This window comes from Phoenix dactylifera, chromosome 11 (assembly GCF_051530095.1).
Source record: "Phoenix dactylifera cultivar Ajwa chromosome 11, Ajwa_hap1_PhDact_Kaust_v1.1, whole genome shotgun sequence".
NCBI classification, from domain to species: Eukaryota; Viridiplantae; Streptophyta; class Magnoliopsida; order Arecales; family Arecaceae; genus Phoenix; species Phoenix dactylifera.
Window position 1 is genome coordinate 12,671,395 of NC_143200.1, and position 52,984 is coordinate 12,724,378.

At 40.5% G+C, this 52,984-nt stretch overlaps 1 non-coding gene and 1 pseudogene across 1 annotated transcript; one reads left to right on the forward strand and one right to left on the reverse strand.

Annotated features, from left to right (window-relative positions):
* The first annotated feature begins 13,412 nt into the window (after positions 1-13,412).
* Positions 13,413-13,519, forward strand: LOC120105151 (small nucleolar RNA R71). Its single transcript, XR_016397929.1, has one exon. It is a non-coding gene; the product is annotated as a small nucleolar RNA R71 (small nucleolar RNA).
* A 12,070-nt stretch (positions 13,520-25,589) lies between these two features.
* Positions 25,590-40,839, reverse strand: LOC149751629 (uncharacterized; annotated as a pseudogene).
* Positions 40,840-52,984: the final 12,145 nt, after the last annotated feature.

Below are 52,984 nucleotides of genomic sequence, written 5' to 3' on the forward strand. Positions count from 1 at the left end.
AATGGATTCTTCAACAACAAGAGTTCTCTTGTTGAAGACCCTGTATGCTCTACTAGATGAGGAATAACCTAAGAAGATCCCCTCATCTGATTTAGCACTAAATTTGCTTAGATTGTCCTTTCCATTATTTAAAACAAAGCATCGACAACCGAAAACATGAAAATAGCTTATATTTGGTTTCTTACCTTTTATTAACTCATAAGGTGTTTTCTTCAAGATGGATCTAACTAATGCACGGTTCAAAATGTGACATGCAGTATTTATTGCTTCAGCCCAGAAATATTTTGGTAGATCCGATTCGCACAACATGGTACGAGCCATATCTGCTAGTGTGCGATTCTTCCTCTCTACCACCCCATTTTGTTGGGGTGTTCTAGGTGCCGAGAAATTGTGATTGATACCATTTTCGTCACAAAACTTTTCAAAGTGCTGATTTTCAAACTCGGTACCATGATCACTCCTAATTGCTTTTAATTTAAGATTGAGTTCATTCGAAACTCTATTATGAAACTTGATAAAAGCGGGAAAGGACTCATCTTTATGTGCAAGAAATGAAACCCATGTAAAACGTGAAAAATCATCAATAATTACAAGACCAAATTTCTTACCCCCTAGACTAGCAGTTCTAGTGGGTCCAAACAAGTCCATGTGAATTAGTTCCAAGGGTTTTGTTGTTGAGACTATGTTCTTAGACTTGAAAGAATTTCTTGTTTGTTTCCCTAATTGACATGCAGCACAAATTTTATTCTTTTCAAAGTCTATTTTTGGTAGTCCTTTAACTAGATCCTTTGTAATTAATTTAGAGATTAAATCCATGCTAGCATGCCCTAACCTACGAGGCCATAACCAACTAGTCTCATTGACTTTGGGATTCATGGCTACAAGACATTGGCCATCCTTCATGGTGAGATCATCAAGATCTACCATGTAAACATTTCCATGCCTATGTCCTGTGAGTATGATCTCATTATCAATTGGACTACTAATTATGCATAGTGATGATTCAAATGATACTTTAAATCCCTTGTCACAAAATTGACTTATACTTAATAAATTATGTTTTAGTCCATTAACTAACAATACATTATCAATGAATGAGGAGGGTGATATGGAGATTTTACCAACACCAATGATTCGGCCTTTAGTATTGTCTCCAAATGTGACTACTCCTCCTTCTTTTGATTCTAAGGTGACGAAGAGACTCTTGTCACCGGTCATATGCCTTGAGCAGCCACTATCAAGATACCACATTCTCTTTTTATTTCCGGCTGCAAGGCATACCTGCAAAATGATCACGTGAAGCTCTTAGGTACCCAAGTTTTCTTGGGTCCTTCGTGGTTAGTGTAGTTGGTTCCCTTAGGCACCCATACTTTAGTTATGTTTTTAGCTTTCACAAATGTACTCTTGTTAGTTTGGATCTTTCTTTGAATACAAGAGTAGGCTTTATGTCCATTCTTTCCACAATGAAAGCATGTAGGTTTTTCAGTTTTTACATCTTTTGCTTTTACAAAGAAATTCTTTAGATACTTTTGTTGCTTGTTAGTTTTATATCCTAATCCGGCTTTATTAAAAACAGCTCTTTGATTTGAAAGAATAAGATTTAATTTTTCAGAGCTTTGTGTAAATTTTTCAACAATTGGTTTGTACTTATGTACCTCATTCTTAAGATTCAAATTTTCTTTGACTAGTTCTTCCTTATCCTTTTTAAGAGATTCAACATTTTGTGCAAGTGAGGTATTATTATCGAGTAGGGATTTTACTTTTAGATTTAATTCCTTAATTACTGTTTTTGCCTTTTCATTTTCAATGGTAAGTTTTGAATTTTTGATTTCTAGGTTAGTAGTGTTAATATTTTTAACGTTCTCCTTTTCAATTAATAGGTTTTCAATATCTTCCTTCAGTTTTTGATTGGAGGCTTTTAATTCTTTATTTTTTGCTCCTAACATACTACAATCACCCATAAGTTCTTGAAAAGCTTCATACAATTCTTCTAAAGTAAAATTTATGGTTGGGTTTTGACATACCTCGTCGTCTTCGAACGCCATGAAGCACAAATTGGCGGTCTCTTCCTTCTCTTCCTCGGAGGATGATGTGTCACTATCATCCCATGTTGCCTTCAATGCCTTCTTCTTCTTCTTTCCAAAATACTTCTTTTGTTGAGGACATTCGGAACGAATGTGTCCCGGTCTCTTGCAATCATAGCATATGATTGGGTCTCTTTCTTTTTCCTTTTCTTTTTCCCAATCATTTCTCCCTCCAAATTTCTTTCTTGGGAAGGGTTTCTTTCTTCTCATGAATTTCTTAAACTTCCTTACTATCAAACCCAAGTCCTCATCTTGGCTTTCTTCTTCACTCTCACTACTCTCTTCTTCACACACACTTGAGGTAGCCTTGAGTGCGATTGTCTTTTTCTTCGGCAACTCTTCTTCATGTTGCTTCATCGTGAGCTCATGCGTCATCAATGATCCCAAAAGTTGTTCTAGCCCCAAGGTGTTGAGGTCTTTGGCTTCTACGATCGCCGTGACCTTTGCTTCCCATGCTTTTGGCAAAGACCTGAGAATTTTACTCACAAGTTCCGAGTTAGTGTAAGATTTACCCAAGCTCTTTAGGCCATTAATAATATCGGTAAAGCGTGTAAACATGCATGTAATAGTTTCATTAGGTTCCATCTTAAACAATTCATATTTGTGAACTAGAATGTTCACTTTGGACTCTTTGACTTGATTTGTACCCTCGTGGGTAACTTCAAGCCTATCCCATATTTCCTTAGCGGAACTACATGTGGAGACTCTATTAAACTCATTTACATCTAAAGAACAAAATAATGAGTTCATGGCTCTCGAATTGAGTTGAGCCATCCTATCATCATTCTCATCCCAATCCTTCTCAGGTTTGGGAACTCGAATGCCATTAACCACGTGTGATGGTTCTTGTGGTCCCTTGACTATAACCCTCCACAAGGCATAGTCTTGTGCTTGAATGAAAATTCTCATTCTAGTCTTCCAATAGGTATAATTTGTCCCATTGAAGAGTGGAGGTCTATTGGTTGCTTGCCCCTCGGCAGGAACATTGTTAAAGGGTGTTGCCATCTAGATCTTTGGCTAAGACGGTTAGGTCTTTCAAGAAATACACAGAGCACCTGCTCTGATACCACTTGTTGCCCAGAGATGGTCACCCAAGAGGGGGGTGAATTGGGTGTTTTAAAACTTTTCGCCTAATTAAAAATAAAACACACAAATATATGCACTAAAGTAAAGAAGGAGGAATGAGAAAGGTCAATCGCAAACACAAGGTTTTATAGTGGTTCGGAGCTTCCACTGCTCCTACATCCACTCCCCAAATCACCTTTGGGAATTTCCACTATAATCCAAGATTACAGTACGGTAGTTTTGCGAGTTCACTACCTAACTCGTTGTTTTACACCGGGCTCACAACAAACCCTAACACCCCTAATTTCACTTAGGCTTGGGACGCCTTTCCCTTGTTCCAAGTCCCTTGACTGGAACAAGCACCACAATGAAAGAGTTTACACAGAAAAGAAAAGCTCTAGAAAAGCAAATATGGCAATGATGAACAATAGAACCCGGAAGAATCCTTTTGCCGTTGGAAGCGTGGAAAATGCTGATTCTTCCGATGTGGATCGCGTAGATTTGAGTGTGAGCTTTGAATGCACGAGCGGAAGAGAGTGGTTGAGCTTGAAATCACTTGGAAAGCTTGAAAGCACTTGATTTCTTCACTTGAATGCACTCACTCCCTTGAACTTCTCTCTCTTGCTTCTCTCTTAAATGATCTAGCTTTTGGGTTGGTGAAAAGTTGTTTTGAAGCACTTAAGAGCTCCCTTTTATAGCCCAAAAAGCAAATATAGCCGTTAGAGATAAAGTAAAAGAGATTTGAAATTCAAACCAAACCTGTAAAAGTTGTCAGTCGCGTCCCAGGCGTTCCGGGGACGTCTCCGCTTCAACGAGAGACGTCTCGGCTACAAGATTTTACTTTTTACGTTGTCTGGGGTCGACTCGGCACTTTACGGGGACGACTCTGCTTGTTTGCACTTTTTGAATGGGGACGACTCCGCTGTCTCGGGGTCGACTCCGCTTCTTTATCTCCGAAAAACATGTCCTCTGGAATTCCCTGAGAGAGCCGACTCCGCTCTTTCAGGGGACGTCTCCGCTGCCTTATCACCGAAAAAATCATTCTCTGGAAAACCCTGAGAGAGCCGTCTCCGCTATCTTGGGGACGACTCGGGAAGTCTCCTTTTTACTTGTGGGGACGACTCTGCTTGCGGTGGGGACGTCTCGCGCATATCTCTTGAAAACTGCCTTTCTGCCGCCACTGAGAGAGTCGACTCCGCTACTGAGAGAGTCGACTCCGCTATCGTGGGGACGACTCGGCAGGTGCCGGGGACGTCTCCAAGTGTGCCAGTTCTTCCTGTTTGTGCCAGAGACGTCTCTGAGACTATCAGGAGACGTCTCGGCTGTCCCTGAACTTTTTCTTTCATCTCAAAAAATTCTTCAATAAATTCATAAAAATTATGGGAACTTGCCTAGACATTTCTTAACAATATTCTTAATAAAACACATGAATTTCTCAATTAAATTGTTAAGATAAATGGAATTATACTCTAGTGTTTTGTATTCTTCAAAATCCATTAGGGGGTCAACAAAAAGATTCCATGATCTTTTGGTCAAGTGCCCCCACTATGGGCTTGACAAGGCTGATCTAGTACATTTCTTTTACAAAGGACTACCTCTGGCACATAGAAACATGATCGAGTCCATGCACAAAGGTAGGTTCATGGACCAAACCCCGGATCAAGCCTATGAATTTCTTGTTGACTTAGCCGAGAACGCCCAAAATTGGAGTAGCTATGGTGAGGAAGTAAATAGAGATGAGTTTGGATCTAGAAAATCAGGTAATTATGAAATGAAAGCAGACCCAGCACTCAAAAATGTCATGTCCAATCTGGTGACTGGAATGAACAACTTAAGCAAAAAGTTTGATGCTTTCACTGTTTCCACTAGTCCGAGTTCATATAAAGAGTTAAATCCCATCATGAAAGTGGATCACGAGTCACATAGTTTATGTATCTTGTGTAATAGTTCTGAGCATCTAGTGGAGTGTTGTCCTAGTTTATCCAACATTAAGGCTAAGCAGGCAAATGCTCTTAACTCATATAGTGCCTTCAAGAAGCCCACTCCCAATTCATTCAGCCCAGTCTACCACCCTGATAATAGGTTCCATCCAAATTTCTCATACAAGCAAAATGAACCTATTCAACATCAAGGTGGTCCACCAGGTCTTCAGAAGAATTTTTCCAGGATAGGTCCATCACAAATAAACCAATCATTGGCTCCACCTATTCCTACTTATAGTGCCCCTATCCCTCAGCAAACTACATCATTAGAAGCCATGATGGCTAACATGATGAAGCAGCAACAAGACTTCATCCAACAGCAACAACAGACCAACATAGCTCAAACCCAGACTAATCAATTCCATGCGCAAGCGATTGCAAAACTTGAGGTTAGTCTGAGCCAAATAGCTAACTCTCTAGGGGATAGGAAGAGAGGTGAATTGCTAAGTCAGCCAATACCTAACCCTAGTAGGCAACAGAATCAAGGACCGAGAGGCCAGTTTCAGATTGATTCTAATGGAAACCCTAACCATGAAGTCCAGGCAATTACCACTTTACGGTCTGGCTAGCAAGTGGACAACAAAGTCCAACTTCCTGTGCAAGAAAAAGAAGAAAAGCATGAGCCAAACCCCACCCAGAAAAAGACACAAGAACAGGGAACACAAGGAATAAAGGAGAAACCAATAGAAACTTACACATGATAGTCCCTAGACTCTACCACAAGTGCATGGGTCATGACAAGTAGAATAGGGCAAAAAGAGTATCGTTTCCACAAGGAGGCGATTCAAGTACCAATTTATAAATTTCCTATATTATTTAGACAACCCCAAATTGATGTGACTGACTGCAATTTCTTGACCTGAAAAATCAAATGTGAAAGGTTCCTAGGGCTTGGATTTCATCAATTGAATTCCTTCAATGAATTTAAATCTGATTGTTAATATTCTGCTAATTACAATGACCGAATCCCTTTTTTTTATGTGATATCCTCTTTCAAGGTATAACACCTATACCTATATTAATCCTATGTCTACTTTCGTGATCATAGAAATTAATATAAATTCATTATGATCTGTGAAATTCTTGATTGTAGGTCACAAGGGTGTGCATTTATTTCTAAACTACACCACCAATGTTTGATAAATTCACCAACTAATATCGAACTTCAACTTTCGTTACTTCATTCAACATCTTAAGCATGCAATTCATGGCCAGTAAATTGCAAGAATGAAAACCGAAATCATCAAATTGCAATTAACAAAAGATATTCAATACAACCATACTCAATTCATATCAAAAATTCAATGACTACGTCCTAGCCCTAGGATAAGAAAACTAGCAAATCATAACTAATAAATCAATCCAATTATTTCTCAAACATAAATTCGCATTCAACATTCTTAAAAACAATTCAGCAAATAAAAAATAAAAAAATATATATATATGAGAAAGGAAAAGAACTCTGTATTTGCAAAAATCCTCCGTTCCGTTCTTTCTCCCAGAATTCCAGCTTTTTCTTCCTCTCGGAATTTCTAGCTTTTCCTCCTCTCGGAATTTCAGATTCTCTGCTTCTTCTTTTTTTTTTATCTGCTTCTCCTCCTCTTCGTATCTGCTAGCTCTCCTTCTCTTTTTCGGAATTTCCTTTTTTTGAATTTTAAAACAGATTTCCTCCCTATCTGCTAGCTGAAATCCCGAAATTCTAGGCTGATTTTTAGACTCGACTCCCAGCTGGATTTAGAGCACCAAAACGATATACTTTGGAGTTGGACCCTTCACGAAAGTTTTAGATATAGTTCTCAGCTTTCCAACGCATCTGGGTTTGCATTATTCTGACTTATATAACTCCAGATACAAGCTGAAAACCGAAACAGGGTCTGGGCCGCAGTAAAATTCTGGACAGATTCGGACTTCTCCGTTTCGGCTAAGTTTTGGACTTTAAAACGGCAGAACTTGGTTTTGTGATCTTCATAAAAGTTTTAGATCTCCATCTTATCTTTCCAGCAAGCTAAACAACATCTAAAACGGAGGTCTGTAGCTCTAGTTAGAACCCAAAAACCGAACAGTGTTCTGGGTTGACTAGACCAGCCCAATTTCAACCAATTCAATAATTAAACACCTGCAAAATACCAAGAATTTTCAAGAATTAAATAAATATAAAAGACACCTAAATTCTAGACAAATGAGCTAAGAACATACAAAACACTCTAAAACAAAATAATTAAGACTAAGAAAATGTGTGAAATAAATTCCCACGTCAAATACCCCCAAACTTGAATGTTTGCTTGTCCTCAAGCAAAAGAAAAACCATAAAAACAAAGGACAATAACCATAGTCAGGCTCAACTCATCACACCCAAAGGACCTATCATGTAAACATCAAATCTTCAACTTAGTACATAAACAATAGCAAATAAAGGAAAACTAAGCATACTCACATTCTCTAGATCAAATATCCATATATAATTCCAAACTCAATCATATTTATCATGCGACCAACACAATTGAATCATGTAACAACTCAACCTGCAATCACCCCTTTTCACTACTACAAACAAGGTAGCAAACTAGAGAGTTTTTTTTTTTTTTTTTTTTTTTTTTGAAATTTATTCTTTGTCTTTAAGTTGTCACTTGCCTTTTGACGCGAATACAAGCATTTGTGATGGATGCACCCGGTTACTCAACAAGTCACATACTTAAAGTGCTTTTGCATACTCATATTTCAAGTTGCCGTTTGACGTAAAAGTAAACATTGGTGATGAATACCCCTAGTTACTAAGCAACTCAAAACATTGGAGTAGAAAGAACTTTGTACACATTTATTTATTCGACTGTCTAATCATTATCACTCTATTTACTTAAACCCTGTTTAGGACTAGATCAAAGGGGATAATCACAAGAAAAGCATCACACTCATCTTTTATGCATAATCACACAACTCATACAACTTTGCAAGGAAAGATGTACTTCAATAATCCCAAAGGAAAACAAATATGCTTACTCTTGCTTTATAAGATATTGCCTATCCTAAATCAAAATTCAATGCTTAAACACAATAAAGAACCCAAAAGTGTAATGTTGATCCTAGATAAGTCTCACACAAGTGCAAATGCATGTTCATTTCTCCTAATCTTTCACATAAAAATTTGGTTTGGAAGACATGGATATGATCACCAATTAACTTGCATGAAAGTGAACAAACCAGAATTTCGAAAAAATTTTCTTTCTCAAACAAACATAACCTGTACCAACATTCAGCATAATCAAATATCCACTCCCCCAAATTTTCACATTGTCCTCAATGTGAAAGCAAAGAAAAATGGAAGACTAATACTCCCCTTTTAGCAAGGCTGAACACAATGAATGTCCGACTGAATTGAACACGAACTAGCTTTTTGCTTGATTTTTCTGCACCTACACAACACAACCAAAAAGAAAGGGGTAACAACAATAATTATTCAAAGACTTAAATAAAAACAACAATTAAAACATATAACAAAAGACAAAAGAAAGGATTTTTTTTTTTTTTTTTGTGGTTGGGTTGCCTCCCAAGAAGCGCTTGTTTACAGTCATTAGCTTGACTTCCACACCATCAACCATAGGTAGGATTCTTCAAAGAGTAAATCACTCCTTTAGGAACCACATTACTAGCAAGATAAGGCTTCAAACGCTGCCCATTAACCTTGAATGCACCAGTGACCTCACTACGCACCTCAACAGCACCATATGGATACACTTTCGTTACCGTGAATGGGCCAGACCACCTAGAACGAAGCTTGCCTGGAAATAACTTAAGTCTTGAGTTGAAGAGTAATACTTGCTGCCCAATTTCGAAGTTTCTAATCTGAAGATGTTTGTCATGCCAATGCTTTGTCTTTTCCTTGTAAATCCGAGTATTTTCATAAGCATCCAACCTAAACTCCTCCAACTCACTCAACTGTAACAATCTCTTTTCCCCCGCAGCTTTCAAATCCATGTTCAAATCCTTGATTGCCCAATAGGCCCTGTGTTCCAATTCCACTGGTAAGTGACAAGACTTTCCAAAGACAAGTCTGTAAGGAGACATACCCAAAGGTGTCTTGAAAGCTGTCCTATAGGCCCAAAGTGCATCATCTAACTTATTTGCCCAATCCTTTCTTGAACTGCTCACAGTTTTCTCCAAAATTTGCTTCAATTCCCTATTTGCAAGTTCCACTTGCCCATTTGTTTGGGGATGATAGGCAAGTGCCACCTTATGAGTAACCCCATATTTCTTCAACAAAGCCTCAAATGACCGATTACAAAAATGGGAGCCTTCATCACTAATAATAGCTCTCGGCACACCAAATCTTGAAAAAATATTTTTCTTCACAAATCTCATCACCACTCGAGAGTCATTAGTCTGAGTTGCAGTAGCTTCAACCCATTTAGACACATAATCCACTGCTACCAGAATGTACTGATTATTGAAGGAAGAAGGAAATGGGCCCATGAAATCAATTCCCCATAAATCAAACAGTTCAACCTCCAAGATATTGGTCAAGGGCATCTCATTCTTTTTCGAAATGTTGCCAACCCTCTGACATCTATCACACATGCTCACATATTGTCTAGTATCTTGATACATGGTCGGCCAATAAAAACCAGATTGCCATACCTTTGCAACTGTCTTAGAGGTACTGAAATGTCCACCACACTCCAAGGAATGGCAATGGTCAAGTATATCCTCCATCTCATCTTGGGGCACACATCTTCTAATCATCCCATCTGCACAGTGTTTATAGAGTAGCGGTTCTTCCCAAAAATAATGCTTCACATCCCACAAAAACTTTTTCTTCTGATGATAGCTCAAATCAGGGGGAACAATGCCACTCACCAAATAGTTCACCAAATCAGCATACCAGGGGATGACTGAAACTGCCAACAACTGCTCATCTGGAAAGCTTTCATTAATGGGCACCTCATCTGCTCTTGACTGCCCCTCTAATCTAGACAAGTGATCTGCCACCACATTCTCCATGCCTCTCTTGTCTCGAATCTCAAGATCAAATTCTTGAAGCAACAGCACCCACCGAATCAAGCGCGGTTTGGCATCTTTCTTTTTCAGCAAGTACTTGATTGCTGAATGGTCCGTATATATGATTACCTTGGAACCTACAAGATAAGATCGAAACTTGTCAAAAGCAAACACAACAGCAAGCAATTCTTTTTCAGTAGTTGCATAATTCAACTGTGCATTATTTAAAACTCTACTAGCATAATATATAACATGCAACTTCCTGTCTTTTCTCTGGCCGAGAACAGCACCCAGAGCGAAATCACTAGCATCACACATTAGCTCAAAAGGCAAACTCCAATCTGGGGCTGCCATAATTGGTGCTGACACCAACTCTTGCTTCAACCTGTTAAAAGCATTCAAGCAGTCCTTATCAAAATCAAACACAACATCCTTATTCAACAGATTACAAAGAGGTTTAGAAATTTTAGAGAAATCCTTAATAAAACGCCGGTAAAATCCTGTGTGACCAAGAAAACTTCTAACTCCCTTAACATTTGTAGGTGGTGGCAATTTTTCAATAATTTCTATTTTTGCTCGGTCCACTTCAAGGCCTCTTGCTGAAATTTTGTGGCCTAAAACAATACCTTCCTGCACCATAAAATGACATTTCTCCCAATTCAAGACCAAATTGGTCTCCTCACAGCGCTGCAAAACTCGAGATAAGTTATCTAAACAACTATCAAAAGAAGATCCAAAAACAGAAAAATCATCCATGAAAACCTCCATGATCTTTTCAACAAAATCAGAGAAAATAGCCATCATGCAACGTTGGAATGTAGCAGGTGCATTACACAAACCAAAAGGCATCCTACGGAATGCAAAAGTACCATAAGGACAAGTGAAGGTGGTCTTTTCTTGATCTTCGGGGGATATAGAAATCTGGTTATACCCTGAATAACCATCTAAAAAACAGTAATATGCATACCCAGCAAGTCTCTCAAGCACCTGATCAAGAAAAGGTAAAGGAAAATGATCCTTACGGGTAACACTATTAAGTTTCCTATAATCTATGCAGACTCTCCACCCAGTTACTGTCCTAGTGGGAATTAATTCATTATTTTCATTATGCACCACAGTCATCCCACCCTTTTTAGGTACTACCTGCACTGGACTAATCCATAAACTATCAGATATAGGATAAATAATCCCTGCATCTAACCATTTAAGAACTTCAGCCCTAACTACTTCTTTCATGTTCGGATTTAACCGTCTCTGATTTTCAACAATAGGTTTATGGTTATCCTCCATTAAAATTCTATGCATACACAATGAAGGGCTAATTCCTCTAAGGTCTGATATAGTCCATCCTATGGCTTTTTTTCTCAATCTCAAAATACGTATCAATTTGTCAAGTTGCTCATCAGACAAAGAAACACTCACAATCACAGGCAAAGTATTATTCTCACCTAAAAATGCATACATGAGATGTGAGGGTAATGGCTTCAACTCCAGAACTGGTGCTTGCACATTAGAAGGGGGAGGGGGTGGCTTACCTTTGCCGATATCCTCAAAATAAATACCTCTCTTCTTTGGCTTAGGACATGTAGCCTCTAATGCACACGCCACTTTAGCAATCTCTAGATTATCATCTTTACTTGTCCCTGCACTCACTAAACAAGTCTCAAGAGGTTCTTTAGTATTTTCAGCCTTAAAAAACTCTCTGGTCGACTCATCTACAACATCAACTCGAAAAACATGATCAGTAAAAGAAGGATATTTAGTAGCTTCAAATAAATTAAACTCTACCTCTTCTTCACCAACCTTCAAAGTCAACCTACCATTCTTAACATCTATGATAGCTCCAGCTGTGGCTAGAAAGGGCCGGCCTAAAATGATAGGGATCTCGGTGTCTTCTTCCATCTCCAAAACAATAAAATCAACTGGAATGATAAACTTCTTTACCTTGATCAGCACATTCTCAAGAATACCTAAAGGATATTTGACCGATCGATCAGCTAGCTGCAAAGAGATGGTAGTAGGCTTTAACTCCTTCAATCCAAGCTTCCTAGATACAGATAAAGGCATTAGTGAAACACTAGCACCTAAATCACACAAAGCTCTAGAAAAATCAACATCACCTATAGTACAAGGAATAGAAAAACTCCCTGGATCTCTTAGCTTTGGTGGAAGCTTATTCTGGATAATGGCACTGCATTCCTCCGTCAAGGCAATGGTCTCGAAATCTTCCAATTTCCTCTTCTTAGACATGATCTCCTTTAAAAATTTTGTATATGCAGGAATTTGTGCTAAGGCGTCTGCAAAAGGAATATTAATGTGAAGCTGCCTAAACACTTTCAAAAATTTCTCAAACTGTTGATCAATTTTATTCTGCTTAAGCCTTTGAGGAAAAGGAATGGGAGGAACATAAGGTTCGACTGGTGGTAGTGGGGATGGTGTCTTGGCTAGGTCCTCAACTTCTTCACTGACCTTCTTGTTCACCTCTTCATAGTCTACTTTATCACCAACTATAGTCTCACCACTTACCTGACCAAGTTGCTTACCACTTCTCAAGGTGACTGCCTTGCAATGCTCCTTCGGATTGACCTCTGTCTTACTAGGCAAATTACCCTGTCCACGAGAATTGATGGAATTGGCTAACTGCCCCAATTGAATCTCCACATTTCTATTGGAACTCGCCAACTGGTCAACCTTTGCTTCCAGTCTCTCAAATCTCTCTGAACTGGCATTGGCTAACTTCTCAATAGCTATCTCCCAAGACTGTTTACTTTCTGGTTGGGATGGTTTTGGTTGGAAACCAGGAGGATGGAGAGGTCTAGAACTGCTACCTTGGTTACCTTGATCTTTCCATGAAAAGTTAGGATGATTCCTCCATCCTGGGTTGTATGTGTTGGAATAAGGGTTGTTCTGCTGTTGCTGCCTGTTATAATTAGACACAAATTGAACCTGCATACAATCAGAACTCATGTGAGCTCCTCCACAGCAATCACAACTCAATACAGGACTAGAAACGGAATTCACATTACCCAGCTTACCGAACATTTTTACTAGAGAATCAACCTTGGCATTCAACATGTTTATGCCATCTACATCATACATACCTGGAACTTTCTTAGGCATACATCTTTCATTAGACCACTGATAATTGTTAGAGGCCATTTCTTCTAACAACTCATATGCCTCTTCTGTTGACTTACTCATTAAAGTACCTCCTGCAGCTGCATCTATAGTAATTCTGACTGAATGTGTTAATCCATTATAGAAAGTCTGTACAATCAGCCAATCAGGAAGACCATGATGTGGACACTTCCTCTGCAAATCCTTAAACCTCTCCCAGGCTTCATACAAAGATTCACCATCAAACTGAGCAAAACTGGTAATATCATTTCTAAGTTTGGCAGTCTTACCTGGGGGAAAATACTTACTCAGAAAAGCTTGTGACAAGGCATTCCAGGTGGTGAAAGAGTTAGGCGCTTTGGAATTCAACCAGGCCTTGGCTTTATCCTTTAGAGAAAATGGAAAAAGTCGGAGTCGAATAGCATCATCACTAACTCCATTCATCTTGATTGTATCACAAATCTCCAAGAAATTGGCAAGGTGTGCATGTGGATCCTCAGAAGGTCCTCCACCAAACTGCTCCTGCTGCACCATCTGGATGAGACCAGGCTTAATCTCAAAATTATTAGCATTGACTGTAGGTCTCACAATACTGGGTTGAGCACCATTGACATTCGGCACTGCATAGTCACTCAACAACCTTTTATTCTGGTTATCTTGATTATCTGCCATGGCTACTGCTTGTTTTTGCTTTAGCTCTAATCTTTGTTGTTTCCTTAATGCTCGTAGGGTTCTCTCAATTTCTGGATCAAAAGGCTCAATTAGCTCACAGTTTCGTGGCATACACTAAATATAGAAAACGTAAATTAACAAAAAGAACAAAACAGTCTAAATTAATGCAGAAAATTATTTGTATTGATATTAAAAACAATCCTCCCCGGCAACGGCGCCAAAAACTTGATAGTCCCTAGACTCTACCACAAGTGCATGGGTCATGACAAGTAGAATAGGGCAAAAAGAGTATCGTTTCCACAAGGAGGCGATTCAAGTACCAATTTATAAATTTCCTATATTATTTAGACAACCCCAAATTGATGTGACTGACTGCAATTTCTTGACCTGAAAAATCAAATGTGAAAGGTTCCTAGGGCTTGGATTTCATCAATTGAATTCCTTCAATGAATTTAAATCTGATTGTTAATATTCTGCTAATTACAATGACCGAATCCCTTTTTTTTATGTGATATCCTCTTTCAAGGTATAACACCTATACCTATATTAATCCTATGTCTACTTTCGTGATCATAGAAATTAATATAAATTCATTATGATCTGTGAAATTCTTGATTGTAGGTCACAAGGGTGTGCATTTATTTCTAAACTACACCACCAATGTTTGATAAATTCACCAACTAATATCGAACTTCAACTTTCGTTACTTCATTCAACATCTTAAGCATGCAATTCATGGCCAGTAAATTGCAAGAATGAAAACCGAAATCATCAAATTGCAATTAACAAAAGATATTCAATACAACCATACTCAATTCATATCAAAAATTCAATGACTACGTCCTAGCCCTAGGATAAGAAAACTAGCAAATCATAACTAATAAATCAATCCAATTATTTCTCAAACATAAATTCGCATTCAACATTCTTAAAAACAATTCAGCAAATAAAAAATAAAAAAATATATATATATGAGAAAGGAAAAGAACTCTGTATTTGCAAAAATCCTCCGTTCCGTTCTTTCTCCCAGAATTCCAGCTTTTTCTTCCTCTCGGAATTTCTAGCTTTTCCTCCTCTCGGAATTTCAGATTCTCTGCTTCTTCTTTTTTTTTTATCTGCTTCTCCTCCTCTTCGTATCTGCTAGCTCTCCTTCTCTTTTTCGGAATTTCCTTTTTTTGAATTTTAAAACAGATTTCCTCCCTATCTGCTAGCTGAAATCCCGAAATTCTAGGCTGATTTTTAGACTCGACTCCCAGCTGGATTTAGAGCACCAAAACGATATACTTTGGAGTTGGACCCTTCACGAAAGTTTTAGATATAGTTCTCAGCTTTCCAACGCATCTGGGTTTGCATTATTCTGACTTATATAACTCCAGATACAAGCTGAAAACCGAAACAGGGTCTGGGCCGCAGTAAAATTCTGGACAGATTCGGACTTCTCCGTTTCGGCTAAGTTTTGGACTTTAAAACGGCAGAACTTGGTTTTGTGATCTTCATAAAAGTTTTAGATCTCCATCTTATCTTTCCAGCAAGCTAAACAACATCTAAAACGGAGGTCTGTAGCTCTAGTTAGAACCCAAAAACCGAACAGTGTTCTGGGTTGACTAGACCAGCCCAATTTCAACCAATTCAATAATTAAACACCTGCAAAATACCAAGAATTTTCAAGAATTAAATAAATATAAAAGACACCTAAATTCTAGACAAATGAGCTAAGAACATACAAAACACTCTAAAACAAAATAATTAAGACTAAGAAAATGTGTGAAATAAATTCCCACGTCAACACACCTAAGGCTCCCTTTCCTAGTAGACTACAAGACTCAAAGAAAAAATCTCAGTACGATGAAATCATGGAAGTCTTTAAAAATGTCCAAATAAATTTACCCTTCCTAGATGCCATCAGACAGATCCCCTCCTATACAAAATTCTTAAAAGACTTAACCACGGTGAAAAGAAAAACCAGTATTCCTAGGCAAGCTGTGATGGCTGCACAAGCCTCATCTCTTATTCAACAGCAGATTGCCCCAAAATACAAGGACCCTGGTTGCCCCACTGTTGAAATTAAAATAGGAGAAACCATCATTCGGAGAGCCCTATTAGACTTAGGAGCAAGTGTAAACCTATTACCCTATTCTGTCTACACCGAACTAGGTTTGGGGGAATTAAAGCCCACAAATATTACTTTGTCATTAGCAGATAGGACTGTGAAGTATCCTAAGGGAATTGTAGAGGATGTAATTGTAAAGGTAAATGAGTTTTACTACCCTGTGGATTTTGTAGTCCTCGAAACTGAACCAGTAAAAAACTCAGGAAGTCACATCCCGGTAATCCTTGGTAGACCATTTTTGGCCACTTCAAATGCTGTGATCAGTTGCCGAAATGGGATAATGACCCTAGCATTTGGAAACTTGACCGTCCAACTCAATGTCTTTCACAGTAGTAATCAACCATCTGAGATGGACGATTTAGAAGATATTCACATGATTGAAGACATAATCAGCAAGTCCTTCGAGGAGTCAAGTTATTCTGATCTACTAGAAAGATGTTTGGCCCAATTCAGTCAAGATTGTGAGGAAGGAGAGTCGAATCAGGAGGTTAATGCATTACTAGATTCCATTCCTGTAATGGATACTAGCAGATGGGCTACTAAATTTGAATCATTACCTATACCTGAATCCCAGCTAGTACCTTCAAGTGTCAAACCTCCCCAGCTTGAACTTAAAGATCTGCCTGAAAACCTAAAATATGCATTTCTAGGGGACAACAACATCTTACCTGTTATTATTGCATCAAATTTAACTGAAGAACAGGAAGAGAAGTTGTTAAATATCCTTCAGAAAAATCAAGAAGCGATCGGCTGGTCTATAGCTGATATTAAGGGGATTAGCCCTTCTGTGGTCCAACATAAAATTTATCTAGAAGAGGATGCAAAAACCTCTAGAGAACCACAAAGGCGACAACCCAGTCATGAAAGATGTAGTTCTAGCCGAAATCATTAAACTCTTAGATGCAGGGATTATATACCCTATTTCTGATAGCCAGTGGGTGAGCCCAGTTCAAGTTGTACCCAAAAAATCTGGAATTACTGTGATCAAGAATGACCAAATGAGTTAGTCCCAACTCGAATCCAAACTGGATGGCGAGTGTGCATCGACTATAGAAAGCTGAACGCCATGACTAGGAAAGACCACTTTCCACTACCCTTCATTAACCAAATGTTAGAACGTCTAGCTGGCCACTCTCATTACTGTTTTCTTGATGGTTATTCTGGATATAACCAAGTTCCAATTGCACGTGAGGATCAAGAGAAAACCACATTCACCTATCCTTATGGCACTTTTGCCTATCGTCGCATGCCTTTTGGGTTATGCAATGCACCGGCTACATTCCAGCGGTGTATGATGAGTATTTTCTCCGACATGGTGGAGAAATTTTTAGAAATTTTCATGGATGATTTTTCTGTATTTGGATCCAATTTTGAGGAATGTCTACACCACTTGACACTTGTTGTAGAACGCTGTAAACAGAAAAACTTAGTTCTTAACTGGGAGAAGTGTCACTTCATGGTAGAATCAGGTATTGTTTTAGGACACATTGTGTCACAAAGGGAATTAAAGTGGATAAGGCCAAAGTAGAATTAATTGCCAAGTTACCACCTCCCAAAACTGTTAGGGAAGTCAGATCCTTTTTAGGGCATGCGGGTTTTTACCGCCGCTTTATCAAGGATTTCAGTAAATTGTCGAAACCCTTATGCGATTTGTTGGCGAAAGATGCTACTTTTAATTTTTCGCCAATTTGTATAACTGCTTTCGAAAGACTAAAGTCTGAACTAACCGCAGCACCCATCATAAGGTCCCCTGATTGGAATCTGCCATTTGAAATCATGTGTGATGCATCTGATTATGCAATAGGTGCCGTCCTAGGTCAGTGAGTGGGAAGCTTCCCCACGTGATTCATTATGCAAGCAAAACTCTAATGACGCCCAACTTAACTATTCTACAACTGAAAAAGAGTTGTTGGCTGTTGTCTTTGCTCTTGACAAATTTCATCCCTATCTGATAGGATCCAAGGTCCTTATTTATTCTGATCATGCCGCCCTTAAGTACCTTCTCACAAAAAAGAATGCCAAGGCAAGACTCATTCGTTGGATCCTATTACTTCAAGAATTTGATCTTGAAATACGAGATAAAAAGGGATCTGAAAATGTTGTAGCTGACCACTTGTCCAGTTTAATTGTCGAATCATCCGGAGAATCCATGCCTGTGTCCGAGACTTTCCCTGATGAACAATTAATGATGATTTCCCATACCAATGTTCCATGGTATGCTGATGTAGTCAACTATCTAGTTACTGAACGAATGCCCCGTTCATGGACCAAACAAGAGAAATTCCGCTTCCTAGCTCGTGTAAAATGGTATTTTTGGGATGAACCATACTTGTTCAAATACTGTCCTGATCAAATCATCAGACGATGCATCCCTGAACACGATCAAAGGAATGTCCTTTTCTTTTGTCATGACCATGCTTGTGGTGGTCATTTTAGTGGGAAGAAAACTGCTGCAAAAGTTTTGCAGTGCGGATTTTATTGGTCCGCATTTTTTCGAGATGCGCATGACTATTGTAAATCTTGCGATCGATGTTAACAATTAGAAAAACTATCGAGAAAGAATGAGATGCCCCTGAACCCTATCTTAATTATAGAAATTTTCGATGTTTGGGGTATTGATTTTATGGGTCCTTTTCCTATGTCGTTTGGGCATCAGTACATTCTTGTGGCAGTTGACTATGTATCAAAATGGATTGAGACTATCGCGTGTAAGACCAATGATCACAAAGTGGTGATCAAGTTCCTTAAAGAATCTATCTTTGCTCGTTTTGGCACCCCTCGTGCTATCATTAGTGATGGGGGAAAACATTTTTGTAATAAAATCTTTAAAGCTCTTATGAGAAAGTACAACATTAATCATAAGGTCAGTATACCATATCATCCACAAATAAGTGGACAAGTCGAAATTTCCAATCGGGAGATCAAGACCATCCTTGAAAAAACTGTTCATACATCCCGGAAGGATTGGTCTCTTAGGCTAACAGATGCACTGTGGGCATATCGGACGGCTTACAAAACACCAATTGGAATGTCTCCATATAGAACCGTCTATGGAAAGGCCTGCCATTTACCTGTTGAGTTAGAGCACAAGGCCTATTGGGCTATTAAACATTTAAATTTCGATCTTGACAAAGCAGGAGAACATAGGAAGCTTCAACTCGATGAGCTTGAAGAAATTAGAAACGATGCTTACGAGTGTGCCAAAAAGTACAAAGATCGCATGAAGATCATGCATGATAAAATGATCATTCGTAAGGAATTTCACCAAGGACAAAAAGTCCTTCTATATGATTCTCGATTACATCTATTCTCTGAAAAACTTAAATCTCGCTGGACTGGCCCATACACAGTAGAGAAAGTGCACCCGCACGGTGCAGTAGTAATATGCAATACCAAGGATGGTAGGTCCTTTCAAGTCAATAGACATCGTTTAAAACCATACCTTGAGTATCTGAGTCCAGAAGTTGAGGAGACACTTCTGACCGACCCTGTTTATCATGAATGAATTAGAATTGTCTGGCTGAAGACATAAAACTTAGCGCTCTTGGGAGGCAACCCAACATATAAATATCATCTATAAAAAAAAAAAATTACTAACATGCAGGTTTGGAGGATTTTGCCCCAATTTTCAATTTACCCACTCATATCAGGTAACCTCTCCTCTGTCCTCTTACTGCTTTAAATTTTCTTTAACATTGAGGACAATGTGATGCAGGACGGAAGTACGGATTGAAATACAGAGAAAAAAAAGAGGGGAAGAGGGGAAGAAGAAGAAGGAGGAGGAGAAAAGGAGGAGGAAGAAGAAGACCAATTTTCATTCAATAATTCATTAAAAAAAATAACAAATGCATGCCCTATATATATATAGGGCCACCAAATAACAAATAAGTCCTCATAAAAAAAAACAATTCGAAATAGGTCCTCACAAGACAATATGCAAACTAATCCTATCAAAATAAATAATAATAAAAGAAAACATCAATCAATCCAGCCACAATGAAAGTGGCTGGACCGTCTTCCTGCGACGACCATAATCCCGCACAATAATCAGTCCAGTATTCGTGTCCGCACCAACTCCCCCCGGGTAAGAAGAAGTCGACCCCGACGAATGACTCTGGTAGTACTCCAAAAGATCTGGGTCAATGCGCTGTAACTCCGCACGGGTAATCCATGTAGTATCAGACTCCGGGCGTCCTCGCCAACGAACCAGAAAACGCTGAACACCCCCATCACTGGTAGAAACAGTCTGCTCATCTAAAATGGCATCAATTTGTTCTTTTTGTGCTGGTGGTAAAGTTAGATTGGTCGGAGATGGGATGGAATCAAGAAGAGGATTATCATCAAGCTCAAGTGATGGCGGAGCGAAAGGATCAGTAGGAATAGAAAGGGGGCCCTTGTAAGCAACCAAATCCTCAATATTAAAAGTGGAGCTAATACCAAAATCAGAGGGAAGATCAAGAACGTAAGCATTAGTACCCACGCGTTGCAATACCCGAAAGGGCCCAGCACTACGAGCCTGCAGTTTCTTGACGGTTCCAGATGGAAACCGCTCAGGCCGAATACGTATCATCACATAATCCCCAGTTTGAAATGATTTATCTCGCTTATGAGAATCAGCTTGTAGCTTATATTGAGCATTACTCATATGAATGCGCTTGCTAATTTCCTGATGCAGATTATGAATGTGCTGTGCAAATGCATGTGCAGACTCAGAAATGCGAATATGGGGGGACATAGGTAGGAGATCTACAGGTTTGCGAGCTTTATAACCATGGACCACTTCGAATGGACTCATCCCGATAGATCGATTGACTGATGAATTATATGCAAATTGGGCGACAGGCAGAATAGAATCCCAGTTACGATTGTGATCCCCGACTAGACTACGCAGAAGGTTACCTAGACTTCGGTTGACGACTTCGGTTTGGCCATCGGTTTGAGGATGATAGGCCGTAGAAAATTTAAGTTTGGTGCCAACCAGATGCCACAAGGTTTTCCAAAAATAGCTCATGAAACGGACATCCCTATCAGAGACAATGGTTTTTGGTAACCCGTATAACTTAACAATCTCATCAAAAAATATCTTGGCTACTCGAGAGGCATCAGAAGTTTTGGAACAAGGAAGGAAGTGGGCCATTTTAGAAAAACGATCCACAACCACAAAAATGGAGTCATGTTTCCGAAATGTGCGAGGAAGGCCGAGTACGAAGTCGATACTAAGGTCAAGCCAAGGGCGATCTGGGACAGGTAATGGAGTGTATAGGCCAGTATTTTGTTTTTTGTGCTTAGCTAGTTGACACGTGCGACACTGTCCCACAATTTTAGCAACATCCCGTTTTAAACTTGGCCAAAAAAATTGACGTTCAACTTCTTCTATGGTCTTATCACGGCCAAAATGTCCAGAGAGACCACCGGCATGTACTTCCCATATCAAGAAATCGCGCACAGAAGTGCGCGGAATGCAGAGCTTGGAAGCTTTGAACAAGTACCCGTCTTGTAGATAAACACCATCAATCAAAGGTCCTTGTCCATCAGCAAGGGCATTATAGAGTTGGCCAAAATCTGGGCAAGACAAGTAATCGAGCTTAAGTCTATCAAAACCGGTGAGGGAAACAGACATGGCGGACAACAGAGTTACTCGACGACTTAACGCATCAGCAGCTTTGTTCGCAGCACCGGACATATGCTTGAGAACAAAAGTGTAATCCTGGAGGAACTGAACCCACTTGGCATGTCGATGATTAAGTTTTTTTCTGGGAATTAAGAAAACGAAGTGCTTCATGGTCAGAATAGAGAACAAATTCATTAGGAAGGAGATAATGTCGCCAATACCGTAGGGCCTGGACTATGGCATAAAATTCCTTGTCATAGGTGGAATATCTTTGTCTAGCCTCATTCAGCTTTTCACTAAAATAGGCTATAGGATGACGTTCTTGACTAAGCACACCACCTATTCCTAAGCCAGATGCATCACATTCCACCTCAAAAACTTTGTTAAAATCAGGGAGTCGCATAACTGGCGCTTCCGTCATTTTTGTCTTAATGTCATTAAATGCTTTAGCGGCTGCGCGTGTCCACCGAAAATCACCTCGTTTAAGACAATCAGTGATAGGTGACATAAGTGTACTGAAGCCCTTAATGAAACGACGGTAAAATGTGGCCAGGCCGTGAAAACTACGGATGTCAGTAATATTCTTAGGTTCAGGCCATTCAACAATTGCGGTGATTTTCGCAGGATCAGCAGATAAACCTTCAGAGGAGACTATATACCCTAAGAAGTTTACGTGAGTAGTGAAAAATGAACACTTCTTAAGGTTAGCATAGAGGCTCTCGTTGCGTAAAGTCGTACAAACTTGCCTTAAATGGCCTAAATGTTGCTCCTTAGTTTGACTATAAATAAGGATATCGTCAAAGTACACGACTAAAAATTTGCCCATAAAAGGTCGGAGTACTTGAGTCATCACTCGCATAAATGTACTTGGAGCGTTTGAGAGGCCGAAAGGCATTACCAGCCACTCATAGAGGCCATCTTTTGTCTTGAAGGCTGTCTTCCATTCATCTCCTGGACGAATCCGGATTTGATGGTAGCCACTTTTTAAGTCAATCTTGGAGAAAATCGAGGCACCTGCCATCATATCCAGCATATCGTCGAGCCGGGGAATAGGAAAACGGTATTTGACCGTGATTCTATTAATAGCCCGACTGTCTACACACATTCGCCAAGTCCCATCTTTTTTTGGAGTAAGAAGGGCAGGTACGGCACAAGGACTTAGACTCTCCCGAATAAATCCCTTTTGTAGGAGCTCGTTAATTTGCTTTAGGAGCTCTGCATGATCAGAGGGGTTCATCCGATAATGGGGCAGGTTAGGAAGGATAGCTCCCGGGACTAGGTCAATGGCGTGTTGAATATCACGCAAAGGGGGTAAATGATCTGGAAGGTCTTCCGGAAAAACTTCTTTGAACTCCTCGAGAATAGCGAGGGATTCTGCCGATAATGTGCTTTGAAGATGTGGCTGAAATTCTTTAACTAGCAGGGCAAACACCGGAGAGTCCTTAAAGACGTTCCTCTCAAATTCCGTGGGGTTAAGGATATGCAGTTCCTTCCCCTTTGATGTACTCTTGTCTGTACTCTTATTTAGCGTTTTGGGCCGTAAAGGATTAAGCGTAATCTTTTTACCCTGGAATACAAAGGAGCAAGAGTTAGTTCGACCGTAGATGGTGACATCGAGATCGAACAACCAAGGCCTACCTAATATCAGATGACCTACGTCCATTGGGAGTACGTCACACCAGACAGTGTCTTTATAAGAGAGGATTTGAATAGGTACAAGACACCGTTCCTTAATGTGAATGGACGACGTGTCGATCCAGGAGACCTTATAAGGGTGAGGTTGGGACACAGGAGTCAGACCCAAGCGTGCGACAATGCTGGAAGATATCGCATTAATGCAGCTCCCGCTATCAATGATAACTTTACAGTCTTTTTCGCCGCATTTAATGTAAGTGTGGAAAATTGAGGTTCGTCTCCAGTCATCAGTCTCTTTAGGCTGGGTAATTGCACACCTTACTACATTCACAGTGGATCGGTCAGGTTCGTGGGCAATTATCCGGGGAGTAGGTCGGATACAACCTAAAGTGTGTGATTCTTCCTCAGTTTCGTCTTCGACATCGTGAATATCATCTAAATTAGGCTCATAAATTTGTTCCTCCAAATTATCTATGTCATCCTTCTGTTCATGTGTGTCAATAACTAGAGTCGGATTTGCACATTGGGAGGCAACATGACCAAACCCTTGGCATTTAAAGCACTGAATTCGTGAGCTTGGTTTTGGAGGTTCACCTAAAATTCCTTTGCCTTTAATATCCCGGTTTTGGATAGGTGGAGAAGAAAAGGGTTTAGGAGGGACAGAACCGACTGGGGGTCTGGGTCCAGATGGTTGGGCACTAGTGGGGACCCGCCTGGTGTCAGGGCGCCTAGCAAACATAGATTTGGAGAATTGTTCATAATTTTGCACAAATGTATAGGCTTGGTCTAAGGTGGACACTTCACGAAGGATAAGTTCTTTCCTAAGCTCATCATTTAGGCCTCGTCGAAATCGGCTCAAGATCATACGTTCATCTTCAGCTACATTACTACGCATCATAAATTCATCAAATTGGGCGATGTATTCAGTAGCTGTGCGACTACCTTGTCTTAAATTGTTCCATCGATCTAAGAGGTCAGATTGATAACTTAATGGAAGGTATTTTTCTTTTAATTTTTCTTTCATCTCAACCCAATCGGTAATAGCAGGTTGATGTCTCCTGGCTAGCAGTTGTTCGGTGTTTTGCCAAAACAATTTGGCTCGACCAAGGAGTTTCATTCTAGCGAATCGGACCTTTTTCTCCTCCGACAGATTGTACCACTCAAAGAAATGATCCATTTCGTGTAGCCAATCGGAGAAGACCTTCGGATCAAGACGACCATCGAAAGTAGGGGCTTCAACCCTAATGCCTCGCATTACATCGTCATCAGGGTCACGAGGCTCTCTAGATTCTACGGTATGTCGGTGACCTCTATCAACAGGAGGAATGGGACCAGGTCCTCTAGGGCGAGGGTAGGCATAATGGTGACCTGGAACAGACCTATGATCAAAGTTGCCCTGCCGAACCGAACCGTGTTGTTCTAGGAGTTGTTCTAGGGTATCATCCTCATCAAGACCCGGTAAATGGGGAGTACTAACCTTTTGGGATTCAATAACCCTTTGAATTGAAGCCTCAATTGAATCGAGTCGAGTATTAACCTGGGTGGACATTGTGGTTAGGTCATGAATTTGGGCGTTGTTTGCTTGGACTTGGGTATTAGTGTCATGGATAGCTTTTAATAGGGCTTCAATTTTGGAATCCATGTCTAGGGGGGACTCAAGATGAGATGCGACACGACCACTACGTAGATGCATAAAATGAATAACAAAATGTATTAGCCGACCAACTATAAAGGTTCCTAAGTAGACCTAATGCATGAAATGAATTCACAATTGCAAAGTAGATGCTCAATATAAACTAAAACTACTCTCTAGCAAATAGTCATAGCAAACTGTAAATTACTATGAAGCGCAGGCCAACAAGTAATGCAGTCCAGTAGTACTAAGTTTTCGGACTATGCAAGAGGGTACGGAGCCACGTATGTTTCCCCGAATTGATCTAGCTCCACAGTTAATATTAAAAGTGCTGCTACTAGGGTTTCTGTTTGTCTTGTGAACGTGTGTGAACGCGTGTATTTTGGATTTGTAGACGCAGTACCACGCACAAATTAAGAAAATTAATGCCAACTTAATTGAGCAAATTGAATCTGCAGGAAATGGGAGAACAGCGCTGACCTGGTCTGGAGAGAGGCTCGCAGAAGAGACGTGGTCTACAGAGATGTAGAACAGGAGCTCGATGACGACCGGTGGCAGAGAAGGGGTCACGGAGACCTCCGTGAAAGGTGATCAGAAAAACTGATGGCGGCTTTGGTCGGGACAGTTCGTGATGGCTGATGGCGCGGTGACCGGCGATGGCGAAATGTAGCAGCAGCGCGGCGGCGACTTAGCAGCGGCGAGCGGCAGTAAAGAAGGGCAGGGGCGGCGCGCAGCGCTGTGGTGCAGCAGCAGGCGTGGCAGCGGCGGTGGGGAGCGAGCGGGGAGCGCTGTCAGCAGTGGAAGGCAGAAAGTTGCGGTGGTGGGAGGGCGGGATACGGTGGTGGAGGTGGGAGCAACTGTTGGCAGGGGAAGCGACAGTGGCGGTCCAGCAGTCGACGGCGGCGACGGCAACGCGGCGGCGCGGCGGTGAGAGCAACCCGGCGGCGCGGCAGTGCGGCAGCAGGCGGCGACGAACAGCGGCGAGCGGCGGCACGGAAGAGCGGGGGCGGCGCGCGGCGCGGTGGTGCACGCGGCAGAGATAGCAGCGGCTGTGGAAACGGGCGGGAGCGCAGAGAGCAGTGGACGGCAGAGTGGGTGGCGGAGGAGGAGTGGTGACGGCTGAGAAGGAGCGGCGGGAATGGCAGAAACGGTGGTCGGAAAACCCAAGAAGAAATCGGGAAATAAGGAAAGGGGAAAGGGAAGAGCACGTGCGTGACTTACGCGTCACGTGCAGCTTCTTTTCTTTTTTTCTTTTTTTTTTTTTTTTTTTTTTTTGAATCAAATCGGGTTGCCGGGTTATCGGGTTAACAGACCACCCACTGGACAATCCGACCCGCAAATTTCTTTTTTTTTTTTTTTTTTTTTTTTTTTGAAATAACTCGGGTTAATGGATAATGGGTTAACGGGCTAACGGGTGCAGACCTTACCCGTACGGTAGATCACCTTCAACCTTCAATCGCCCGTTCGCTTCCGCCGGATCTCGCCGGATTTTGCGGCGGTGGGTGCGGGGGGGCGTTGCACCGGCGGAGGAAAGTGCTGGGGCGGCGTCTCGTGAAGAGGTGGCGTCCTTCTTCGAGCTTCGGCCACGGGCGGTGGCTGTAGGGTGCGGCCGAAACTTCCACGGCAACGCGGTGGCTTCCAATGGCGATTCGGCGGCGCTGCAGGGTGAAGGCAGTGGTTGGCGCCTGTGTAGCGGCGGCCGGAAGGGAAACGGTGAGAGGGGTGGGGGGGGGGGGGGGGAAAAGAGGGAGAAGGCGGCTTATTCGCCGCTCGGGTCACTGTGGGGTAGCTGGCGACGGGGTCTTCCCTTCTGTGCAGGGACCGAGAGGGAAGGGAGAGGGAAAGGAGACGGTGGTGGTGGGGGACGAAGGCGATGACGGCGTATGGCGAGGAGGCTTGGTGGAATGGCGACAGGCGGTAAGCGGCCGACGGGAGGGCTTTGCCCCTTTTTTCCTCACGGCCGTCACGGGAGATGAGATCAAGGAGAGGGAAGAAAACAAAGAAGAAAGGGAACGTCCCTTCTTCTTCGGAATGCGTGTTGTGCAGGAACCCTCTGTACGATCCGGTGTCCGCGGTGCAACTACTCCAGCAAAATATAGATGAGGAAAAGGCCGAAAAGGAATCGGCGGGGGTCCGTCCATAAACTGGATCCTTTGACTTCAGCAACAGAGGTAAAGTCAGCCCTGCTCTGATACCAAAGCTGATGCAGGACGGAAGTACGGATTGAAATACAGAGAAAAAAAAGAGGGGAAGAGGGGAAGAAGAAGAAGGAGGAGGAGAAAAGGAGGAGGAAGAAGAAGACCAATTTTCATTCAATAATTCATTAAAAAAAATAACAAATGCATGCCCTATATATATATAGGGCCACCAAATAACAAATAAGTCCTCATAAAAAAAAACAATTCGAAATAGGTCCTCACAAGACAATATGCAAACTAATCCTATCAAAATAAATAATAATAAAAGAAAACATCAATCAATCCAGCCACAATGAAAGTGGCTGGACCGTCTTCCTGCGACGACCATAATCCCGCACAATAATCAGTCCAGTATTCGTGTCCGCACCACAATGTTAGATTTAGGTTTGGGGATATTTTTACGCATGTGAAATTTTATAATAATAAAAAAAAGTTTTTAGTTAAAATTTTTGAATATATATATATATACACAACACACAAGGTATATAAAATCTAAGAGCCCAATGACTAGTTGGAAGTAGTACAAAGTGAGTTCTTTTTATTAAGTTCCTTTTAGTGAGTTGTAAGCTAATTAGTGCTTTGAATTTCACAACACATCTGGCCTGCATTTTCTAAGGTATAGGTTCGATATTGTGTTGAGAATATGGTAGCAACCTCGAATCCTGATGAACCATCTTTTTCTGATCCAAAAAAAAAAAAATGGTGGATTTAGTCAGGTACATCGAAAAGGGCTACCTATTGTCAAAGGTCAGCGGGCTTGTGATGAGGAACCCGAGCATAGGTCCGTAGGAGAGTCTTGATGCCCGACACCTCATGCCAACTGGTGTGAGAATTGTCGACTAATTGCTCGCTACATGGAGGAATCATCACAGGAGTAAAAGTGCACAATATATACATTATCATTTCTCTTTAATGCAAAAAAAAAATGAAAAAAAAAATGTATATTGACCTTAAGAAAGACAATAGTGTGAAAGCCGTCGTTGTAAAAATTCGAGTAAACTGAAATATTACAGATAAAGCCCATGAGGTATTAAAGTAAACATCCACAGCTCTCGAAATCCTGCAGAAAAGATGATTTTGAATCAGCAAATAGGTCTTGTCCGACCAATTCTTGGAAACTACTAATATTAGCGATATTTTGGAGATCCAAAACCTTAGCTTGTGCATGGTCCAAACTTCACTGAGCACTCAAGTATAAATAAGTCTTACAACTTCCTAACGGAAAACTTAATAACTTCAACTTAAAGTGCATACTAACCTAGAAATTGGGCTACTTAGTAATTAAAACCTTGTGTGCTTTTGAAATTCTTATCAGTTATGTACTTGAAATAAGACTTTCATTTCACAAACCAAATTTTATTTTGGGATTGAAGTTTGTGGGTAACTTCACTGCAAACCCTCACGAGACAACACTCGTCTACTAGGGTAACCTAGGGGTTTAACGGCTTGTTGCACATGCTAAGTGCAATCGTAATGCTCTACGAAAGTGAGTATTTATCTTAGGATATTTATATAATAAATAACACTTTTGCTCTCTCATTTTATCATTTTCGCACTGAATTGCTAGAGACTAGCAATAAGCTAGTTGGGGGTTGCAATGAGAGCACAAAAGTGCGACCTACATGTTACTAAAATTAGTGTTATTGTTAACCGATAATGATAAATTCACTGGATTAATATTATATTTGGGTTTAACATAGATTAGTATAAATTAGAGATAAAATGCACATTGAGTACAAATTCGACTTCAAATCGGGTCCGAGTCGGGTTCAGATCCGAGTCGGGTTTGGGTCCGAATCGGGTCCATTTCTTTTGTGCTTTTGGAAAATAATTTTGAGCAAATCTAAATTGGCTATATCATAACTATAAGGTGCTGGGTGACCCATGACTTGAAAGAATTGCACTTGACCTCCAGCCAGAATAGATGACCCGTCTACAAGCCAAATTTCATATCACACTATTTTTTTCTATATGACTAATTGGATAGAACTTGGTGTCTCCCAGCTCCTTCCAACGCAGCCATCCTCCTTCCCTATTCAAGCCGTGATCTAAGCTCCCAGCGATCGCGTCTGGCTCCTCGCACCAGCCCGCCTCTCAACCAAGGTCCAAAGAAGGAATCCCGAGCCAGAATCCCAGCCTCCGACGCCGCATCCGAGCTCCAACGATCATTGACGCCTTCCTTCCGTGATCCCGAAATCCCAGCACCAGTTTCGCTCCTGCCGTCCGCGTTTCTCCCACCGCGTGCCAGCAGCCCACCTTCCGCTTCAGCTCCCAGCAGCACCCAAAGAAGGAAGCCCCAGCGTCCACGGCGTCGTCCCATCGATCTCGGATCGCCTTCCATTCCATGTGCGATCTCGGATGATCGCTTCTTCCATTTCAGCGCGTCCCCAGCCGTGATCCACTCCTCCGCATTCTTCTCCCAGCAGCCGTCCACGAAGCTTCCGCCCGTGATCAGCGATCCAGCCTACTCCCAGCGCCCGGATCTCGTCCGTGATCGACTCCTCCCCGCGTCCTCACCACGTCTGCCATCTCCCTTCCGCATCAGGCGTCCGTCCGCGGCTATAAGAGGAGAAGGAAGAAGAGGAAGGGGGGTGTGCTCGGTTTTGGGGTTGAGGCCAAGAACCAGGGAAGGAGGGAAGAGCTCGGCTGGTTTTTGTCCAAGGAGAGGGGAACGTTCTGTTTGTGAGAGAAGAAAGAGGGGAAGAGTAATGCTCTGTTTTCAGATTTGAAAACAGAGCATCACGCTTCCTTAGTTTTTTTTTATTGTTTTTGTTGTTTATTTTTTTAGAAGTTATGTTTTTAATTTGTGTATTAGTGATTTTGGGCATTATGTTGTTCCTATTTCTTTAGTTTAATTGAGAGCAATGTTTTAATTTTTTAGTAAGAGTTTTATTTTGAAACATGTTATTTTGGGATTTTTAGATTTAGTTTAAATAAGAGTTTTATTTATGCTAAAGTTTTTAATTTATGTTGTTTTTAATTTCCGTTCCTCAGATTTTGTAATCTTTCTTTAATACATTAAAATTTCTTTCATGAAATCGATGTTCTAGTCTTCAATATTCCTAGCACTGTTTTCATCCATTTTAGTTCAGAGCTTTCTTTTTTTATTAAATATATAAATGCTTTTTAAATTTAAGTATATGTCCTCTAGTTGATTTCAATAAAAAATAATTCTCTGGTAGACCAGGAAATCAGTCAATATCCCCGACATAATGTTTTTTCTTTCATCATTCAAAAGTCAATTTTGAATCCGAGTGAATGTTCTAATTTTTATGCAACTCCAATCGCCTCCCTGTGGATCGACCTCTTACAACCGCTATTCTTCGAGTAGAACAGGTAAGAGTAAAAATTTAAATTTAACTTTTATTCGTCGGTTCTAACAACGATCTGTTTAGCATATTTTTAGTTAGACAGGAAACGATGAACACTCAATCCTATACATCCAAAGTGAATTAAAAGCCCATAAAATAAAATGATCACACATCATATTGGGCTTAATCATAGAACCATTATGAGTCATACGTCTAATCCGTTTTATAAAACGAAAATACACAATCAGTGCAAGCTCATATTTTGAAATTATTCTAACATTTAACCTATATTTATCTTATTATCTACTTATTTTGTTCTCTTTTAACCACTTGTGAGAAAGTAATACTTTGTTCTCTTTCAACCATTTATTCACAGTGAAAGGCCGAGGCATAGTACAAACTCATACAAAGAATAAATAACAACGCAACGCAAACCAAGACTAAAGTTAGATCTTCATGAAGATCCTCCCCGATAAGGTTATGTCAGGTTACCCCCGTACGCATTGCAACGATCGCAGCGAAAAGACACGCGCGGGGTCGTTCATCTCATGAACATCCTAGAAAACGTAGATTTCAAAAAAAATCTGAGTTCTCTAACTCAGAAAATTATGAAATCTAAGGAAAGATGAAAATTAAAAACTAGATTAATTGCATATCTACTATAATTCTGAATTATAAAGGATTGTAAAGATCCTATCTTGACCTTTGAGCGGGTAGATCTTCACTGCTATCTGATGATCACTGTATTTGGTTCGCTTGAAGCCGCACAAGCATCTGGCCTCTACAGGTATCCACATGAGGTATATCGCTCTAAGAACGTTGATCTCACCGGAGTGCTAGCTCCCTTGCAGAGATTTTCTCTTGATGGCTAATTTTTTCTCTCTTTTAATCAACTCCTTGATTACCTTGAGGGGAAGAAGAAGGACAAAGACACTGTTTCTTCTCTTGCTCACGCCTGGAAGGAGAAGGAGGAAGAGGGTGGGCGGCTGAAATTGATGCACATCCAATGCTTATAAGCCCTCACGCTACATCTCCTTTTATAGGCATCTCATGCCTATCTAAACAAGAAATAATTTCAATGAGAAATCACTCCTTAATTCATCTCTCCAAATTCTACCACACCTCTTACATAATTCTTGCACACTTCTTACTTAATTTTTCCACACCCTTTACTTAAAAGAAATTGGAGAGAATCAAGGGCTCTTCTTGAGCCGTATGGCAATCCAGGGGAAGAAGAGAAAGAGGAGGGGCGGATGCCCCTCCATGTGGCATGTGGAACCAAAGAAGGAAAGGAGGAGGACGCCCCCTCCTTCCTTTGGGTGTGTGACAAGGAGGAGGGGCGGACGCCCCTCCTTGTTTTCTCCCTTGCTATGGCCCGCATGAAGGAAAGGATACTCCTTTCCTTTCATGCTTAAATTTTCTAATCCAATTAGAAAACATTTGGTCCCTCTTGATTAATTGAATCCTAATCCAATTAGGACCCAATATATTCTCCATATTGATTCATGTGAATCCTAATCCAATTAGGATCCAAATTGGTCTTCATGAATTAAGTTCTTTATCTAATAAGAAATTCTAATTGATTAAGCCCAATTACTAATTGCAAAATGTTCTTCTTTAACTCACTAACTCTTAGTGGGTTAAACCAATTGTCAATCAAATTGACAATCAAGATCTATTACGATTTTAAATCGCAATCCAAGCGTCGGAACGATCAAAACCTCTTATGTGTGTGACCCCATAGGTTCTATTCTATCTGAAAGTAAGATATATTTTGATCTCTATCACAATATCATTGAAACTCCTTTCAATGGGTTGAAATAATTTCAACTCTTCTCTTCAGGATTCACTGATCATCAAGTGAATGCCTTCGAGTCTTACAATCCACTAGTGACACCTAGCAGCATATAATGGCAACCCAACAGAATAGAATGGATGAACCTCTAGGTGTAGTTAGCGTATGATACAGTACCTCTATCGTGGATCCTGACAAGATGGAGGTTATGGATAACTTATCAAGCCTCATTGTCTGTCATATGTCAAATTTATTTGACTCAAGTTCGAGATTGGAAAACTCTTTTTCCAAAACTACCTTGGCCAAGGTCTTTTGAACTTAGTTTCATAAATCACATAGAATCACTCCTAATCTATCAAGGTCAATAGATCCCATCTAGATGCAACCCTAATCTGACAGTGAACCTACTGCAGCCAATTTGCACCACAAGGATCCTTAATGCCCATGTTTATGTGCTCGTCAAACTACAGTAATCTCATCATGATTAACAAAGGCATCGCAGGTCTAAGTTCTAGTTATACAACTGCAGCATCAAGTAAGTCACTGACGAGTGGATAGACTGATGCTAAAATAAAACTATTCTCCCAAGTGCAGGAGAATCGCACAAGTAATATAACTCGGGAGTCCGAGGTCGATTCCACAGGGAACGATCTATAGATTATTAGCGTAATTTGTAGATGTAATTTTCAGTTGATTTTCAAAATTTAAAAGCAGAGGATTAATAGATAATTAAACAGAGTTCAAGAATATAGAGAAGGCTAGGGATCCGGAATCCTCCTTAACAATATTACTTTCAATAAATAAACTCGGTGATTCTTGATTAAAGATTAATAAGATAGAGTAGTTCTAATCATGGAGTATACAATCTGAAAACATGAATTCATCATCTAAGTATTTATCGTGCCGGTTACGTCTACGACAAATCAAAAATCGAAACAATCCATGCATCAATATATATATAAACCATAAAAGATCTATCAAATAAATAAATATTCAAGAATTCAAAACATACCAATAGATATAAAACAATTAGAATAAAAGATTAGAGTATACTTGATGAAAGCAACATGACAAGGATTCATCCATCACCCTTTGCCAAAAGGACTTTAGCCTTCCATTAAAAACATCAACATCCCTCCCTTACTCACTCTCTATTTTTTTTCTTCTTTTTATTTTCGGAAACAGGGGATCCCCTGTTTCCCTTTCTCTCTTTTTTTTCGTTTGAAACCAAGGGGCTGGCTGCTCTGTTCTTCCTCTCCCCCCCTCGGTCCGAGCCCCCCTCATATATATATCCCCCAACCTCCCAGCTAGCGATGGACATCCGGATGCATCGCCGAGGATCGTGTGCAGACGGCTGAGACCGCGGACGAGACGGCCACGGGAGCTGATCGCGGGAGCGGACGTCGTGCGGATGGCTGCGACACTTCACGAACGGCTGGGAGATGAAGCGGAATCAGTGGGATGCTGAGGTCTTAATACGGGAGCTGGGATCATGGAAGAATCAGTGGAGGAGCGTTGCAGATGCGTGGGAGATTTGGAATCCTTCACGATCGCGCGAGCTGGAGCTTGGGAGAGGCGGATCCCGGCTGGGCGCGGGTTGCTCGGACGCTGGGATTGTGCACGGGAGTGGAAGCTGGCTCACTCGCGGAAGAAGAATGGGAGCCGATTGCGGTAGGATTGCCTTGCGGATGCTGTGGAGAAGGCGGACGGATGCTGGGCGTTGGTTGCTGCGACGTTGGAGCTGAAACGGGTCCGGAAGAAGGGGATCACGGGCTCGGAAGCTGTGGAGATGATCGCGGACTGTTGGGGAGGTCGCCGAGATGGTCATGAATGGCTGCAGGCGAGATCAGCGGGATGCTGGGGGTTTCACGGGTTGCAAGGATGGGAGAGTTGATCGCTTGCCAAAAGGGTGGATGGCTGTGATCGTTCCCTTTGAATGGTCACCAAGTGTTGCTCCAGTGTGATTAGGCTTGGCTGCTACTTGTGGTTGTGAGCTTGATGAATGATAGGTTTGACCAAGCCATAGTGAGATTGGGTGCGTATGATTTGGGGCTATGCATCTTTCTGAACCCAATTATACCAAATGTGCATTTTATCTCTGATTTGTGCCAAATAAAAAAAATATGAAATTAATGCAGCTCTTTTATCATTATTTGTTGGAAATAATATTAATTTAAGCTGTGTGTAGATCGCACTTTTGCGCTCTCATCACACCCCCCAACTAGCTTATTGCTAGTCTCTAGCAATTAACGAGCAAATAATAATATGAGAGTACAAAAAGTGTTGGTCAATCATTTGACTTTTTATTAAAATTAAAGACATAAAACTAAGATATGTACCCACTTTCGTAGGGTATCACGATTGCACTTAGCACGTGCAACAAGCCGTTAAACCCCTAGGTTACCCTAGTGGACGAGTGTTGTCTCGTGAGGGTATGCAGTGATGTTACCCACAAACATCATTCATAAAATGATATATAATGAAATTTAAGTCAATGCACACGTGATATATATTTTTTTCAAGCATGGCAACTATCGAAGCAAGGGTAATACTGAAGTGTAGTATGCATAAACAGATGACTTTCTTAGAGCACTAATACCTCCACCACAGCATGGTACCGCTTGAATTTTAGGTGCACTACTCAAGTTCACAAGAGTTTACTACAATTTATTAGACCCTGATCCATCAAATTTTCAGAATATCTCATGTTGTCTAAATTTGTCAAAAATGGTTCGCATATAAAGAAGGAGCTATCAATCCCAACTAAACATCCAAAGTACACAGAGTTCCAAATTAATGGAGTCAAACCAGCCATTACCACATGTCACTGGGTTCAGTCTGACCAACCCTATTCATGCTTATTTTTATTTTTAAACACATATGACGATTACAATAATCCAACCTCCTTAGGCTCTAGTAAGGTCCATGTAGCGAGTTTTCGGCCAATGACTCCTGATCCAGTTGGCTCAAGGCATTAGGTGAAACACCCCTCGGGCTTAATTACTCGAACCAGACTACACCACGAGGTCAGACTTGTCATCTTTTTTTTTTTTTTTTTTTGCAATAAAAAGAGAAGGTAAACTGAACCATATAACGTGACTGCATTGTGGCTATAGGTCAACCAAGGTCGGAACATAAGGCACTTAGGTGATCTAGCTAGGGTATTCAACTTCTTTCTTTATGTGAAAACCAAATCATGAACCTTATAGTACGGACAAGGATACTCATACTTCTTTTACAGATACGGCTTAACAAAAATGCATTAAACAAATATGAACTCCTGAGGCCTTCCTATAATCATTAAGTGCATGTGTGGGGATCTAATAATAGGTCTCTGATCAGTCATAATATGCATGTGTTCCTTGCCGTAATAGTTGCACAAACTCAATATGAAAATACATGTGCATTTGCTTAGAAAAGAAAGTAATAGAATAAATCAAATGCAAAAGTAAGTTTTTTTTTTTTTTTTTTTTTTAAAATACTTCCCTCCCCCCAGCTTAAACATTGCATTGTCCTCAATGTAATAGATACAAGAAAACTATATACGAGAGACAGTAGAGAAAATAATATTGGAGAGAAGAGGAATACCTTGAGCTGCTGATATCCAGAAAATAAGACCTACAAAACTAGAAAAATAATTCTGACTAATATACACATACCTTTGCCTTCATGTTCAGTCATAAGAAGGCTCCCCCAAGGAAAAGGAATCCTCTTCATCTGAAAAATTCTCAAGAAAAGGTTTTAACCTGTGTCCATTTACCTTAAAAAATCTACCATCCCGTGGATTCTCAATCTCTACCGCCCCATGTGGAAAAACAGTTTTTATGATGTAGGGACCTGTCCATCTTGATCGTAACTTACCAGGAAATAGATGTAAGCGGGAATCATATAAAAGAACTTTTTGCAAAGGTTCAAAAGATTTTTTCAAAATTGATTTATCATGTAAGATCTTCATTCGTTCTTTGCAAATTTTAGCGTTGTCATAAGCATCTCTGCGAATCTCATTAAGCTCGTTTAATTGCAATTTCTAGCTAGACCGGCATCTTGTAAATCAAAATTTAATTTTCTAATTGCCCAATACGATTTATGTTCTATTTCTACGGGCAAATGACACGCTTTACCGTAGACTAGCCGGTAGGGAGACATGCCAAGATTGGTTTTGTATGCAGTACGATAAGCCCATAATGCATCTGATAGTTTCAAGGACCAATCTTTTCGTGATGGGTTCACCGTTTTCTCTAAAATACGCTTGATTTCTCGATTGGCTAACTCTACCTGGCCACTAGTTTGCGGGTGATATGGGGTAGCAACTCTGTGGGTGACACCATACTTTTTTAATAATGTCTCAAAAGGCTTATTACAAAAGTGTTTTCCACCGTCACTAATTATAACCTTAGGCATCCCAAATCGTGAAAAAATATTTTCTTTTAAAAACTTCAGGACAGGTTTGTGATCATTGGTCCTACAAGCAACAGCTTCTATCCATTTGGACACATACTCGACCCCAACTAAAATGTACTCATATCTAAAAGATGGTGGGAATGGGCCCATAAAATCGATGCCCCAACAATCGAAAATTTCGATAATAGTAATGGGTTGAAGAGGCATCATTTGCCTACGAGTTAGGCTTCCAATACGTTGACATGGATCACATGTCCTGCAGAACTCGTGGGCATCTTTGAACATAGTAGGCCAATAGAAACCACATTGCAAGACCTTTGCAACAGTTTTCTTAGAGGCAAAGTGTCCACCGCAAGCATCAGTGTGGCAGAAAGAAAGTACGCTTTGTATATCATGATCCGGTATGCATCGTCTAAAGATTTGATCATTGCAATATTTAAACAAATAGGATTTGTCATAGTAATAATTCTTTACTTCGCGCAAGAAAATTTTTCTATCTGTCGACCCCCAATGCTCCGGCATCCGGCTTGTAACAAGAAAATTTACAATATCTGCATACCATGGTATGCTAGAAAGTGCAAACAACTGCTCTTCAGGAAATGAGTCCTTGATGAAAAACTGTGGCACTGAATCATGAAAAACTAATCGTGATAAATGGTCAGCAACCACATTCTCTACTCCTTTTTTATCTTTGATAGTGATATCAAATTCTTGGAGTAGAAGTATCCATCGTATTAAGCGTGGTTTGGCTTCTTTCTTATCCAACAAATATTTTAGTGCCGCATGGTCCGTGAAGATAACAATAGGAGCACCAAGGATATAAGAGCGAAATTTATCTAAGGCAAATACTACTGCAAGCAATTCCTTCTCGGTGGTAGTGTAATTCATTTGAGCATCGTTTAAGGTTTTGCTTGCATAGTAAATGACATATGGCTTATTATCCTTGCGTTGTCCTAGGACAGCTCCTATCGCATAGTCGCTAGCGTCGCACATAATCTCAAAAGGTAATGACCAATTGGATGGTCGCACAATGGGTGCAGTGCTAAGCATAGACTTCAACTTTTCGAATGCCTCCTAATAGGTTTCAGTCCAATTGAATGGTGTATCAAGGGATAGGAGGTTACATAATGGTCGAGCTATGACACTAAAGTCCTTAATGAACCTCCTATAGAATCCGGCATGACCCAAAAATGATCTGACATCTCTAACTGTCTTGGGTGCAGGTAGCTTAGCAATTAAATCAGTCTTAGCTCTATCTACTTCCATTCCTTTTGATGAAACAATGTGTCCTAGGACAATTCCCTTTGGCACCATGAAGTGGCATTTCTCCCAATTCAGTATCAAATTCTTTTCTATACATCGAGCTAAGACTGCTTGTAAATGTGACAGGCAATCATCAAATGAGTCACCAAAAATGGAGAAGTCATCCATGAACACTTCCAAAAATTTTTCGTTCATGTCTTCAAAAATGCTGAGCATGCATCTTTGAAATGTTGCGGGTGCATTACACAACCCAAATGGCATTCGTCGAAAAGCAAATGTGCCAAAAGGACAAGTGAAGGTGGTCTTCTCTTGATCTTCTGGTGAAATTTCAATTTGATAATATCCCGAATAGCCATCAAGAAAACAATAGAAAGCATGCCCTGCAACTCTCTCCAATACTTGGTCTAGGAAGGGTAGAGGAAAGTGATCCTTTCGTGTGACCAAATTAAGCTTTCGGTAGTCAACACACATGCGCCAACTCGTCGGGACACGAGTTGGAACTAGTTCACCTTGTTCATTTTCTACTACCGTCAAACCCGACTTCTTAGGAACAACTTGAGTAGGGCTTACCCACTTGCTATCGGAAATTGGGTAAATAATACCCACATCAAGCAACTTGAGGACTTCTGCCTTAACCACATCTCTCATCGTAGGATTTAACCTTCGTTGCATTTGCCTTGTGGTTTTGGCATTGTCCTCCAAATATATCCGGTGCGTGCAAATTAAGGGGCTAATTCCCTTCAAGTCGGCAATAGACCATCCTAAGGCTCCTTTATGATTCTTTAAAACATCAATTAATTTTTTTTTTGGGTATGATCAAGTCCAGACGAGATGATTACAGGAAAAGTATCTTCGGGTCCAAGAAAAGCATACTTAAGTTCCTTTGGTAAGGGTTTCAATTCGAGCTTGGGTGCTTGCTCATGGGATGGTTCTATTTTCACCTCTCGAGGTGGCAACTGTTCAAATTTTTCTACTTTTGGTCTCCACCCATTGATCATCATGGCGTTCGAAAAATTCATACTAGGTTTGACCAACAAATCATCTTTATTGGTGCCATTAGAACACCAATCAATTAAACTATCGCCGGATGGATCGTTAAATGCTTCAGCTAACAAATATTCCTCCGCGATAGTTTCAACCCAGTCAACCTCTTTACTCTCTTCGAAATCATTGGGTTGTTTGCACACATTAAAAATATTCATTTCTAAGGTCATGTTACCAAAAGAAAGCTTCATGACGCCATTCCTACAATTAATTAATGCATTAGAAGTCGCAAGGAATGGACGTCCTAAAATGACAGGAATCTGAGATTGTGAGTTCGAAGCTGGATGTGTGTCCAATACAATAAAATCGACAGGAAAGTAGAACTTGTCTACTTGGACTAATACATCCTCGATAATCCCCCTTGGAATTTTAACTGATCTGTCAGCTAATTGCAAAGTGACGGAGGTTGGCTTCAACTCACCTAAACCAAGTTGCTCATATACAGAATATGGCAACAAATTCACACTCGCCCCTAAATCTAACAATGCTCGCTCTATCCTAAAGTCGCCTATGATGCATGAGATGGTTGGGCAACCTGGATCTTTATATTTAGGGAGAATGTTGTGCTGCAAAATAGCACTCACATTTTTAGTTAAAAATGCCTTCTTCTTAACATTTAATCGACGCTTGACAGTACACAAGTCCTTCAAAAATTTGGCATATGAAGGTACTTGTTTGATTGCATCAAGAAGAGGTATGTTGATTTTTACTTGCTTAAAAAGCTCAAGAATTTCAGAATTAGGTTCGAGCTTTTGCAACGGCTTTAATCGTTGTGGAAAAGGTGGAGGAAAAGGGCATTCAACTTTCTCGGTAGAAGTTGGGACCTCAACTTCATCTTTGTCCCTTTCATCAACTTTAGGAGCATCAGAATTAGAAGTGACTTGCGGTCTCAATTGGACGGTTTGATCAATGACTTTCCCATTACGCAAAGTCATGATGCTCTTTGCATGCTCTGTATGCGAACTAGAAGGAGCCGTATTATTAATACCGTGCACTTGTGGGTTAGGTTGGGGTTGAGCTGGAAGCTTACCCTTCTCTTGGGTACTTAGGACGGTAGTCAACATTGACAATTGGTTCCTTATGTCTTCAAAATTTCGAGTATTTTGAGCATTGATATTAGCTTGACCTTGTAGAAAAGTTTGTATGGATTGCAAGGTATCCTCGATATTTGGAGTTTGAGAAGGTGGAGGAGCTGAATGGTGTGACTGTTGAGGATGATCATTTCTCCACCTAAAGTTTGGATGATTCTTCCAACCAGGATTATAGGTATTCGAGTATGGATCGTTATAAGGCTTTTGGTAGGAGTTCATCGCATTTGCTTGATTGTGCAAGACTTCTTTGAATGCTGGTATGGTGGGACAATCTGTAGTGGTATGACCCGACATATCGCAGATACCACAACACTCATTTCTAAGCTCTATTGTCTTGACAGGCTCAACTTTCCTAAGCTCAATTTCTTCTACCTTCCTAGTGAGGGCTGCCATTTTAGCATGAAGATCATCCTCAGTTCTGAGGTTGTAAAGGCCTCCCTGTACAGAGCTAGTAGGCTTAGGTAAAGACTTGGTATTTCTATCCCCGTTATCCCAAAGTTGGGCAGTCTCAGCAAGGGAATCCAAATATTCCCACGCCTCATCAGGGTGTTTTTCTAAAAATCTACCATTGCACATGGTCTCTACAAATTGTTTTAACTGTGGAGATAAACCTTCATAAAAGAAGCTAATGGTTCTCCAAGTTTCGAACCCGTGATGAGGGCATGAGAGAAGAAGGTCTTTAAATCTTTTCCAACATTCATAAAATGTTTCATTATCTTTTTGTTGGAAATTGCTAATATGTCTTTTTAAAAAGTTGGTCCTTTGTGTGGGAAAGAACTTCTTTAAAAATTCTCTCTGCATATCTTGCCAAGTTCTTATTGATCTAGGTCGCAACGAGTTTAGCCATGTTTTGGCCTTATCCTTTAGAGAGAAAGGGAACAATGTCAACTTGAGGATATCCTCGGTGACGTTCGGCACTCTAAATGTAATGCTCAATTCTTCAAAATCTTTCAAATGAAGATACGGACTCTCGGACTCTAACCCGTGAAACTTGGGCAGCAATTGGATTACCCCTGGTTTGATGTCAAAATGTCGTACATTATCAGGAAAAATTATGCATGAAGGCTGACTAGTCCTAGCCGGTTGTAGGTATTGTCTTAGAGTCATAACATGGGGTTCTCGTTCTCGATTGTGGTGACTCCCCGCATCTTCATTTAGATCAGCCATCTCACAAGGTGTGAGATATTGCGAAGGAATTTCAGAGGTATGTCCTAAGGGATGATCTAAAGTTGTATGACTTAATCGACCGGTGTCGTCCCTATTCCACTTTAACATGCAAAATAATTCCCTCTCTTTTTTTTCTTTTTTTCTTTTTTTTTTAAATAAAAAAAATAACTATAAGTACCAACTAAAGATACCCTAAAACAAAAATCTATTTACAATCAAACATGCAACAAAACATTACACCTCAATTTCTAATGTTTTTCTTAAATTTCTAGACAGCTCCTAACTGGTTTGAAGAGGGCACCTAAGCCTCCAATCCGGTCTAATGAACTGAGTTGACCAGATAAGCTCCCAGGTAAGTGCAGGGGTCACGATGCGTTCGCAAAGGTCCCACTTAAAACCCACTTGCCTCGAACAGATGAACTGTCTCCCTTATAGGGACAAAGCTTGCCTAGACATCAACTAAGCCACAGAGCGAAATTGGTGCAACTTTCGGTGGTCTTCGTCCTATTGAGCTCGAATGTCCTTAGGGGCCAACGTCTAGTTGATTTTAGTTAAGCTTGGGACATTTATGCACTGGGATGATTTTTGGGCTAAGGACGAGTGATGAAATCCCGACCTTATCTTTTTAAATGGGTTCAGCCCTTAGAATATTTTATGTTGATGCCTTACACTATATGCAACAATCAAGAGATTTTTTTTTTAATGTTTTATGGCATGACATTAAATTTCATTGAATAGGTGATCAAGCAAACTAATTATATATATATATTTTTAAATTTTATGAGTTGACGTTTGAAATTTGAATTCTAAAATTTGAAATTTGAAATTTGAAATTTTAGGTTTTTCCTCTTTCTTTTTTTTTTTAATTTTCAATTAGCAACAAGGGTTAATGAGATATAATAACAATAAAATTCTGATCCTAAAAACAATTAAATGCAGAAAATTCAAAACAGAAAGCAGCAAGGTTTTGTATTAATCTAATGTTCTTAAAAGTCTCAGAATGTCAATCAGACCGTTCAGATTATTCAACAATGTGTCGTGCACTAGCTGACCAAATTTGAGTCAAACTGTGCAGGGAATTAAAAATAGTAGTAAAGATGCAATTTTTTTTTTTCAAAAGAAAAATACTAACTACTAAGGTAAAAATTAAATCTAAAATTATACTAATAACTCAGCCGTTCCCCGGCAACGGCGCCAAAAACTTGATGCTAAAATAAAACTGTTCTCCCAAGTGTAGGAGAATCGCACAAGTAATATAACTCGGAAGTCCGAGGTCGATTCCACAGGGAACGATCTATAGATTATTAGCGTAATTTGTAGATGTAATTTTCAGTTGATTTTCAAAATTTAAAAGCAGAGGATTAATAGATAATTAAACAGAGTTCAAGAATATAGAGAAGGCTAGGGATCCGGAATCCTTCTTAACAATATTACTTTCAATAAATAAACTCGGTGATTCTTGATTAAAGATTAATAAGATAGAGTAGTTCTAATCATGGAGTATACAATCTGAAAACATGAATTCATCATCTAAGTATTTATCGTGCCGGTTACGTCTACGACAAATCAAAAATCGAAACAATCCATGCATCAATATATATATAAACCATAAAAGATCTATCAAATAAATAAATATTCAAGAATTCAAAACATACCAATAGATATAAAACAATTAGAATAAAAGATTAGAGTATACTTGATGAAAGCAACATGACAAGGATTCAACCATCACCCTTTGCCAAAAGGACTTTAGCCTTCCATTAAAAACATCAACATCCCTCCCTTACTCACTCTCTATTTTTTTTCTTCTTTTTATTTTCAGAAACAGGGGATCCCCTGTTTCCCTTTCTCTCTTTTTTTTTCGTTTGAAACCAAGGGGCTGGCTGCTCTGTTCTTCCTCTCCCCCCCCTCGGTCCGAGCCCCCCTCATATATATATCCCCCAACCTCCCAGCTAGCGATGGACATCCGGATGCATCGCCGAGGATCGTGTGCGGACGGCTAAGACCGCGGACGAGACGGCCACGGGAGCTGATCGCGGGAGCGGACGTCGTGCGGATGGCTGCGACACTTCACGAACGGCTGGGAGATGAAGCGGAATCAGTGGGATGCTGAGGTCTTAATACGGGAGCTGGGATCATGGAAGAATCAGTGGAGGAGCGTTGCAGATGCGTGGGAGATTTGGAATCCTTCACGATCGCGCGAGCTGGAGCTTGGGAGAGGCGGATCCCGGCTGGGCGCGGGTTGCTCGGACGCTGGGATTGTGCATGGGAGTGGAAGCTGGCTCACTCGCGGAAGAAGAATGGGAGCCGATTGCGGTAGGATTGCCTTGCGGATGCTGTGGAGAAGGCGGACGGATGCTGGGCGTTGGTTGCTGCGACGTTGGAGCTGAAACAGGTCCGGAAGAAGGGGATCACGGGCTCGGAAGCTGTGGAGATGATCGCGGACTGTTGGGGAGGTCGCCGAGATGGTCATGAATGGCTGCAGGCGAGATCAGCGGGATGCTGGGGGTTTCACGGGTTGCAAGGATGGGAGAGTTGATCGCTTGCCAAAAGGGTGGATGGCTGTGATCGTTCCCTTTGAATGGTCACCAAGTGTTGCTCCAGTGTGATTAGGCTTGGCTGCTACTTGTGGTTGTGAGCTTGATGAATGATAGGTTTGACCAAGCCATAGTGAGATTGGGTGCGTATGATTTGGGGCTATGCATCTTTCTGAACCCAATTATACCAAATGTGCATTTTATCTCTGATTTGTGCCAAATAAAAAAAATATGAAATTAATGCAGCTCTTTTATTATTATTTGTTGGAAATAATATTAATTTAAGCTGTGTGTAGATCGCACTTTTGCGCTCTCATCATAGACATCCAAGTGACTTTTTGCTTTGGTCACGCTCAGTACCCTTGTTCTCTAACAAGCACTTGCACAATCACTCCAGTGTCTCCACACTGTGGACTTAAGACTTGTCCATCAAGAAAAGTGATCTGTGCACTAATCTCATCGAATCGATCACCATCTTTCATGATGATCCATAGATCAGGAGCAATTCAGGAATTAACTACCTAATGACACATGTCTTAAATTCTCAACTCTTGAGAATATGTGTTATCATCTTAATAATTTATAGGACAATTTATGGACACATAATAATATGAATGAACAAAATGTCCAATTTTTTTAATTAATAAAGAGGTCAAGTACAAATTTTATGTCCCAGAATAATTACAATGTGTCTGCCAAATTGGCTTCTAGGGCTTACTTCTAATAGGCTATCGCCTGGAGTGTCGGGTCCTTAGACATGATCTATGACGTTAAGGCTATGATCCAGGATAAGGAGGGCATCTCCCTAGATCAGCTCCTTCGCCTCTCCTCCTTGGCGCCTTCACTGTTGTGGTCGTCGACTTTGACGTCTTCGTGGACTCCAGGGTTGTTGCCTTCATCGCCAGCTTTGCTGCCCCTGTCGTCATCATCGTTTTCATCAAGATCGAGAAGTCCATCACCGGGAAGAGCTGCTGTGCCGGAGCTCAGCAATTTGCGAACCCCTTTTCGAAGACGTCAGTTGTGGCCTCCATGGCCTCCTCTTTGAACTCCTCAGAGGCGAAGTATGCTTTGACCGCCTCCGCAACCCTTGGCATAGCGCGAATGACTTCCTCCCAAGCTTCGATGACCTCCCGCTCGACCTGGACCAGCTTCTCGGCAAGCTCTGCGACCTTGTACTTGGAAGCACAGTAGGCCTCCTTGGCAAAGGACATTACCCCACCATGATCATCGCATGGCTCCGCATGGCTGAGGCATATGCTGTCATGCCCCGAATTCGGATCATAACACGGCCGTGCTATTACAAACATATACATACAATAACACGAAGCTTCCTAAAAATTCATAACAAAAATGAACAATTTATTTATAAAATGTCATAACAAGTTTCATAAATAGAACAATACAGAGCTTATAAAATTTTAATATTTAATATTCCATTTTTATTTTTTCCAAACCTTGAAGTTCGTCAAACTTCTTGATCCTAGCAATCTTAATTATGTGAAAAAATGAATAAAGTCGCGTAAACTATATGGCTCAGTAAGTAACCATGTACAATCTTACCAGATCAAGCATAATGTACTTCATGCCAATGCATTAATTTAAGAAATTAGTAGTTATAGCCAAATAATCATTTCACATAACATATATTCAAACCATATATAAAACAGTGGATGCCCAATCATGTAAGTTCATAAATATGAATATGCATCATAAAATATTCTTGCTATTATTCATGCTTTGAAATCTGTATTTGCCATTATTCATGATTTGAAATCCGTACTTGCCATTATTCATGCTTGAAATCTATACTCTCAGATGATAGTGCAGCTATGGCCGCTCTTATGCCCACGGCAAGGCCTTTACCAACTATTATTCTCTATTGGCAGGGTCTATACCAAGTTACTATTATCCACTGGCAGGGGTCGTCTGCCGAGTTACTACCCACTGGCAGAGGTTATAACCAACTATTATTCCTCATTGGCATGATCTATACCAAGTTACTATTATCCACTGGCGAGGGTTGTATGCCGAGTTATTATTAACCACTAGCAGGGGGCGTATGCCGAGTTACTATTACCCACTAGCGGGGGTCGTATACCGAGTTACTATTATCCACTGGCGGGGTCATATTCCGAGTTACCCACTGGGAGGGCTCATACATAGCAATTTGAGAGTTCACAAAACATATCATGCTTTTTGTAAACTTTACTTCATAAGTACGTTGGAAAACTGAATAATGGCATCATAATATACAAAAATCCATGATCATACTGCAAACTTTATTTTTTCATGCATCTTTCTACATCATCATAAATCATGTGTACATGATATAATAATAATCATGATGGATGCTATTTATCCAAAATTATGCAACAATTGCTAACATATGCTTGATCATAATTTTGTTAAAACATAAATAATTATATACAATTTCATAACCAAATAGTAACATGTATTTGATAAAATATAAGATTATGTCAGGGTCACTTACCTTAATTTGCTCACCAAATCTTAGGCTTAGATGCCAATTTTCCAATACCCAGCAATATAATAAAATTTACATGTTACTTGCATATTCAATTTCTATTTATGTACATCTCATTTACATCCCATCCATAGGACTCAATTTCATTTTTGGGTCCATAGCCTAATTCAATTTCTGGTTCAGGCCCATAACCCAATTCAATTTCAAGGCCAGGTCTAATCTACTTTCTAGTTTGGATTTGATTCAAATTTTTGGTTCAGGTCTGGTTCACCTGCTAGTTTGGGTCTCACCCAATTTTTGGTTCGGGTCTAATCAGTTTTTTCGTTCAAGTCTGACCTAATTTTTGGTTTGGGTCTAATCAATTTTCTGGCTCAAATTTGATTCAATTATAGGTTCAGGTCTGATTCAGCTTCTGGTTCAGGTCTAAGCCAATTCCAACTTCTAGTTTATACCCAATTGCCCTTTGGTTCAGGTCTGGGCCCATTTGCATTCAGGCCCAAAGTTAATTAAATTCTAGATTAGGCCTTGGCCTGATTCAATTATGGGCCCACTTGTATTTAGACACAGTAACATAATTAGTTAATTATAATTAAACCATATTAGTTCTAGTTAATTTAAAGGAAATCTAGCCTCAAACTATATTCAATTTAGTCCTATTAAAATTTGTGCTCTTCAGACTCAGTTAATTTTGGGTTTAAGAATACTGGGCTCGAACCAGAGCCCAACCTGGCCTCAGGCCTTTAAAGCCCAATTCGTTTGAAGCCCACCGCTGGAATCAGGCTGTTGCCCAGAGATGGTCACCCAAGAGGGGGGTGAATTGGGTGTTTTAATACTTTTTGCCTAATTAAAAATAAAACACACAAATGTATGAACTAAAGTAAAGATAGAGGTATGAGAACAATCAATCGCAAACACAAGGTTTTATAGTGGTTCGGAGCTTCCACTGCTCCTACATCCACTCCCCAAAGCACCTTTGGGAATTTCCACTATAATCCAAGATTACAGTCCGGTAGTTTTGCGAGCGCGCTACCCAACTCGTTGTTTTACACCGGGCTAACAACGAACCCTATAACCCCCAATTTCACCTAGGCTTGGGACGCCTTTCCCTTGTTCCAAGTCCCTTGACTGGAACAAACACAATATTGAAAAAGTTTTACAAGGATCTAAAAGCTCTCAAGAAGCAAATAAAATAGTGAGAAATAATAGAACCCGGAAGAACCCTTTTAGCCGTTGGAAGCGTGGGAAATGGTGGTTCTTCCGATGTGGATCGCGTTGGCTTGAATGTGAGCTTTGAATGCCTAGCGGAAGAGAGTAGTTGAGCACGAAATCACTTGGGAAGCTTGAAGGCACTTGATTTCTTCACTTAAATGCACTAACTCCCTTGAACCTCTTTTTCTTTCTTCTCTCTTGAATGATCTTGTGTTGGGTTGGTGAGAAGTTGTTGGAAAGCACTTAAGAGCCCCCTTTTATAGCCCAAAAAGCAAATATAGCCGTTAGAGATAAAGTTAAGGGAGTTTGAAATTCAAACCAAACCTGAAAAAGTTGTCAGTCGCGTTCCAGGCGCTTCGGAGACGTCTCCGCTTCAACGCGAGACGTCTCGGCTGTAAGATTTTACTTTTGACGTTGTTTGGGGTCGACTCGGCGCTTTACGGGGACGACTCCGATGATGAACGGTTTGAATCCTTGTTTTTCTATTTTTCTGAGAGGGTCGCCTCGGCACTTTACGGGGACGTCTCGGCTTGTTTGCGCTTTTTGCATGGGGACGACTCCGCTGCCTTGGGGACGACTCCGCCGTTATATCTCCGAAAAACAAGTCTTCTGGAATTCTCTGAGAGAGTCGACTCCGCTCTTTCAGGGGACGTCTCCGCTGCCTTATCACCGAAAAAGACATCCTCTGGAATACCCTGAGAGAGTCGACTCCGCACTTATTGGGGATGACTCGGAAACTCAGCTTTTACTTGCGGGGACGACTCCGCGTACTGTGGAGACGGTTCGCGCGCATCTCTTGAAATTGGCCTTTCTGCCGCCACTGAGAGAGTCGACTCCGCTTCTGAGAGAGTCGACTCCGACCCTGCGAGACGCCTCGCCAGGTGCCGGGGACGTCTCCAAACGTGCCAGTTCTTCCTGTTTGTGCCAGAGACGTCTCTGGAACAAACCGGAGACGTCTCGGCTGTCCCTGATCTGTTTTCTTCATCTCAAAAATTCTTCAATAAATTCATAAAAATTATGGGAACTTGCCTAGACATTTCTTAACAATATTCTTAATTAAACACATGAAATCCTCAAGTAAATTGTTAAGATAAATGGAATTATACTCTAGTGTTTTGTATTCATCAAAATCCATTAGGGGGTCAACAATCTCCCCCTTTTTGATGATGACAAAACACTGAGTATATGCAAAATTCGAAATTTAAACATATACACAGTATTTGATCAGATGTACAAGTATAATGTTTTGATTAGAGCTAGATACAGTGTGCATAATTCAAAATAGTCAATTTTCAATTCTATCCTTATGCATAAGATTGATCTTAATAGCTCTTAAGCAATTTTAGCATATCAACTGAATTTGAATCAAGTTAAAATGAAATATTGATGCTAAAGATAATTGAAAGCTAAGTTCTTTTTGACTCCCCCTTTCTTTTCCAGAAGGGCAATTATCTTAAAGCCAATATTCTTCAATTTTATCTTTTCTAATTCAACTTTAAGTATGAGTGTAAATTTTGCATTCCATATTCAGGTTCTACTCCATATATAAGTTCTATATATCTACTCCCCCTTTTTGTCATCAACAATGAAGGGGACAAATTATACGTAGGTACTTAAAGCACAATTCCTAGGGGAATTCAGCATATTACAATGAACCACTCAAGGATATTCAAGTTATGCTCCCTCTATCTATTGTTTTATTAATGAATTCAGAATTCATTTCACTCCCCTTTTGATATTCAGGTTGTGCTCCCCCTGTTTCATATGCATTGATAAGTTGTGTCAAATTTATATACACAAGGTTTCAAAAGGAATTGTATGTCATTCATTGTAAACATTTGAAGTCATTACAAGGTTAAAATGGAAATCATTACAAGTATTGATTCCTAATACAAAAGAAGTTTCAAAATGAGCCTAGGGTTTTACAAAAACTGATGAACTCTAGATGTCTACAAAATGTCCCTCATCGGCGACGTTGCTCATAAGCCCTAGCAGCTGCATCTATAAATGCATTAATTGAGTCCAGTAGAGTTTTGAACTGCTCTCCTTGAGACTGATGGAAGGCTGCCACTAGTGCTTCAAATTCAATGCTTGCCCTTTCAATTCTTCCTCTAAGTTGGGCAGCCACGGTGCCCACATTGCCTCCAGGGCTTGTCAACTCTTGAAGACCATCTGAAATGTTCCTCAAGCTGTCTTGTAGCTCAATTGATCTGAAGGTTTGGGTGGCACTCACACTAACTAGTTCTTGCGCTGTAGCTTCTATCTGAGTTCTGATTTCCTTCAACTCTTGTAGAAGCCCTTCATGTGAGGCTCTGATGGGGGCCAACTCAGTAGAGATCATCGATCTCATTTCCTCCCTCATTTGCTGGCATATCACAGATGCTAAAGTGCGCATCTGTTCTTCTGATAGGGAGAAGGGCCCAGTGACTGTAGGAGGAGGTGGCATAGAGGTGGAAGGTCCAGCTGAGCTGGAGGGTATATCAGGGAAGTCCATGTGGCTGAGTGGAGGAGAGTGGTGGTCAGGCTCCTGATGTGGGATCTCAGAGTCTAAGGTTTGAGCTTTTCTTTTTGGTACCTTAACCCATGACCCATCTACCTTGTGAAACTCCATTCTACGCATTGTGCTCTCATTATAATAGTCGGTGTTTCTCAAGGGTTTTGCAGGTTCATTTTCTGGAATGTGAACCTTAAAATGTTTGAATACTAGGGTAAAGATCATCCCATAGGGTATGCTAAACCTAGAATACCTATGACATATAGCAATGTAGTTCAACATAAGTCTAGGGAGGTTTAGGGAAATCCCTAGTAAGATGTGGTGCATGATAACTAGGTCTCGCTCCGAAACAAAATCGAAGCGACCGATTTTTGGAAACAAGACCCGGTTGACAATACTCAAAAGTAGTCTCATTTCGGCATTTAGGTCTTGTGAGTTCACTACATCAAGAGGCCCGCAGTCCTCTCGTCCTAAAAGCAAGTTTAGGGCTATTTCCCTTTGGGGATGTGAGGTCGGAGCCTCACCGTCCTTAGGGATTTGCAAGACGCTAGATAGGACATCCTCATTAATCTCTACCAACGTCCCCCGGACATGTGCAGTGTACCCTAAGTCCCCTAAGGCCATATTACTAAACATCTCTCTAACTAGGCCGGGGTAGGTCGATGTATTGAGGGTACAAAGGTATTCCCACCCTTGGGCACGGAGTTTCTCTCCAATAGAGAACCCCTCACTATCTAGAAAATGGAAATCTATGTACCTACCGGTGGTTACTGTGCGATTCGCACAGGAAATAGTCGTGGTTGGCGGAGCAACCGGAGAGGACGGCGCGGATGGCTCTTCCCTCCGTTCCTCACCGTCGGTTGCTACCCTAGGACGCCTTCCACCGGTTCGTCTAGCCCTCTTAGGTGCCATGGATGCTAGGGTTTGTGATGGAGAGCAAATGGAGGCTAGGGTTTTTGTTTTTGTCGGGGATGGAAGAGAATAGCTCGGGTCGGCTCGAGCTATTTCACCTATTTAAAAACCCTCGTTCGGTCCCCGAGACGTCTCCGCGACTGATGCGAGACGTCTCGCCGGGGGGACGTCTCTGCGATTTGCCAGAGACGTCTCCGGCACTGAAAAATTTCAGACTAATTTCTATCTTTTCCCAATTTATTTTACTCAATCACACTAATCAACATGATTTCTTTTGGTGAATACAGAGTGAGTTTGTTTGTGATCCTCCCCCTTAATAATACATCCTATAAAAGTTTGATAATGATTTTTTGAATTATTAACATTGAAATGAGGAATGTTTGACCAAATTTCGAATACCTATGAAATAGGCTCTGAAAATATCTCCATGAAGAGTCCAAGGGAGGGTAACCATCCTCCGAAAAGTCGAACAATTCGTCATTTAACTTAGATAGATTCATGCTTTCACTTATGTTGACCTTGAGGTAGATTACTAGTTTGAGTAGCAAAGCATTGCAATGCAAGTTCAATTTAATTGCTAGGATCATACAAGCTCAATGCATTCCTTAAGAAGTTGAACCTATCTTTACAAAGGGGCTTTGTAAAGATATCGGCCAATTGATTTTCAGTACATACATACTCAATCATCACATCATTTTTCAGCACATGATCCCTAATAAAGTGATGCCTACTCTCTATATGTTTTGATTTTGAGTGTTGGACAGGATTTTTTGTTAAATTAATTGCACTTGTGTTATCACATTTAATTGGTATATTGTCCATTTTGATACCAAAGTCTTCAAGTTGTTGCTTAATCCATAGAACTTGGGCACAACAGCTTCCAGCTGCAATGTACTCAGCCTCAGCTGTGGATAAGGCAACTGAATTCTGTTTCTTGCTAAACCAAGAAACCAAATTAGCACCCAAGAATTGACATGTGCCACTTGTGCTTTTTCTGTCGAGTTTGCACCCGGCAAAATCAGCATCGGAATAAGCAATTAAATTTATGTCAGATTGTTTAGAATACCATAAGCCTACATTAGATGTCCCTACTAGATATCTAAAAATTCTTTTAACAGCTTGCAAGTGTGATTCCTTAGGACATGCTTGGTATCTAGCACACATACAAACACTGAATAATATATCTGGTCTACTAGCAGTAAGATAAAGTAAAGAGCCTATCATACCTCTGTACAATTTGCAGTCTATACTTTTACCTTTTTCATCTTTGTCAAGCTTGCAACTTGAGCCCATGGGTGTGCTGATTTCCTTTGCATCCTTCATCTTGAATTTTTCCAACATCTCCTTGATATATTTGGACTGACTGATGAAGATGCCTTCCTCTGATTGTTTTATTTGTAGCCCAAGGAAGAAGTTGAGCTCACCCATCATGCTCATTTCAAATTCTCCCTGCATAAGCTTGGCAAACTCTTGACAAAGACTATCATTAGTAGCACCAAAAATTATATCATCCACATAAATTTGCACAAGCAATAAGTCATTTCCTTTTCTTTTAATGAAGAGGGTTTTGTCCACATTTCCTCTTTCAAATTTATTTTCAATTAGAAAATTACTTAATCTTTCATACCATGCCCTAGGGGCTTGCTTAAGTCCATATAATGCTTTATGCAATTTAAAAACATAATCTGGATGTAAGTGGTTCTCAAAACCTGGAGGTTGTCCTACATAAACTTCCTCCATTATATAACCATTTAAAAAGGCGCTTTTTACATTCATTTGATAGAGTTTGAACTCTATAAAGCATGCATATGCCAAAAGTAGTCTAATAGCCTCTAATCTAGCAACAGGAGCAAAAGTTTCATCAAAGTCTATTCCTTCCTCCTGATTATATCCTTTGGCCACTAGCCTAGCTTTGTTTCTTATTACTATTCCATCTTCATCTAGTTTATTTCTATATACCCATTTGGTGCCTATAATTGAAACATTAGGGGGTCTTTTCATTAGAGTCCAAACTTCATTTCTTTCAAATTGGTTTAATTCCTCTTGCATAGCATTCATCCAATTTTCATCTTTTTCAGCTTCTTCTAGTGATTTAGGCTCGATAGAAGAAATCGAAGTATTTGGGGATTCGGCGCTTATCATCTGCCAAACTCAAGGGAAGTGGAAAACCAAGAGA